Below are 72089 nucleotides of genomic sequence, written 5' to 3' on the forward strand. Positions count from 1 at the left end.
TTACATCTAAATTTAAATTAATTACATTTAAAAATTCAGTTCTTCAACCCCACTAGTCAAATTTCAAGTGACCAATGACCACACATGGCTAGTAGTGACTTTATGGGACAGCACAGAACATTTCCACATTACAGAAAATGCTCTCAGACAGTGCTATTCTAGAGGGTGGAGACAGAAAAGCAATAAATAATTAGATAAAGAACACAGTTTTAGACTGTAATAAAAACCCTGAAGGAAATGAATAGGAGAATGTAATAGTGACCACTTGGAGACTGGGATGACTACTTTTTAAAAGATGATCGATCAGGACAGACATTTGTGAAAAGCATGCATTTTAACTAAAACAAAGAATTCAACTCTTTAAAAAGTTGTCAAAGCAGAGGGATCAGCATGTGCAAAGGCTCTGAGGCACAAAAGAACCAGATGTGCATAAGGGAAATGAGAGAGGTGAATGTGGCTGGAGAGCTGTGAGAGAGGAAGTAAGGGCTCAAGAGGGAGTAGGAATGGAGGCCATGAGAGAGTTTTGTGACATGTCCCGATTACTATTTTAAAATAGAGATTTCTGTGTGACGAAGAAATTAGATGGGAGCAAGAACAGAAGGTGAGATACCTGCTCAAAGGTAAGGTGTTAAGGTACATGGAACCAGAAATGTGGCAATGCAATTGGTCATTAGAATGAAACTGAAATATAATTGGAAGGAGAAGTAATTGGAATGCTCATTGATTAGATTTCAGGAGTGAGGAAAAGAGGAAAATCAAAGATGACTCCTGAATTTCTGCACTGAGGAGCTGAGAGGAATTGATAGTGCCATCTACTGAGACTGGGAAGATTACTGAAGGGCAAGCTTGAGGTACATTAACATGATTTCTTTGGCTGTGTTATGCTTAAAATGCCAGTTAACATATGAATCAGAATGTTAAACAGCAGATAGTTGGATAGATAAATCTGGAGCCTGCAGAAAAACTAAGGTCAGATGTATGAATTTGAAATTATCTTCAAATAGATGGTATTTAAATCCACAAGTTTGGAAGAAATCATCAATGATGAATTGGAGGTAGAGAGGAAATAAAAGAGCAAGCCCTGGGACATTGCGACATTTAATAGCGGGGTAGAGGGAGAAAAGCCAGCACAGGGAATTGAGATGGAGTGGCGGGGGTGGTGGGGAGCGGCATGGAAGCAAAGTCAGGAGTTGGAAAACTGCGGAGCAGCAGAGAAGGATGAAGGCAGGAGGGGTCACTGACAGCAGATTGCTGGAGGGCAGTTTCAGTTGAGTAGTGGAGACATACTCCAGAACAGAAAAGGTTGAAGCGTAAATGAGATGTTTAGAAACAGAGATAGGCCCTGATCAGTGTGGCTCAGCTGGTTGGGCATCATCCTGTGTACCTGGGGGTTGTCGGTTTGATTCCAGGTCAGAGCACATGCCCAGGTTGTGGGCTTGATCTCACATAGATGTTTCTTTTGTCCTCTCAAAGAATCAATTTTAAAAAATATTTGAAAAGAAGAAATAGACAGTTGAGTGCAGAATCATTTTAGAAGCTGCAATGGGACAGGGTCACAAAAGAAAACCTCCTTTAGAATAGGAAAGGGTGAGGAGGCTTGCATGCTTATGGGGCTGATGCAATAGCAAGGGGAAAATGATGGATGTAGGAGAAAAAAGGGAAGACCTTAAGAAAGCAACATTAGAGGGATGCAGTGTACAAGGAGGGAGTTGTTCTTCTACTGTACGAGGAGGAAAAACAGAAAATGTGGGTCCAGATGCAGATAACTTTGTAGATTATGTGCTGGCTTGGAAGGTGAAAAGTTCCAGTAACGTTATAGCTTCACAACTTCACAAATTAAAAAAAAAAATTCACAAAGCCACAGTTATAAATTAGAGCAAATGAGTCTCTCTCTCTCTCTCTCTCTCTCTCTCTCTCTCTCTCTCTCTCTCTCTCTCTCTCTCTCTCTCTCTGGCACCTTAGGCTCTGAGAAGAAAACATTTGGGAGTCCTCTGAAGTTATCAGCTGGAGGACAGGGCTTTGGTATCAAAGCCCCACTCGATCTGTGATGAGGCATGTGACTTTGAGCACCTTAAATTCTTTCAGCCTCTGCCTCTTCATCTATAAAATGGCAATTATCATATACTTAGCCCATTGAAGTTCTGGATAATACATACCAAGCATATATACATATGAAGTACTTTTAAAAAGACAAGCAAAAAACCATAAAAACGGCAATCAGAGATTACACCATTTAATCAGGGACTGAGGAGCAAGAGGGACACAGGACCATAAATGTTAAGGAAGGAGAGAAGGTCCAAAGTCAGAAGTGGGATATAGACTCACATGATGCAGAACGATAAAGGAGAGTCAAGCTGACGAAGGCCCTGGATTTGCTCACGGAAATGTCCCTGGTGACCTTCAACATTATGGTTTCTGTGCAGTGGCCGGCACCAAAGTCAGAGTGTATGGGATTCGGATAGAAGCAAGCTGCGAGAAAACAAAGGCACCGACTCTGAGGTACTTCTCAAGAGTCTCTGTGGGTAAGTAAGAAAAATAGATACAAGTCATATAAGAGCTAAGGTGGCCCAAGAGAAAAACACGTGAAGGAAATGGAGGTATGCTGTAAGCAGATGAGAAGTAATCACCCCAAGGAAGAGAAGATGCAAAGAAGAGTGCCCATGAAAACAGGAGCAAAGTACCACAAGGGCTAAACGCACAAAGCTAGACCTGTGGGAGAACAGGTACGTTTCTGTTCTTATAGGCAGAAAGCAAGCAGGGCATGGGAACTAACGGGACCAGGCTCTTGGGTGGTATGGCCTCTAAGTAGAAAAGAAGCAGCGGAGTGAATGCCAAATGCAAATCAGAAGTGTGAGGGAATCTGGGGAATTTAGAAGTAGAATGTGCAGGTTGAATAGTATCAATTGTAGTGGACTGAGAAGTCTTCAAAGTTAGGGTTTATCTGGAAGGTAGATATTCCCAATAGCCTGATGAGAGTCACTCTTCTTGACTGTCAAGAAACAGAAATGCCAACTTATTGATCTTTGGTTGTTCTTTACATATTACCAGTTCTCAAGCAGGACATAGCACACCAGGTCAGGTCTCTCCTTCCTAGGTTGCCATTGAGCTTCTGATCCATCATTCGGAGATGTTTCCCAGGTCACTCTATCAGTCTGGGATTTCTTTCGGTATTCCTAAACCCTTGAGTCACAGACTTGTTGGATTTTCCTATAGCTTGCTAATAAAAAAACTGTGAGAAAGGTATTCATTTAATTCTTAGTAGAAAACCTTAGGCTGCTGCTTCTTTAAAAACCACTAACAGGATGTAGCTAAAAAATCAACTAACTCCCAGATTGATGTAACAGGTGTTCCTATTGGAATGAACTGTCCATAAGAGCCTCTTAGCATTCTCTTTCAATCTCTCTCTCTCTCTCTCCTGCCTCTCTCTATATATCAATCTGTCTCTGTCTCTCTCCCCATTGTCTGCACCCCACAGAAGGCCTGAGCCATACAGTGGAAATATAAGACAAGTTATCTCAATCAGGGCCTCCAAGCCCATACACCACTCCATTAATCAGCTGGCATTCCCAAACCTCCAGGTTCCAAAGGAGTCTATTTATGAAATATCTGGCTGTGGTGTACAATAAACAATGCCAGAGTGAACTAAAAACAGACTAATTTAATAAGCAATTTCTTTCCTCTGCACTGTTTAAATTTACATAATCAACTGGCTATAATATTTAGCATACTTTTAATGTTTCTCATTTGTTTACACTACAATTCTACTACAATTCTGTTTCAGCCTTCTCCATTCACCAAGATATTGATTGGCCAATAAAGAGTACAAAAGAGCCCAGCCGGTGTGGCTCAGTGGTTGAGTGTCAACCTATGAACCAGGAGGTCATGGTTCAACTCCTGGTCAGGCCACATGCCCGGGCTGCAGGCTTGATTTCCAGTGGGAAGCATGCAGGAGGCAGTTGATCAATGATTCTCTCTCATCATTAATGTTTCTCTCTCTCTCTCTCTCTCTCTCCATCTCCCTTCCTCTCTGAAATCAACAAAAATATTTTTAAAAAAATACAAAATAGCAAATATTCCACTGGTGTTTATTACATGAATGTGAAGGAAGTGAGAGGTGGATCTACAGTATATTTCTTGTTAATTACAGACTTAATATTTTATTAAAATGCATGAGATGACAAAAATCTCAACACTCTTTAAAGCCATTACTAGCAGATAAAGTATTCTGTTGAAGTATTAATAGTAGCATCATTAGAATAGTTTTATCAAGTGCACATTTACCTCCAAATTGGAAACAATAGCAGCCCGAAGGAGAGAAAGGCCCTTGTGTATTTGGTATGAAAACCGACAGCAGTTGAGCCACATAAAGTATACTTGTGGCTTCACAATGAAAACAAACAAAAACAAACAAAATTCTTGAAGCCACAGTTATAAGATGTAACAGAGCAAATGAGTCTATTTTTCATCACCTTGGGCTCTGAAAAGAAAACACTGTGGAGTTATCTCGACAAGGAAAGAGCTCAGATATTAAAATACATTAACTTTACTTTAATTGATTTAAACAGATCCAGAGCTTTCGAAATGGATATGATGTTATTTCTCCATTAGTGGACAAAATAGATCTGTTTTAGATTGCCAAGCTCCATCTCTGCATCTCTCGTCTGGTAGGGAGAGAAAACCCTCTCCATTTCTTAGTCTCTTACAAAACCCAAAACAACACAGAAAACCATATCCTTTTATTTGTAGTTAAATAGATCCTTTCTTTATCCTTTCCTCAAAATGTCTTTGAGTAGCAGTAATACATTGCTTTCTTATAGCTCAGAACACTGTAGTCAGAGAACAATAACAACAGATACCGCAAATGGAGTGTTTACTCTGCCCAAGCACTGTGCTCCATACATATTACTTTGTTCAACAGGAAAATGGCCTTTGAAGCAGATCTCATTATTTTTTATCTCCATTGACACAGATAAGGAAACTGAGGCACAGAGAGGCTGAGTAACTTGCCCAGACAGCGAGCAGGTGAGATGGGTTAGGAAGTCAGCAGGGGGTTTCTGGGGCCCTAGCTCTTTATCAAAACTCCATAATGTGGCTTCTCTAGAAGAAATGATTCCATCAAAGGCCAAGGTCAAGGTTTCTGCTAAACACCATGAAAATAAAACATTTACATCAACTCCTCCCAGCCTCCCACTGAACAGGTTTCTTGTATCACTTCCTTCCTCTCTGTTAGACTCTTTGTTTCTGTAGCATGATTTTTTAAGTCAGAGATAAATATGGAAAGGCTCACAAGATATCACATCCAGCCTCCCATTCAAGATGAGGAAACTCAAGCTCAAAGAGGGGAAGGGGGAAGGAACTAATCATAGAACTTTCTATGGCAGACTCCACTTGGAACGCTAGATAGCCTTTATGTTATATTTAAACATGTTTATGGTGCAGAAGAGATATAAAGAGAAGTGTAAGGATAGGCTTCCATTTCAACTAACTCCTTTTAAAGGAGTAGTTCAAGTTTTTGTAAAAACAAACAAACAAAAACCCCAGCAATAATCCCCTGTTCCGATATGGAAAAAAAAAAAAGTATTGTTTGGTGTTCCTTGGGCAGTTGAGTGGAATGATGACACCTCTTTTGTGTCCTTCCATTCACACAAAATATTTTCTCCTAGAGTCCCTCAGATCAGAGTCCTGCTTTTAATCTTAGGTCCGCTAAGCACCAGTCAGGGCCATAAACAGAATGTTAGAAACATAAGCTGATTCTCAGGAAGGTGATGGCCAAGGTGATGAACTGTGCTACCGCCACCCCCACGTGCAATGCACCACCCCATATGCAAAGATCAGCCAAGGAAAGAATCCATGTTAGCTCACAGTGTGAAAGCCAAAACACTGTATGTCTCTAATAATCCGGAAATAAATGCTATTCAATGGGCTGCTATAAGTGCTTTGTTTATTTTAGGGAAATATTTCCAAAGGAAGCCTTTCTATGCGGGGCCATGAAAAGCCTTTTATAAAAGGATATTAATTATATGCTGAAAGTTAAAAGTATCATGAGCAACAGTACTGCTGGATACAATACCAGTAGACCATCTCACAGATCCACTAATTTAGGCTAGTCCTGATCCTGGCTTTCCAGCTGAGAACTGGAATTATTTAGCAATTATTTAGCTGAGCATAAATATTTAGAGACAGTTTTTGCAAACAAATCTTGCCTCTAGGAGCCAGACCCCTAACAATATTCTTGGCGCTAGTTTTCCAGAGATAAATCAAGCATCTAACTTCACACCTTCTCTATTTCATTTTTACTATTTTGTGTGTGTACCACGGCTCTTTTTGATTCCTGGCCCCTTTTTGCACTATCCCACGGAACAGAAACCTGGCCAAGCTCATGTGGCCTGGACTGAGTGTCTGAAAAACCGCTCATGAGAAACACGTTGGGTTCTTTTTGAGTCTTCCATCTTGGGTTTGTAATGTTTATGATAGTTGGAGATGTTCCAGGCCTGGGGTCTCCCTTTTATAAAATGTGCTTGCTGTTAAACATTCCCTCTTTCCTCTGTTTCCTATATGTGCATGTCCCTGATTTATGACATGAAATGCTGTGTCTCAATCTGCAAGAGATCCCTGTTTTTCAATGACCGACCAATTGTGAATATGAAATCATATTCATAGTGGTGGTGTCGGGTAGCCTTTCCTGTACCTTGTGGTTTTGTTTTCAAATATATTTTTATTGATTTCAGAGAGGAAGGGAGAGAGAGAGAGAAAGACAGAAACATCAACGATGAGAGAGAATCATTGATCAGCTGCCTCCTGCACGCCCCACACTGGGGATTGAGCCCCAGAACCTGGGCATGTGCCCTGACAGGAATCGAACCTGTGACCTGCTTCACAGGTCGGCCCTCAACCACTGAGCCATGCCGGCTGGGAATACCTTGTGGTTTTTAAGCGCTGTGATTCCTGTTCACATTTATCCTTTGAAAATGTACTGCCTCTTAAGAGAGTTCACTGATTTCCCAACTCTGCTCAAATTTCACTGGGAGCGTCATTGACGGCAGCCCTCCAGCTGAGTTCTCTATATATGGTAAATAAATCATGGGAACAACAGTCCCCAATTTCACATTAATTGTTTGGAAATCTCCACAACATCAAACATTTTGTTAAAAGTCGGGGGGAAAAATAAGTGTAGCTCTTTTGTTGTAGTCGTCATTGTTTGGCTTCAGAGTGATTTGTTCTAAATACAGCTTAACAGGCAGATGACTGGTTTGTGACTAGAGCATCTTTTCGGAGATGAAAAAGCAATACAAACGCTCTCCAAATGGATGCCAACCAGGCGCAGAGCAACACGGGGACCGTGGAAAGGGCGCACCTGGGGAAATCCTTCCCACAAATTGGATTGACAGGGAGGGCTTGTTCCTGCCCCAGAGCATGTGCCTCCGAAAAGCTGAAAGGGAAGCACAGCGCTTTAGGAAGGAGGACGGGGAATTGCCTGTATATGAGAGTTTCAAATTGCTCAGGCATTAAGAGAATAAGAACATGCAACACAAATATTGCCAGAACGAAGGGGGAGAAGATATGGCGGAAGACTCACAATCACTGAGAAGTGGAAGCAGGATCTGCAGCCACACTCTGAGGTTGGATTTAGGGACATCCCTCACGTTCATCCCTCCCTTTCCCAGGAGACCTCTGTGTGTCTCAACAGGAAGACAGGGATTCCTTCAGAATTCAGTAGAGCAGGAAAGTGGAAAATCTGTTTACACCCTTGTTGGTCAAGATCTTTCTCACTTTTGAGAAGAACTACCAGACTGAAAAGCTAAGAGCTAAGCTCTCTTTGTCTGGAAGAGTCGCTGTAAGGGTTAAAAGTGAAAGGCTTTGATTTTTCAAGCAATGGTCCCATGGTTCTTCTAGAAATTCAAGATACCAATGCTTCTATGATCTCGAAGGCTTAAGTAGCATGAAGATAAAACAATGAACTTCATTCCACAAAACTCACTGAGAATTGTGGTCAGATTTCTTTAGGGTTTTCTTATGTTGACTTTTCCATTCCGGGGTCTGCATTGCAGGTAAGGCCATAGTGGATTTTGCCAGTGTTTTCACTTTTATTATTACTCTGATGAACCCACTCTTCTAAGCTATGGGTATGTGCATACGTTACTGATTTTCTAAGACTGTGAATCCCTGGACATACTTCACACAAAGACCTCTGGTGGAGACAAGAACACTAAGTCCCACTGAAGACTAACTAGAAATCACAAAAGCAACTTCATGGCCAGCCCAAGGGGCAGGCACAGCAGCCCGGATTCTTTCTACGTTCCTCTCTCCTCTCCAAGCTCTCAGGGATGAAGCCAAATTGAGATGTTTACATGGATTGATGTCAACAAAGCTCAAATCTTGGAGTAGCAGGATCGAAGAAATCAGTCCTATTGACTCTTTTCCACAAAAACAAGAGCTTGCCCATAAAATGGACACCAAGATCATGGAATTTCCCGCTGAAGTATTAGCTCCTGTATTTTCTCTTTCTCCCCAGTCTGTAGAGCATATTAAATATCCTTAAGAAGCAGCAAAGTGTCCCTTTCACAGAGCTGTGACTGGTACACTGATTAGCACATCAGCGTGGGAGGCTGGAGAACTGGATCAGGAGGTTAAATGCTGCCCGTGGCTGTTAAGAAGCATGGGCTACCTCCTTAGCCTTCATCTACACCCCGATCACTGCTTTCTAGAATGGAAACAACCCTGCCCACTATTTCATTGACTTGACTTCCCCTCTTCACAATGGTGTTATCTACAAATCCCACGGAATTCTTACCGAAGGGCTCCTCAAGCAACATGGACTCTGTGCCTTCTGGACAGCCAGGCTACATAGAAAAGAGGAAGCAGACTGTTCTCAGTGAGAGTCAGGGCTCTGCTACTTGTTAGACCCAAGGTGGCTCTTGAGCAAGTGACTGAAGTTATCCAAGCCTCAGCTCCCTCCTGTGCGACATGGAGATAGTCCTGCCATCTCCAGGGGTGACCAGGGAAACTGAATGAAAGAGTGTGTGTAGCACAATCCCCAAAGTGCCCGGTTCACAGTAAACTTGCGATAATGCTTGCTACGGGTGTCATTATTAACATATGTTCAATAGTATTTTGGGAATAGTTACACGACCAAGCAGGCAAAGACCTCTGTCCTCAAAGATAAAAAGCTTTTCCATAAAAGGCTGACCCAGGTTTCCCCTTGTGGCTCTGTATAAACATCTGGGTATCCCCTAAGGAGCTAATGTTCTACACACAGCTGGCCCCGAAGCGAGATGGGCTTCTACCCTGGAATTCTTTGTCGTTTTTACCGGAAGCTAAAAATGAAAGGCTCAGATATGCTAGTGATCCCAGGAAGAGCAAAGCAAAAACAGTAATACTAATTAGTAGCTACCAGAGCTGTTCAGCATGGCAATAAGCTGTAAATTTATGGTTTTGTTAAGAGTCAGGATACATTTGAAATCTTTTATATAATATTAGATATGAAAATACACACCATCTGGACCTCTTGCTGGTAGCCTTGAAATGTCTACATCTCACAGGAATCAAACCCATTTTACCTGCTAGGGAATAAAACACCTGTTTCACATATTACTTCACACTGGGTGATGAACATTTCCACCATCTCCAGCCAGAAAGAAAAAAAATGAAACTGTGGCTTCACATTGTTTAGTAGATTTTAAAAAGCTCACAGGGTTGGGGCTGTGTTACTGCTATCTGGTAGGAAGAAGGCCCTGCAAATTGCCCCTGTATTAGCAGCAGCTCCCTAATAATTTGGGGGTGTTCTCTGCAGCCCTGATTAGTATGGATCAAAATGCATTTCCCTCTCATTATAAATCTGTTTATGAAAACACTTAGTGAAATGAGCCAACTGCATCTTGGCTGCTAGTTGCATCTTGTAATAGATGGTCCCAAAGTGGATAGAAGGCTGTAATTCACTGGAGGAACTCTGCTGATGACATAAAATAGTTGAACAGCTTATGAATAGCCCTAGAATCTTGAGAGAGAAAACGGCTTTGCATTCTTTCCTAGGACAACTGCTGTTATTCTATAGATATCCTTCTGCAAACTTAAAAATTAAAAGCATCCTTAGCATATCTTTCCTGATAGGGAAACAGGTTGCATATATTTAAAAATATAATCACAATACCACGATTTCTCTTAACATATCTTCAAATATCCAGTCATTGTTAATGTTTCCAGTTGCCTCATGATGTTTTAAAGTTTGTTTGAATCAGAATTCAAATATGATTCATACATAGCTATTTCCTTTCCACATATTCCTGGCATGATCATTTCCTGTATAGAGGTACCCACAGTCCACAGTTTGCAGATCATATCCCTGTGGTGCTCTTTAACATGTTCTATGTCCTCTGTCTTTTTTGTATATTAGTATACTAGAGGCCCAATGAACGAAATCCATGCAAGGGGCTCGGCCCTCGCAGCTGCAGTGGCTTGCCTAGGCACTTGCAGTCTCGGCTTCATCTGGAAGGTCGTCTGGAAAGATGTCCAGAAGGTTGTCTGGTCTAATTAGCATATTAACCCTTTGCACTCGCTTGCTTTTTTCTCAATTCCTTTATTCTACTCAGGATTTAATTTTTTAAATACCCCAGATTTTACAAAGTGCGGCAGTAGAATAAAAAACTGGAGTTTCTTTTCATACAAACTTATTTATTTGGATTTTTTTATATTTCAAATTATTGATACATTCAATGAGTATAAAAAGAGCTTCTACCGATGCTAACCGTGTCGAGTCACACTCGACATCCGAGTGCAAAAGGTTAACCTTTTATTATTATAGGTAGTATTTACAGTATAGTCTATATGTTAGAGGCTTAATTCAGTTCAGTTTTGAGTTCTTTGGTAAGACAATTTCACTGCTGGTCAGATGGCTACAAACAAACAAATAACCATTCTGTAACTTGGCAATAGGACTTCTGTATTGGAAAATTCTAGGTGGAATATGGCAGAAAGAGTACACTCACACAAAGAAAAGCCAATGCTACATTATAGTGATTTTAGTACCAGTTCCATTTCATTAACAGAGATAGGAAGAAAAGACACTGGTGTGTGAAGAAAGAAGAATCTTCAATGCTCCATGTACAACTAATTGGAATTTGCATAACATTACAATCATTTAAGAATAGGAAAACAATGTTGATGTTGCAGAGGAAGTAAGAAACACTCTGAATGGGTTAAAATGACTCACAGAAGTGAGACCAAATGCAATGATATTGCAGGTACTTGGAAGAACTCTCTGTGATATTCATGATGAAGAAGTCCTATTAATGCTACCAGAAAGAAACTCATTAAAAAGGCAAGTAAATAGAATTCGAAACAGACATTAACCTCCAAACCCAACTTCATTACACATGGAATTGAAATTCTAGAGGAATATAAAGTGACCAGATGCAGAGAAAGATTTCTTAAACACGATTCTGGTGCTCAACATGACAAAAGAATTCTTATTTACATGACCCATGACAATATCAGATGTTTAAGTGTCAGAGATGGTACCTTATTCAGAGATGGTACCTTTAAGACGGCACCAGAGATAGGACCTTCAAGATGGCACCAGCACAGTTTGCTCAGTTATTTACTGGGTATGCTGTAGTATTGGCTTATACTATGCCATTGATTTATGCCCTAACAATGAAAGGCAAGAGGACCTAGATATATACATGAGAAAGTATTTGCCTTTGCATGGAAAAGAAATCTAGACATTAGCTCTTCATTGTGCATGATGGATTTCGACTTTGCAAATATGAATACAATTCAACTACTCCTACCATATGCATGAGCAAAGGATTCTTGTTTCACTTTTTATAATCATTGTGGTGAACAAAATCTTTAGGTCTAACATGCAAGTGTGTGAAAACAAAAAGTAACACCTGTAAGCATGCATCTATGTCGTTTGGACTTCCATTTGTACCTTCGGAAGATGTAACGAAACTTTTGAGTGCATTGTAGAGAATGCAGAAGAAAATGTAGAGGATCTAACGTACTATGCTAGATGATGTCCGTGGAAGGCATATCAGAGGTGGAAGAAGACCAGAGGCTCTGAGAATTCTACCTGAAGCTTGGAATTTTTATAGATCAGTACTGAAGGGCAATCACAGGATGAACAATGCCATGGAAGGCTGGCATAGAAAATTTCAAGATGATGGAAGTGCATCATCCTATAATTTGCAGATTTTACTGATGTGTTAAAAGATGAACAGCAAAGCAATGAACAGGTTATCATCTGGATTCTTGGTGGTCACACTTAAACACGACCACCAACTTCACAACTATACCAACAAAACCAAATTTATATAAACAATACTGTTAACAGACATAAAAATAAAAAGCCAATAATCAGTTTGCTCATTGACTTAAGAGTAACCTTGTCAAACTTCATAATGAGGACAAACAAAAATAAATGTAAAATCCAAAATTCATCATGAAATTACAATAAAAATAATGTAAATAAAATTTCAACAAAATTAAATATTTGTATTATTTAACAAATTATGGACCATGTCCCAGTAGACATTTTGAACAGGATCCAATAAAAAGGACATTTTGGTGTGGAACAAATGTCTCAATGGACATTTTAAGTAGGGCCAAATATCAAGGATCTTTTGGCATGGACCAAATATCTCAGTGGATGTTATGGACAAGACCAAATGTCCTATCAGGATATAATATACATATTGCATATACATTCAGTATATGACACATATGTATTATGCATTATATTATACTAGGGGCCCAGTGCATGAATTCATGCACCTTGAAAGGAACTGTGGGCCTCAAGGCTATCATGGGCACAAGGGCAGGTCTCGACTCATCCTCCGCGCCCCTGCCCGGCCCCTCCTGCCACAGCCCTTTGGTCCCCTCTCTGCCGGCAGCCCGTTCCCACTGCCACTGCTCCCACAATGGTGTTATTTAACAAATTATGGACCATTATGGCGACTGGGGCTGGAACCAGCAGCAGGTGCGAGCAGGGCTAGCACTGGCAGCAGGTGTGAGCACCGGGCAGGACCATGGTGAGTGGGAGCAAAGAATTTTCAGTAACCACCAGAGGCTCGCCCCGATGACAGCAACCTGCACCCTGCCTTGGTCTGGTGTCCCCGCTCACCTGCTCCACCATCCCACCACAGCTGATGCCCGCCATGTTCCACGTGCACCCCTGGTGGTCAGTGCACATCATAGCAACTGGTTGTTTGGTTGTTTGGTTGTTCCACCATTCAGTCTATTTGCATATTAGGGTTTTATATATATATACACACACACACTAGAGGCCTGGTGCATGAAAATTGTGCACAGGGGGAGGGGGGGAGTGTATGTCCCTCAGCCCAGCCTGCACCCTCTCCAATCTGGGACCCCTCAAGGGATGTCCAACTGCCCGTTTAGGCCCAATCCCAGTGGGATTGGGCCTAAACGGGCAGTTGGACATCCCTCTCACAATCCAGGACTGCTGTCTCCCAACCACTTGTCTGCCTGCCTGCCTGATTGCTCCTAACTGCTTCTGCCTTCCAGCCTGATAACCCCCTAACCACTCCCCTGCCAGCCTGATCGACACCTAACTGCTCCCCTGCCAGCCCGATTGCCACTAACTGCCCTCCCCTGGTGGCCTGGTCACCCCTAACTGCCCTCCCTTGCCAGCCTAGTCCCCCTAACTGCCCTCCCCTGCTGTCCTGGTTCCCCCCAACTGCCCTCCCTTGCAGGCCTGGTCACTCCCAACTGCCCTCCCCTGCCAGCCATCTTGTGGTGGCCATCTTGTGTCCACATGGGGGCAGCCATCGTTGACCACATGGGGGCAGCCATCTTGTGTGTTGGAGTGACAGTCAATTTGTATATTACTCTTTTACTAGATAGGAGGATAGATAACAAATATAAGTCTATTATTTCAAATATATATTCTCATTATTATATTTTATTTTATGAGAGCATTTCCCAATAATTCTCCTGCACATTAATCTCAATTTCAGAGTCTGTTTCTTGGGTTTACCTGAATTAAAATACCATTTTTTAAAATATATATTTTATTGATTTTTTTACAGAGAGGAAGGGAGAAGGATAAAGAGTTAGAAACATCGATGTGAGAGAAGCATTGATCAGCTGCCTCCTGCACACCTCCTATTGGGGATGTGCCCAAAACCAAGGTACATGCCCTTGACCAGAATCGAACCTGGGACCTTTCAGTTCACAGGCCAATGCTCTATCCACTGAGCCAAACCAGTTAGGGCAAAATACCATATTTTTAAATGTTTATGTGTTATTTGCCTTTGCTTTAATGAGATATTCTAATTATATCTCTTTGCCTATTTTTTAATTGACTGGGTTGTTTGAATTTTTTATTGATTTGTGAATGTTATTTATATTTTCTGAAGATTAATTCTCTGCTCATTTTATTGCAACTATCTTCTTTATCTTTGTCGCTTATCTTCATAATCTTTATGGTAACTTGATGAGCAGGTGGTCATATTTTTAGGGTAGTTTAATTTGTCAACCCTTTCTTATACAGTTAATGCCATTTTGTTTTATTTTTAAAAAGACTTCTATACTTCAAGGTCATAAATGTATTCCTCATATTTACTTTAAAATGTCATATTTGGTCTTTCACATACATTGTAATCTTAGAGAATTTATTTTTATAAGGAGTGTTAGGTAAGGAATTTTATTTATTGCTAAAAGGATTTCAAATCTATACATCTTGCTAAGCTCTTATTTCTAATTAGAGGCCCGATGCACGAAAATTCGTGCAAGAGTAGCCTTCCTTCCCACGGCTGCCAGCACTGGCTTTCCTCCAGCACCCAGGACCCAGGCTGGCTTCCCTCGGGCCACCCGCAGTCACCCAGGACCTGGGATGGCTTCCCTTGGGCTGCCTGTAGGCACCTGGGACCAAGCTGGCTTCCCTCCGGCCCCGGCTTTGTCAGGAAGGACGTCCGGGAGGATGTCTGGAAGGATGTCCTGTCTACTTAGCATATTACCCTTTTATTATTATAGATCATTTGTAATATGTGAAAATTTTTATATATTGAAAGTACATAGATTTGAAAATTACAGTTTTGTTTCTTTCTCTCTGGCCCTTATATCTTCTATCCCATTTCTTGTTTTATTCCACTGTCTAGGAATTAAAATTATTTATTCTTAAATAAAATGGGTAGGGATATTCTTATCTTGTTCCTGACTTTAAAGGAATATTCTCCACATTAAGAAAGATATTTGCTTTACCTTTTCTGTAACAGCCTTTCTCAGGCTAATGTACATTTTAATATATATTTTGCTGAGGAAACTTATCAGATGCCTATTTTACATATATCCAGAAGATCAAATATATTTTTCTTTACTCTTTTAATGGCATAATTGATATTTATAGGGTTTTATAATGTTATACTGTCCTTGTGTAAGTGTGATAAATTCAACTTGATTATGATACATTACCTTTTTATATACTTCTTGAATGATTTTGCCCATGTATTTTTAAAATTTTTAAAATCTATGCTCACATATAAAAATGACTTCTCTTATACTCTCCTGTGTCTGGCTTTGATATTAAAGTTTTACTAGACTCGTAAATTGAATTGGAAAATATTTAATCTTTTTTTCTATAAACTGGAAAGTTTAGGTTAGGTTTGGAATGATTTTTTTTTTTTTTTTTTTTTTTTTTTTGCGGTGGGGGGGAAGTTTAGTACAAAGAACGCACTGGAACTAGTGGGATTTTCTGGGTTTTGTTTTTTTTTTTTTTTTGTAGAAATATTTTAACTCCCAATTGGGTTATGTAAACTTTCTAATTCACTTTGAGAAAATTTGGAAAGTTAAAATTTTCTAGGAAGTCTCACATCTTGCATAAGCTTTAAATTTATTGCTAGGATGCAGTGGATCTGGGTATGTTTGAAAAGAATGTGTTTCTTTGATTTCAATATTCCATGAATGTACAGAATCACAAATTTCTTAAGTTGTGCTTTTCAAATAGTCTAGCTTTACTAATTTTTTAAAATATATTTTTATTGATTTCAGATAGAAGAAGGGAGAGGGAGAGAGAGATAGAAACATCAATGATGAGAGAGAATCATTGATCGGCTGCCTGCAACCTGAGCATGTGCCCTGACTGGGAATCAAAGCACGACTTCCTGGTTCATAGACCAATGCTCAACCACTGAACATGAGCAGGGCTAGCTTTACTAATTTTTTGGCCATTTGGAAGAGGCATATGGACACATTCTGCTATAATCATGGATATGGCATTTTCTCCCTGAATCTACAGAATACTGATTTGTTTATTTTTAGGTATTTTTGGTGAGCCATATACATTTAGATGTTTATATATCTCTGGCAAATTGAATCTTTTAGTCTAAGACTAGACCCCCTTCCCTGGCATAACCCACATCCATTGACTATAGAGCCTTTTGTGGTTGGCAGAATTCTAAAATGTCCCTCAAGATCTTCCACTCCTGTGCCATACACACCCAGCATTAATTCCTAGAACTGTGAAATGGATGGCTTTTACCCCATGATTGTGTTATGGCACAGTTGACCTTTAGAAAGGGAGATGATATGAGTGGGTCTACCCTAATCACACTAGCCTTTTAAAAGCAAAGAGGTTTCTCTGACTGGGAGCAGAAGTAGAAGTCAGACCTGAAGCATGAGAGAGATCTAATACAAGATCTGTTGCTGACATGGAAGGAACCACAGGACAAGGGCCTGAGTGTGGCCTCTAAGAGCTGAAAATGTCCCTGGTTAATGACTAGCAAGACATGACAGACCTCATTCCTAGAGCAACAAAAAATCAATTCTTCCAAGAACCAGAAGGTGCTTGCAGCAAATCTCTCCCTAGCCAAGCCTCCAAATGGGGATGCAATTTGCCAATACCTTAACGTCAACTTTATGAAATCCTGAACACAGAGCCTAGTCAAGCTGTGCCCATGGAAACTGAGATAATAAATTAGTGTTTTAAAAGCCCAAGTTTGTAGTAATTTGTGACACAATAATAGAAAATTAATGTACTCTTATCCTTTGGAATTTTTTTTGTCTTAACATATATTTTATTTGTTACTATTATAGTTATACCATACTACATGAGTATAGGTTTTCCATCTCTTTATTTTCAGTCTTCCCATATTTTTATATTTTTGTAAGCTGCAAATACTAAATTTTTAATATCTTTGCCTTTAAAAATCTTTTTCTTTTAACTTGAGAATTTTGTCCAGATACATTTATTGTTAATTACTAATGTGTTTGAACTTGGATTTACTATGTTCTTTTCTCTGCTTTTTTACATGCCATTTTCTCCTTTTTACCCTTTCAAAAATTATTTAATACTTTTTTTTTCATTTCTCTGTTTCTTATTGAATATTTCCTCCTCTATTGGTGTGGAAGTTACTTTAATTCTGTTATTTTGCTGGTTACCCTTGAAATTTTACTATTCATATTTAAGAAACATATTAAAGTTATCATGAATTAGCATGTTATTTTTATATATGGAGCCATCATATTTTTCCTATATTGTTTAAATTTTGTAAACATGAAGCCAAAGTAAAAAATTTTCTGGTGATTCTTTTGCCTTCTCACTTCACTTTCTCTGCAAAAAGGGAGAGGAATATCTTCCTATTCTTCCTACCTTTGCTCTGTCCATGCTGATGTCATCTTATGCAAGAGGGATCGAATTCCAGAATTTCTGCTTGTTATATGCCACTGGGTAAGTTACTTTGCTTATCTACAAAATGGGGATAGTAAAACCTAGCTTACTGGGGGTTTGTGAAAAGTAAATAATATTCATATATAATTTAGATAAATGCCTAGCATTCAGTAAAATGATTACTTTTATTCAGTATTGTTCTTTTTTATAACATAACTTACTTTGCTTATAGAACTTATCTCTTCTTAAGAATCTATATATATAAAAGCCTCAGTGACCGTTCTGACTGGTCAACGGAACGACTGGTCAACTGGTCGCTATGACATGCACTGACCACCAGGGGGTAGATGCTCAACACAGGCGCTGCCCCCTGGTGGTCAGTGCACCACTCCCACAGCCAACCTCCCATGGCTGGCCAACCTCCCATGGCCCCTCCCCCTGGCCGGCTGGCAAACCTCCCGTGGTCCCTCCTCCTGGCTGCCCGGCCCCAAACGGGACAAGGCAAGACAGCCCTGATTGCCACCCAGGTCGAGGGACCACACCCGTGCATGAATTCATGCATCGGGCCTCTAGTATGTATATATTTATATATGTCTGTTTTCATATTCTATTCAATTTCATCTCACTAACTATCCCCCCCCCAAAAAAAAAAATTAGACAGTTCATTAAAAGTCTTCATGTATAGGATTTAGATTGTAAAGGTATTATCTCTGTCAAATGGAAAGTGGTCCATAAGGAGACCATATTGTATGTTCTATAACACTTTGGAATATAACATGCCATGGAATGAGTAAACTGCTGTTATCAAAATACAATAACCCTAACCCAGCCAGTGTGGCGCAATAGTTGTCACACTTCGATTCCTGGTCAGACCACATGCCTGGGTTTCAGGCTTGAACCCCATTAGGGGGCATGCAGGAGGCAGCTGATCAATGATTCTCTCTCATCATTTATTTTTTTAAAATATGATTTTATTGATTTTTTTACAGAGAGGAAGGGAGAGGGATAAAGAGTTAGAAATATCGATGAGAGAGAAACATCGATCAGCTGCCTCCTGCACACCCCCTATTGGCGATGTGCCCGCAACCAAGGTACATGCCCTTGACTGGAATCGACCCTGGGACCCTTCAGTCTGCAGACCGACGCTCTATCCACTGAGCCAAACCGGTTAGGGCTCATCATTGATGTTTTTATCTCTCTATCCCTTCCTCTCTGAAATCAATCAAAATATATTTTTAAAAATACGATAACTTTAAGGAAAGTCTTATCCCCATTAACAGCCAAGAAGGGCAGGACAACTTTAGTAAGCTTATAAAAATTGAATGCAATTTTTAACCTATGCATTTAGACTTAAGTAAAAGCCAGTGGAGAGCATTGCTCAAAAACATGCTTTCAAAAACTGGTTCATAAGATTTTAGTAGCTTTCTAAATTTGACCAGGATTGCTTATACCTTTTAATTTAGTGGACTTGAAGTGCTTGGCTTCCAAGTAGCATGTTGTAAGGAGGTTATTTCTGCACTTTCTCTGTATGTATGTATAAAATTAGCATCCTTCTTTGGTCACTGAATCTCTTCATTTCAAAGCTAACCCAACTCATCCAATTGTTATAAGTGAAGACTAATTAAATGTTCTTCTGCGTTCAGTTTAAACTCTTTATTGGCACAGACACCTAGGGGTCAAATTTGAGTGCTGTGAGTCAAATAAATGATCGGCAGTGTTACAATTACCCTGGAGCCCATAAAATTCTTCTAAAAAAAAACCCAACACAACGGAATTACTGCTTTATGATCACATTAAAACCACAATGTAATTACAATTGTTGATCCTCAAAGACTCAACCTCGGTGTAAAAAGAAGGAAGTCTGCCTCAGACCCTCACATTTCTTTCTTTTCTGAAGCTGAGCAGCTGCAATGGAAGCAGCCAAAATGTCTGCTTTCCACAAGAACAACAAAAAACATCCCCACCATTGCCAAAATAGCTAGAACCCGCGCGGGTGGAGAGGCCGATGCTGTTAGAGAGCATGCAAAACATCGCTAAACAACAGCATAAAGAGACATGTCCTGGGCCTCCACTGCCAGGGGCAGGCAGGAGAGTTCTTTGAAGATGGAGAGACACACAGGAAACCATGTTGTTTTCATTTTTCAAGGAACTGGGAACATTACAGGCAGGAAAATGTTGAATGTGGGAATAGACAAGCAATAAAACAAGGTTTCATTGTATTTCTCCTTTCAAAAAAGTTCCACCAGAATGAGAAAATTGAATCATTCTGCAGCAAGGCCTCATGAAAAAAATCTATGGCATGCTGGAGGAGGAGAGGTGGGTGCAGAAGCTGGGCTTGTTTTGCTTCTAGAAATGTATCTAGTGTTGGTGCCTTCTCTCCAAGGCACTTTGAATTATTATTTTTTTAATCCTCACCCAAGGATGTTTTATTAAACTTAGAGAGGAAGGGAGAGGAAGGGAGAGAAACATCGATGTGGGAGACAAATATGGATCAGCTGCCCCCATATGTGCTCTGACCAGGGATGGGACCTCCAACCTGGGTATGTGCCCTGACCAGGAATCGAACCCACAACCCTTCAGTGCATGGTATGACGTACAACCAACGAGACACACTGGCCAGGGCACACTTTTATTTATTAATTGTATTTACTTATTCTTCCTCAGAATCTTGGGAGGCAACACCATTTGACCGATAAGGAAATGAAGGTGAGATAGATTTAAGAAATAATACTCAGAATACTTCTATCATTTGTTAGCTATTGATGCACCAGACATTGAATTCATGAATTACAAAACAATATCACACTAACTACAGACAACAATCACAGAGATAGGTCACCTGGTCCCATTGTTACAAGTCAGAGATGGGAACAGAGAAGTATAATAATTTCCCCCAAGAGTAAGTTGCCAGGGAACTCATGCGTACAGGATGGTAAAGTCTTAGTCTTTAAAAAAAAAAATCTAATAAAAAAAATCTCTCACTGCACTATATTGCTGATATGCCCAGGAAACTCCAAGGATGGCAACAAGTGCTCCACAATAACCAGTCCTGTTGGCTCCACATCAACAGAGGAGCTGTTGTTCACATGGTCCTGCTGAGGCTGGGGGACTGCACTGCTCGCAGAAACTGCTGATGACCTGGTGTCAAAGCAAACCCCGTTGGCCCCTACAGATTCTCTCTTTGCGACTGCGACCATAGGTGCTGAAGCCCACAGTGTGGCCCATCATAATGAGCTTCACCCTCCTGCCTTGGTGGCTGTTGCTGCCACTGGTGTAAACTGCAACTCCAGCCTCCATCTCTCTTTCAAAATGTAAGGGAGGTCAACGCCCAGCCTAGGACATTTTTCTGGGGACTCTGGTGCTCTTTGCAGTCATTCATATTGCTCTTTCCTCAAGGTGAGGGCCTGTGCTAGGCCTGGCTGATAAACCTGGGCTGTGGGGACCAGTTCTCCTTAAACCACTCAACTGAGTCCTGGCTCTTCCTACCCCCACCCCGCAGCAATTTATCTCAGAGATCTTTCCTGAATGTGGGCTTTAGAGATCTTTGTGTCTCTAAGTCAGTGATTTTCTGAGAAATTCAGTATCCTGCAGGGTATTTCAAATAGATTTTTACTTCAAGCGTGCAGTGTGTGCTCTCCTCCCCGCCACTCAAACTTCTACTCTGTTCCACCCTCCCCTTTTTTACTCTCCCTTCAAAAGAGGTGAGGTTTTGTTCACAAAGCCCTGTGTTAAGATAGACATTTATCTTAAGGATAATACGTTCCACTCCTCCAAAAAGAATGAGGCAAAAGCTCAGTTACTCTTAGAGTAGAATAGGAAGCTGAAGGGACACACCCTATCTGCTCCAGGCGTGGGGTCTGGCTTCCAAGGAACTCCAGCCTGGGTTAGCACTGTGACTGGCCAAGGGCACCAGAAACCAAAAGCTGTGGCCTGGCCAGGAACACCGAATGGAGCTCAGCATAGATCATTTACAGAAGATTAGCTCACAATACCCTTGGAAATAAAGAGCTCTAATAGGGCTTGGGGTCAGAAAGCCCTCACCTTGGTTACTTTTGTCTCGGGCCTATTCCTTGATGGTTCATTTTCTGAAATCCAGTACAACTTCTTGTTCTGGTGACTTACTGATGAATTTGTCTATAGGCCTCCTCCCTGGGAGCTTATGAGAACTCCCACAGATCATAGCTGTTGAATTATACATTCCTTACATAGAATGCTTCAATTTCTTGTTGAATACCTTGACACTTGCTAATCTGACTTGATCTAGCTGACCCAAAAATAAATACGTACGTACGTACGTACGTACATACATACATACATACATACATACATACATACATACATACATAAGGCTTTTTGGCCACACAGAATATAAAGGAACCCTCTTTTCTTCCTAACTACAAAGCTTGCAACTTAATTGTACAAAATGTGTGGGTTTGGCAAAGGTGGGTATTAATTTCCTGCTTTAGCATAAAGCTGGGAAGGTGAAGAGAGAGCTAAGAAACCAGTCCTCCAAGCACCTGATGTATTAGAATCTTGGGAGAAGCCGAGGCTCCTGCAGATAGGACTCCACAGTAGAAGCTCGCAGAGAACCTCAGAGCAAGCACTTTGGGTGGTTGGTCATCAGGTAAACAGAAGATGCAACAAGAAAAACAGGCAAGGACCCTTTTCTCTATATGGATAGGCCTCCATTTGCTCACTCACTGCACTGGGTTTTTACTTAAGAAATTGGTTTAGGGATTATAAGAGAGGGAATTATTTATGGAGTCATAATGCTTTAGCCTGGAAATTAGATACCTGACAATGAAAATCAAACGATTAAAATTGCAAATATACCTTTCTTTACGCATCTCTAAAATAGGGAGATGAGTGAGCTCAGGACTAGAGGCACTTAAGAACCCTCAGTGGGAGCTTAAGTGCTCTACTGGGTTTATCTGTCTGAGTTAAATGTTCTGTGGGCTAAGGCCATGCTTCTCAAACTTGAGCAGCCACACAAATCCGTCAGGTTCTTGTTAAAATGAGGGTTCTGATTCAGCAGGTGTAGGGTGTGGCTAAGGCACCTGCATTTCTGACAAGCTCTAAGTGACTTCAATGCTGCTGGCTACACACAGGAATCAGCTGAAGAACTTTTTAAAAAATTCTGCACTGGAATATTTTAAGTCTTTATATACACCCCCACACACACCAATCACCACTACCACCACGAGTCGAATGTACAGCCAATTGGCAGAACCACACTGGTCTAAGGGGCCAGTGTTCAGGTCCACTCCAGAAGGCTGTCGTGGGGATTAAATGAGATAATGTAGCAAAGTACTTAGCCCACAGAGTGGTCCCTCAAGAACCCTTGACCCATATAAGCAGCTTTGGCTGTAACAACATATACCACCCAAGGCACAGACAACACATCCCACAAGATCAGCTGTGGCAGATGTCAGGTCAGTGGCAGGACAGGGGAAACGCTGGCTCATGTTAGAGACACAGCAGATATCGCTAGGTGAGCTGAATAAGTGAGGAAGAAATGGGGCAGCTGTGAAGTCATGTGTCATAGCCCTTGAGGGTTCTTGAACTTGAGAAGGAACCCTAAAAGAGTGGCTAACACAGTATGGCATTTTATCAAAAAATTAAAAATAAAATTAGCACGTGATCCAGCAATTATAGTTTTGGGAATATACTCAAAAGAATTGAAAGCAAGATCTTGAAGAGATATCTGTACAACCATCTTCATAGCAGCCTTATTTACATTAGCAGCCTTATTTACAGTAGCCAGATTTTGGCAACCATGTGTCCTATGGTAGAGGCAATCCATGTGTCCATCAATGGATGAATGGATTAATAAAATATGGTATATTCACACAATGGAATAGTATTCATCCTAAGAAAGAAGGAAATTCTGACATAAGCTATAACATGGATGAACTTGGAGGACATTATGTTAAGTGAAATAAGACAATCATAAAAAGACAAATAATGCATATTCCACTTATATGAAGTATTTAGAATAGTCAAATTCATAAAGATAGAAAGTAAAATGACAGTTGTCGGGGCTGTGGAAGAGGATAAGGAAGTGTTTAATAAATATGGAGTTTTCATTTTGCAAAATGAAAAGAGTTCTGGAGATTGGCTGTATAACAATGTGAATGTACTCTATATTACTGAAATGTACACTTAGAAATGATTAAGATGATAAATTTCATGCTATGTGCATTTTGCCTCAATTTCAAAAATTTAGCAATAGAAAAATAATTAAGTGGCTTAAGGGTCCTCAGAATGAGGGAGAGGGGAATCAAAGAAATGCTGGCTGTTACCATCAACTGTCTTTTCCCCTAGATTTCTGAGACCTGGTAAGTGAATGTATGTGAAGCATCTAGGATAACATTTGACTACTGAAATGGTAACTTTATACACAAAGTGCTAATTGAGAATTTGCTATGTGCTGAACATTGTGCTGATCACGTCATGTTCATTATTTCCATTTATCCTCATTTTAACTCTATTAGGATGACATACAATTCCAGTTTTCTGATGAGGAAACTGAGGCAGAGAAGCAAAGGACTTCTGAGAAAATAAGAACTGAGATTCAAAACAAAACCAAAACTGTGCTCTTAACTACCACCCTATCATATACATACAATACACTGTTAGTACATATTTATTTGTCTATTAATCCCAAAGGCTCATATTATCTATTGGTTGGAAAATGAGACTGACTTAAAATCTGTTATGGAGAAACACTAATAGATAAATTAAAAGATTGAGTATTTTTATTCAAAAGAGAAGAAAGTGTTTGGATTGAAATAAGAATGTATTTAGAAGTACGCTGACCTCATAAAAGTCCATATGGTGATGCACTATGTTACTAGAGATATTCTGGATTTAAAAAGAAAAAAACACAAAGCCAGGCAATGGCCTTTCTTGGGTGGATTAAATGACTTCTTGAGTTTTTACTTTATATGTAGATTTATATCAATTTACAACTAAATGTAAATTCAAGGTTATTTTATTTTTTTTTTTTTTTATTTTTTTTTTTAATTTCTTTATTGATTAAGGTGTCACATATTTGTCCTCATCCCCCCATTCCCATCCCACCCCTCTCCCCACGCATGCCCCAATCCCCTGTTGAACTTAACCGTTGGATAGGCTTATATGCATGCATACAGGTCCTTTGGTTGAACTCTCCCCCTCCCCCCCACCCTCCCCCTACCCTCCCGTATCCTCCCTCTGAGGCCCGATAGTCCGATCGATGCCTCCTTGCTTCTGGTTCTGTTCTTGTTCCTCAGTCTATGTTGTTCATCATTTCCTCTAGATGAACGAGATCAAATGTCACTAGATATCTACTAATAAGAACTGAATGTGAGACGAGCAATAATATTTATGCTGACAGGCAAATGAATCAATCTGTAGCGAGCTTCCCCCTGGACCAACAGTTCTTTTGAGACCCAATTTCGATGTCCAGTAGTTCCTTATGTGTACATGTCAGCACTGACCCCTCAGCTCTGGATGGTGGACAAATGGTGGTAATGGAGGTCTGACTCCCTCTGGTTTGGTCTCGGCCGATCCCAGGGGCACGGCGTCACCTGGACTAAGGGGCACGTGGCCTCACCCATATCCAAGGGGCGCGTGGTCTCACCCGGGCCTGGGACCCAGCCTCACCCGGATGGATCCAGGGGCGCACGGCCTCACCCGGACCCAGGATCTGGCTTCACCCGTACCCAAGGACACTTGGCCTCTCCCAGACCCAGGGGCACGTGGCCTCACCCGGGCTTAGTTGCACAAGGCCTCACCTGGATCCAGGGACACATGGTCTCTCCCGGACCCAGGGACGCTTGGCCTCTCCCAGACCCAGGGCCACTTGGGCTCACCCGGGCCTAGGTGCACGAGGCCTCATCCGGATCCAGGGACGCATGGTCTCACCCGGACCCAGGGATGCTTGGCCTCTCCCAGACCCAGGGGCACGTGGCCTCACCCGGGCCTAGGTTCACGAGGCCTCACTCGGATCCAGGGACACATGGTCACACCCAGACCCAGGAACGTTTGGCCACTCCCAGACCCAGGGCCACTTGGGCTCACCCGGGCCTAGGTGCACGAGGCCTCATCCGGATCCAGGGACACATGGTCTCACCCGGACCCAGGGACGCTTGGCCTCTCCCAGACCCAGGGCCTCTTGGGCTCACCCGGGCCTAGGTGCACGAGGCCTCACCCGGATCCAGGGACACATGGTCTCACCCGGACCCAGGGACGCTTGGCCTCTCCCAGACACAGGGCCACTTGGGCTCACCCGGGCCTAGGTGCACGAGGCCTCACCCGGATCCAGGGACACATGGTCTCACCCGGACCCAGGGACGCTTGGCCTCTCCCAGACCCAGGGCCACTTGGGCTCACCCGGGCCTAGGTGCACGAGGCCTCACCCGGATCCAGGGACACATGGTCTCACCCGGACCCAGGGACGCTTGGCCTCTCCCAGACCCAGGGCCACTTGGGCTCACCCGGGCCTAGGTGCACGAGGCCTCACCCGGATCCTGGGACACATGTTCTCACCCGGACCCAGGGATGCTTGGCCTCTCCCAGACCCAGGGCCACTTGGGCTCACCCGGGCCTAGGTGCACGAGGCCTCACCCGGATCCAGGGACACATGGTCTCACCCGGACCCAGGGACGCTTGGCCTCTCCCAGACCCAGGGCCACTTGGGCTCACCCGGGCCTAGGTGCACGAGGCCTCACCCGGATCCAGGGACACATGGTCTCACCCGGACCCAGGGACGCTTGGCCTCTCCCAGACCCAGGGCCACTTGGGCTCACCCGGGCCTAGGTGCACGAGGCCTCACCCGGATCCAGGGACACATGGTCTCACCCGGACCCAGGGACGCTTGGCCTCTCCCCGACCCAGGGCCACTTGGGCTCACCCGGGCCTAGGTGCACGAGGCCTCACCCGGATCCAGGGACACATGGTCTCACCCGGACCCAGGGACGCTTGGCTTCTCCCAGACCCAGGGCCACTTGGGCTCACCCGGGCCTAGGTGCACGAGGCCTCACCCGGATCCAGGGACACATGGTCTCACCCGGACCCAGGGACGCTTGGCCTCTCCCAGACCCAGGGCCACTTGGGCTCACCCGGGCCTAGGTGCACGAGGCCTCATCCGGATCCAGGGACGCATGGTCTCGCCCGGACCCAGGGACGCTTGGCCTCTCCCAGACCCAGGGGCACGTGGCCTCACCCGGGCCTAGGTGCACGAGGCCTCACCCGGATCCAGGGACACTTGGTCTCACCCGCACCCAGGGACGCTTGGCCTCTCCCAGACCCAGGGCCACTTGGGCTCACCCGGGCCTAGGTGCACGCAGCCTCACCCGGATCCAGGGACACATGGTCTCGCCTGGACCCAGGGGTGTGTGGGCTCTCCCAGACCCAGGGGCGCTTGGCCTCGCCCGGGCATGGGGTCCAGCGTCATCCGGGTCCAGGGGCACTTGGCCTCACCCGGACCCGGAGTCCGGCCTCACCTGGATCCAGGGGCATGTGGCCTCACCTAGACCCAGGGACGTGAGGCCTCACTTATACCCAGAGGCGTGTGACCACACCCGAGTCCAGAGGCGCGCAACCCCGCCCGCACCCGGGTCTCAGCGGGGCCCCGTCTTCCCGATCCCAATTCCTGCCGGTCAATCCCCCCTCAGCAATTCCCCTGGCCATCCTTCCAGAGCTCCAGTATGGCTGCTGCAGAACTCGTCGGGCGGCGGCTCGGCGAAGTTCCGGTGCACCCGGTGCATGGCGGTGGGCCAGTCTGGCGTCGCTGCGTCGGCCCTTGGGTCTGCATAGGTGGCCGGTCGCCGAGCATGCGCACCTGGCCGCTTCCGGGGCGTTGAGATTCTTGACGGACTCAGAGGTCAGCAAGCGCGGAGTCTCCCACCCCATGTCTCATAGGGGCTCGTCTGTCCGTGTTTGGCTGCCAGTGGAGCCGTCCCCTCAGCCGGAGACCGCCGGGGGAACTGCGCCGAGCACGTTCCAGGCCGCTGTTGTATCGCCTGAGCCATAGTTCTTTTGTGTCGCCTGAGCTGTAGTTCTTAAAGTGTGGTCTTTGGGTCACCGGCATCAGCATCATCCCACATACCCCTCTTTTATTCTAGTTGTAGAGCATCTACTCAGCCAGCCCTATGGTGGTCTTGGATGGTGTCTGCTCTGCTCTCTTGTCGTAGTCTCAAAGTTGTTGTGGTAGGCAACAATCAGGCTTCCGCCCTATGCCTCCATCTTGGTCCTCCTTTGTATAGTTAAGTCTTGATTGTTGTTGGTGTCACTGGGGGGGGCTCTCTTTGTCTATAAAGGAAGAGTTGCTGTGCAGGAGACACGTTTATGGGCCGGGTCTTGGTGCAGCAAAGCTTTGGCGCTCACTGAATATTCCTGTTGAATGTGTCCCTTATGCATGTGGTTGAAATCTGGTGTCATCTCCCACAGACCACTAGATGCCCTCGTTTCTGGGTCTCCAATGGGGTGTAGATCAGCTACTGCCTTAGGCACTCAGCAAGGATTACAGCAAAAACTGTAGTTTCTTCCTCCTGTCTGAGTGGCCCTGGAGCAGTCCGACTAGAACAGCAGATCATCTGGTCCGCTGCCAGAGGGCAGGCCACCCACATGCGTAAGCCGTTGCTTGGGGCGCAGGTGTGCCTGCAAGACTTGCGGGGCAGGTCTTCAAAACATGCGGGGCGGGTCCCAGGGCGGGGCGGGGTCTCAGGGCGCCAACAGGCCATGGTGCGGCGAGCCTCGATGGCTGTGAGTCTGGTCCTTCTGCCTTCCATGTATCTAAGTCCCCTCGTTCCGCACTCCAGCGCAGCAAACACTGATTGCTGGGCGCACCTCTGCAAGAGTCCCGCCTCTCCCCGCAGGCATCTGGGTCTCCCGGGGTTCGCCAGAAGATGGGTTTCAGGGTGATGGAGAGCTAATCTCCCTTAGGTTTGGAACAAAAGCCCCTTTCCCCCGCCACCAGCCAGACCCACGCACTTCCACACCTCATCCCCTCCGATTTCGCTGGGTGCGAGGCAACAGAACAGCCTTTAACCTCCGCCGCCATCTTTTTCAAACTTCTCAATTTGTACTTCTTAATCCCTTCATTTCAGTCAACTCTACTGAAGTCTAGCGCCGCCGGGAGGTGCAGGGAAAGGGCGCCCGGGCCTCCGTCCGGTGCGCGGTGCGCGCGTCCCGCGGAACCAGGCGCGCGAGGGCTGCGCGGCTGGGACGGGCGCTGGGCGGCCGCCGAGCTCCAGGCACCGCCATCACCGTGTTCCGGACGTCGCCGCCGCGGCGTCCCCCCCAATTTATACTTTTTAATCCCTTGAATTCAGTCAACTCTACTGAAGTCTAGCGCCGTCGGGAGGTGCACGGAAAGGGCGCCCGGGCCTCCGTCCGGTGCGCGGTGCGCGCGTCCCGCGGAACCAGGCGCGCGAGGGCTGCGCGGCTGGGACGGGCGCTGGGCGGCCGCCGAGCTCCAGGCACCGCCATCACCGTGTTCCGGACGTCGCCGCCGCGGCCTCCCCCCAATTTATACTTTTTAATCCCTTGAATTCAGTCAACTCTACTGAAGTCTAGCGCCGCCGGGAGGTGCACGGAGAGGGCGCCCGGGCCTCCGTTCGGTGCGCGGTGCGCGCGTCCCGTGGAACCAGGCGCGCGAGGGCTGCGCGGCTGGGACGGGCGCTGGGCGGCCGCCGAGCTCCAGGCACAGCCATCACCGTGTTCTGGACGTCGCCGCCGCGGCGTCCCCCCAATTTATACTTTTTAATCCCTTGAATTCAGTCAACTCTACTGAAGTCTAGCGCCGCCGGGAGGTGCACGGAGAGGGCGCCCGGGCCTCCGTTCGGTGCGCGGTGCGCGCGTCCCGTGGAACCAGGCGCGCGAGGGCTGCGCGGCTGGGACGGGCGCTGGGCGGCCGCCGAGCTCCAGGCACAGCCATCACCGTGTTCCGGACGTCGCCGCCGCGGCGTCCCCCCAATTTATACTTTTTAATCCCTTGAATTCAGTCAACTCTACTGAAGTCTAGCGCCGCCGGGAGGTGCACGGAGAGGGTGCCCGGGCCTCCGTCCGGTGTGCGGGGCGCACGGCCCGCGGGACCAGGCGCGCGGGGGCTGCGCTGCGGGGACGGGTGCTGGGAGGCCGCCGGGCTCCGGGCGCCGCCGCTGCGGCGGCGTCCCCAGCGTCCCGGGCCGGGCGGCCTGCGGGGGCGGCGGAGTTGCGAAAGTGAGTGAGTTTCCCAGGGTTTCGCCCGGAATGGGGTTCAGTGCAATCGGAGCCGGTGCTCAGCGCACTCCGGAGCCTTTATCTCCTTCCTGCCAGTGAACTCCGGCCAGGTCATCAGCCGCCCCCTCCTCTCCGGTTCCATCCTCCCCGCAGGCGCGTGTGCTCGTGTCTCCGCCCGTTTCTCCATACCTCAGGCTTTTACGGCTTCCCCGACTGTCCCCGTGGCCTTCTCCTTCCCCCCAGCTGTGGGCATTTCAGTCCGCCAGCTCTCCTGTGGTTCTGGACGATGTCCGTTCTGACCTCTAGTTGTATTTTTGAAATTGTTGTGCCCGGCTGCAGGTTAGGTGTTTAACCTATGCCGCCATCTTGGTTTCTCCTCAAGGTTATTTTAATGCTTCATTTAGAAGAAAAGCAACATTGAATACCTTATGAGATGATATGGGAATACACATATATACACACACAAAGGAGTGAACTATTGAAACTGTGAAAAAAGAAAGAAAGAAAACAAAGTCCCTGTTCTTGAGGACAGTCTGAGGACATACAGCATGAATTCATGGAATTATTCAAGAACAAGACTTCATAGGGTAATAGATTACCTCTGTATTCACATCTTACTGAGGTAGATACTGTTGATAGTTCTTTTGCATATATATATATATATATATAATTTTATCTGACCCTCACAGTCATTCTACAAGCTAAATATTATGGTCCCCAATATACAGATAAGAAAAGTGAGGCCCAGAGAGATTGAGTGATTTTCCCAAGGTCACACAGCTAGTCAGTGGCAGAGCCAGGCTTTAGATCCAGGTCTTTTTGATTCCCAAAGCTGTCAAACATACACTACAGAGGGTGAGGCAGAGTTTTAGAAGGCAGGGGTAAGTGGAAGCTTACAAAGAATGATGTCTGGGACATTGTGATGATGTTCCTATGTACTCCTCTCACTTCCCACCATGTTTCCCTTCCCAGGTGCATGCAATTCTATATTATTAGTGATGGTTGAGCTATTGCATTGTGTCACAGACTATCCCTTTTAAAAATGAAGGTTCAAAAGTGTCTACCTATTTTTTCCACAATGCAAACTAGTTTATCAGGTCATTTAAGCTCCTAAAAGCACCTGAGATCTGAACATCCAGGAAATAGAAATACAGATGAACTGGTAAGAGAGGGATAACTTGGAAGAGCCCTCAGGGGGAAACTCAGAATCATGGGGCATTATGAGTCTAAGAAAATAGGTTGAGGAGCATATGGGAATCAAGATCTTACTTCACCATTTACAAGCAAGCCTTGAGATAACCCTCGAAGGGAACATTTGGAAATAAAAAGAGGGCATTCCTGACATAAGCCAAGAGGACAAGACTGAGTGGACAGTAAAGGAGTTGGTGTGTTTGGAGAAGGGGATTCATGTCGGGAGGAGTGAGACTGGGATGTGTTGGATGAGATGAGGTTCATCGCCTAGGTGATGAATCAATGGAAAGTAAGACTAGAGGTCTGAGTGAGCCACTGTATATTGGTCTAGAAAAGTGTTGGATCCAGGACAGCAGTAGGAGTGGTATAAAGGGAAGAAGCAAAATAAAAGATTCGGTCACAAGCTCAGATGCTGATGAGCTCATTGGAGTAGTGACCACTGAAATGGAGCAAAGAAAAGAAACTGGGAGAGTATGTCAAAAGGTGAATAGCCAGGATGTGCAGATGAAGTTTACCCTTGGGACTTAAGAAAATCCTAAAACAAATGGACAAGTTAAAAGTTTGGGAGGGGAGATAGTGGGTTCAATTCGAGATGATAGTCAATACAGACTTATCCTATCTAATAAAAGAGTAATATGCAAATTGACCATCACTCCAACACACAAGATGGCTGCCCCCATGTGGTCAAAGATGGCTGCCCCCATGTGGACACAAGATGGCCACCACAAGATGGCCAGCAGGGGAGGGCAGTTAGGGGTGACCAGGCCAGCAGAGGAGGGAAGTTGGGGGTGACCAGGCCTGCAGGGAAGGGCAGTTGGGGGGCACCCAGGCCTGCAGGGGAGGGCAGTTAGGGGCAATCGGGCTGGCAGGGGAGTGGTTAGGAGGTGATCAGGCTGGCAGGCAGAAGCGGTTAGGGGCAATCAGGAAGGCAGGCAGGCGAGCAGTTGGGAGCCAGCAGTCCTGGATTGTGAGAGGGATGTCTGGGATCGGGCCTAAATGGGCAGTCGGACATCCCTCGAGGGGTCCCAGATTGGAGAGGGTGCAGGCTGGGCTGAGGGACACCCCTCCCCACCGTGCACGAATTTCGTGCACCGGGCCTCTAGTATTGGTAATAATTTTTAAACACTGTAGAAATTTTAGATTATAATACCAGCTAATATGCATAGAGAGCTTTATAAAGTCCCAAACACTGAGTTGTTGGAGTTGGAATTCAAATCTATGACTTCTGACTCCATCTTGGTTCCATATTGACCAACGAGCTTGCTGGGATTCTGTTCCCAGTGAAGTGAAGCGAAGTGAAGGTATAAAATGGCCAAATTAATCTGAAAGAAGAGTTTCAGCCATGGCTGAGAAGGGAGTATTTGTCTACAAAAATGTCAGCAGCACTTATCAAGGGTTCCTTAAGTAACTATAGGTTGGCAGCTATTTTTCCTGTAAGTTTAATTTTCTCGGAATTGTAACCACCAAAAGATAAAGTAGGCATCTTGTTTATCTGCTCTGCCCTTTACTATTTTGGTACTCTGTCTTCAAAACACAAGACACAGAACACTGGTCAGTCCCTAGAGTGAATAAAAAACTTCTCTGGGAACAAAAGGTCTTGGTTAATGTGGCTAGCAAATAACTAAGCTAGCATTGGAGTGAGCAAATGACCCAGTTCTAGCCAGGCACATGGGAATATACTATTAGTCTTCTTTTTTAAAAAATAGTTCTACTCAGGAGTAATTTACATATCAAACAATTCACCAATTGCAAATATGTAATTCATTTATTTTTAGTAAATTTATAGTTTTGCAACCATCACCACATTCTAGGGTTTTCCAATTTCTATTATCCCAAAAGTTTCCTCGTGCCCATTTCCAATTAATCCCTGCACTCACCCCAGCCCTAGGCAACCATTGACCTGCTTTCTGTCTGAATCAATTTGCCTTTTCTAAACATTTCATATAAATAGAATCTTATAATATGCAGTCTTTTACACCTGATTTCTTTCACTTAGCATGTTTTATGATGTCCTTCCATGTTGTAGCAAGTATCAGTACTTAATTTTTTTTATTGCTAACTAACATTCCACAGTATAGATATATCATACTTGGTTATCCAATCACCAGTTGATGGACATTTCTAATTTGGGGTTATTGTGAACAATGCTGTTATGAACATTTGCATACATGTTTGTGCATGGGCCTATGTTTTCATTTCACTAGTGTAGATTCCTAGAAGTGGAATTGCTATGAGGTATGGAAAAATTATTTAATTTGTTAAGAGTCTGCCAAACTGCTCCTAGAATAGCTGTACCATTTTACGTGTCCACCAGCAATGCATGAGGGTTCTAGTTTCTCCACACACATCCTTCCCAACATTTGGTAGCACGTGTCTTTTTGATTAGGGCCTATTAGTGTGTAGAGAGGGGTATCTCATTGTCATTTTAATTTTTATTTCTCTACTGACTAATAATGTTGAGTATATTTTATATGCTTATTAGCCATTCACATTTAAATTTTTTTAAACTTAAGTGTAGTTTGTATACAATATTTTAATTGTTCTGTTAGTTTTATGTGTATAACACAGTGATTCAACATTTTTAGACCTTACAATGGGATACCCCACTACTTCTAATCATCTGTTACCATGCAAACTTATCACAGTGTTATTGACTATATCCCTTCATCTTTTTCACTCATCCACCCATCCCCTCCTTCTTTGGCAACAATCCCTTTGGTCACTGTATGATTCTATTTCTTTGGTGGAATGTCTATCAAATCTTTTGCCCAATTTAAAATTGAGTTGTTTGTTTTATTATTAAGTTGTAATACTTGTTTACATATTCTGAATAAAGTCCTTTATTAGACATATGATTTGCCAATATTTTTGCCTCGTATATAGCCTATCTTTTCCATGTTTTAATGGAATCTTCTGAAGCACAAACATTTTCAAGTTTAATAAAGTCAAACTTACCAGTTGTTTTTTTCTTTTACGGGTCAAGCTTTTGGTAGGGTAGCTAAAAACTCTTTGCCTAGCCCAAAATTACAAAGATTTTTCTCCCAGAAGTTATTTTTTTTTCACTCTTATACTGAGGTCTACAATCCATTTTGTGTGGGGTTTGGGTTTAAATCAAATTTTTTGCATGCATATATATTTTTTCCTTTTCAATGCCTACCTAAGAAATATAGAAGCAAAGCCGTGTTTAATGGGATTACACAGAATCTAATGTCTTTTCAGTGTATCCCAGAGGTCAAGCACAAAAGAATCCCTGAAAATGAGTCCTAGAGGGTGAGCATGAGTTTGCTGGGGAAAGTGGTTTCTTTGTGCGACTTTGATATACATGCAGAGGAGGAGAGCCCAGAGCTGGGACACGCTGCAAGCACGTCCTTTTCCAGGTCAGCCTATCAGAATGTGCTAGATGCATCAGCAAGTAGGACTGGCCATCTGGTTTCAGCCTAAAAATGAAAAGTGACTATTTAAATGTACTGTCTATATGTGTTAAGCATCGCCTAGTATATCTGCTTGGTCAATAAATAAAAATCAACTATAAATTCCATTTCTTCTCACAAGTCTGTGTTCATTTAATTATGAGGGTGGTTTGGGAATTGGTGGGAAGAATAGGTGGACAAGGTGATAAACTAGGATAAACTATACTTAAGAAGCAAATCATTTTGATTTATCAGGGAAATAGAGGATTTTGTATTAGGCCCATGGAAAGATACACAATTTCAAGAAGAACTTAGGAATTTTTGAAAATATTCCTCCTTCCCCAGACATAAGCCACTTTAAACCATGCTATAGCCATTAGATTGGGAGCCTCTCTCAAACTCCAGTTTTCATATTCTTCCCAATTATAGTGGGAACAGTGATAAACAACCACCACAAGACTAATAAATAATACCTTCATGAAAGATAAACAAACTGTGATGATGATGAGAATGACAAAGAAAAGGTAATGTGCTTAGAGGATGGCTCTGCTCAAATGGCTGGGTGATTGAAGAGGGAGGGAAGGATTCGCCCATCAGGCCAAAGGGAATGCTTAATGGATGCTTGTGTGCTTCTGAGACAGCAGAGCCAAGTCAGTGCAGGACTGAGAATTGATACCACTGATTAATGTTCTAAAATTAATATTACAAACTAATCATTAACATATAATCTTTCAAAAAACCTTACTGCCAATGAAAGTAAAAATGTCCTTTGTACCACCCCCATAATCTCCATAGCCACCCCTTCCCTCTTTTCAGAAATAGCTGGTAAGTTTGTTGTGATACATCCCAGAGCTTTTCCCTGCAATTACATGCATACCCAAGTTCCCACAAAGTATGTGTTTGGAGTTTTCTTACATACGGTAGAGGGTGTTAGGTCCTATGACTCATTCATTCACTAACATGTATATTACATTATTTATATGTTCCCATATATGTTATTATATATGATCATATTGCTTAGATGTCTTTATACATCAGGCTAGAGAGACCACCCCATTCTAGTGATCTAGATGTGGTACCTTGAAATGGTTCAGAGTTTATCCTATGCAGCTAGATTATACAGACTCAAATCTCATCTCTGTCCCAGCTGGGTAACCTTGAGCAAGATACTTAACCTTTCTGTGCCTCAGTTTCTGCATCTCTAAACTAGGGATAAGGATAGTACATATGACATATTTAAAAGTTAATATATGAAAAGCACTTAGAACAGAATCTGGTAGATTGTAAGTAGACAAGAAATGTTATCTGCTGTTATTGATTTTAATAGCTATGTGGTACATCTACACAAAACTTCATTTCCCTACTGCTGTACATTTAGATTGTCAACAATTTTTACTATCAACACTGATAAAAGAGAAATGTGCAAACTGAATGTACTTCCATGATGCCCATCAGCCAATCAGGAGTATGCAAATTAACCCAACAAAGATGGTGGGTTAATTTGCATACACAGGCGCTGAGTGGCCGGGCTGGGCGGGACACCTGCTATGAGGGGAAGGGTGGGGGGCGGAGGGAGCTACAGGAGCGGTGCTCCAGCCAGGAGCGAAGACTGCAGGCTCCCAGGCGGCCGGGAGCGAAGCCCGAGGAAGGAAGGCCTATTCTTGCACAAATCTTCGTGCAACAGGCCTCTAGTTATTAATAATGAATAAATACTTCAATGAATGCCCTAAACACACTCCCTTATGCATCCATGTGTTTCTGTGGTGTAGATACAGACATAGGAATTACACATTCATATGTAGCAATAATGCCAAGTTGGCCTCCAATTTGTATTTCTGTCCTTCAATTTCTCTCCATATTCTTGCCATCAATTAATGTTTTAAATCTTTATTTCTCTAAAGATCAAGAAATGATCTTGTCTTAATGTTTTAATTGGAATTTCTCAAATTACAAATGGGAACAAAATTATTTTTATGTTTATTGGTCATTAGGGTTCCTCTCAGGTGAATTCCGTCCACATAATTTTTGGCCATTTTCACTTTGAATCTTCAATTTGCACAGCTTCTTTATATATTCTGCATGCTAACACTTGGTTTGTGATATGCCGCAAACATTTTTCCCTGGTCTAAGTATTAATTTACTAAAGCATTCTAAGGACACCTAATCTATCTTCAACTAGTCCTGCACTCAGTGGGATCTCAGGAGAATGAAACCACAGAGGCCACGATGGCCATGGCTCTAATAGAGGTGGAAAGATGACACAGATGAGCCAGGGGCTGTGGAAACAGTTCAGAAAATAACTTATACAACAGACAACATCTAGCCTCCACTGCTTCAGACAGGAATGATTCTAAGAGCTTCTTGAATTCTGTTCATCTGATCACGTTTATGCCCTGAACTGTGGCTACCCCTAAAATATGGCTCCAGGTGAGGAGGGGAACCTGCAAGGCCTTGGGAAGAAGCACAGTAAGCTCTGGCACAGTAGATGTGTGAGATGGGGAGTAAAATAAACTGTCAGGAGGGTCTGTCGGGACCTTGCTACTTCAAGTAGCAGAAATGCAGAATCGTGTCCCCTACCCCAGACTTGCTGAATTTCAATGAGATTCCTACGTGATTCATGTGGGCATTATGGTTGAGAAGCACTGCTCTAATCCTGCTTAAATAGGCCAGAGCTATCTGTTTGGTAGACCTAGAGTTTAATTTACCATCTGTCATGCGTTGAATTGTGGCGTCTCAAAATTCACATCTGGAAGCCCTAACCCCAGAACACCGGAATGTGATCTTTCTTGGAAACAGTACTGCTTCAGGTGTACTTAGCTAAGATGAGGTCATGCTGGAGTCAAGGGTGGGCCGTTAATCCAATGATTGGAGTCCTCCATATAAAATGGAAATCTGGCCACACACACTCACACAGGAGAACATCATAGGAAGATGTTGCAGAAGCCAAGTTGTGCCAGATGTTGCCAGCAAACCACGGAAAGCTGGGGGAGAGGCCTGGAACAGATTTGACTTCCCATTCCTCAGAAGGAACCAACCCTGCCGACACCTTGGTCTCAGACTTCTAACCTCTGGAGTTGTGAGAAAATAAAATGTAAGCCACCCAGTCTGTGGTATTTATTAGGGAAGCCCTAGTGAAGTCATAGACCAGCCCACAGGTTTCCCATGATGGAGGGTCTAGGCATGTGCCCTAGAGAAGACACCCTCGGGTTTATTGTCTGGATTATAAAAAATATAGGGGGAATAAATAGGACACAAGACCCACCCCCCTCTCAGGCAGTCTCAGTCCCTCCCTCAGCGCCTTCTGCATGTTCTTCGCTTTTCACAGGGTCACGTGAGCCTCCAAAGGCTCTCAGCTGTTGGCACGCTTACCACCCTGACACGGTGGAGCACATTTAGCTTTCTCTGCCTTTAAATAGAAGTGGGAAGCAGTTGGGTACGGAGAAGGGGTGGCTGATGAAACAAACCCCATTATCCTTGCTTCTCGGTTCTACTCAAGTGTTTTAACTAATGGGCTGTTTAGAGGCAGTGTGCCCTGGTGAAATTAAAAGAAAAAAAAAATGTACTTGATAGAGTATCCATTTCTTTTTCTATCACTCGTTAGTGACTCGGAGCAGTTAAACCCACAGTTCCCGGTTTGCCCCCAGCCTGTTTAAGCAGTCTGCGGCCTTTACTGAAATTAGAATAGAGGAATCACAGTTAGTTACTTCCCACACAGGCTTTCCTGAAATGGACAGTACCTGGGGAACAAGGTACTCGGGCCACTGCCTGCTCTTCTCTGAGGAGGTTTATCTCTGTAAATTAGAATGTAAACTTTTACTCGCCCTAAATACATTTTTTAGAATGAGGCCCAACCCTTCAGAAAGGATATTTTTTCCCCTAATTAAAGTAGCGAATGTTTCTCGAGTAGTTATTGAGTGCTAAGCTCAGAGTTCACACTTGACACAGAGATTGTCACACTTCATCTTCATTCCATCCATTTGGAATAAGTGATGCGATGATCTCCAATATACAGCTGAGGAAACTGAGGTACAGAGACGTTGACTCAATTACCCACACACAGCTAATAAGGTGGGAGGCATAACTTTGCCCATCACCTCCAGTGGAAACCAAATAACAGCTCTATCAGGAGCGGCTCACCAGGGACAAATATTACTCCTATAAGGTCTGTCACAGGCACCACATAACAGTGGGTGGAGGAGTGCTGAAAGGCAGAATGGGATGATGGGAATTTGCTCTGGAGACAGCCAGAGGCAAAGCCTAAATCCACCGGATTTTAGATCAATCCAAATCCATTCCGTGGATTGCTTTCTCCAAGCCTAACGTGCCTTACCTTGAAGGTAGGCAATATAGTGCCGGGCTCTCAAACCTGATCTTGCATCAGAGTCACCCAGAGAGCTCCTTAACACACAGATCACTGGACTCTACCCCTACAGTTTTTGATTCGGTAGCTCTGGGTGGGACTGACAATTTGCCTTTCTTATACATCCTCAGGCGATGCTGATGCTACTTTGAGAATCACTGGCCAGTGGTTACGACCACAGTTTCTGAAGTCACAGAGAACTAAATTCAAGTTCCTGCTAGCCAATGTAATCTTAAGCATGCTTTTAATCTCCTCTGTACTTCTGTTTTCTTTAGTATAGATTGGGCTAAAGATTAAACTTTATAGTTATTGTAAGGCATGAGCACGCTAATGCATATTTTTAAAATTAGCACAGAACCTGGTACTTAACAAGCATTCAACAAATGTACTAGTAGTTGCTACCATCACCACAACCACAAGCACCACAACCATCACTACCACCATCTTCATCACACTTTTTAATGTTTTCTTAAAATTGGTTTTAGGTAGATAGATAGAGAGATACATCAATGTGGGAGAAAAACATCAATCAGTTGCCTCTGGCATGCACCCCAACTAGGGATCAAACCCACAACCTAGGCAGGTGCCCTGACCAGGAATCAAACCGGCAACCTGTCAGTGCACAGGATGATGCTCAACCAACTGAACCACACCAGCCAGGTGTCATCACACTTTTTATTCCTGCACAAATGGTTTATTTGTATACCTCTCCTCTTACCACTAACATGCCAGACCTTTTTGTGTTTCTGTGTGAAACATAGATCTTCATAATATGCACTATGTCATAGGTTTATTGTGAGGATTAAATGAGCTACTCTGCATAAAGAAGTTAGCACCATACCTCCTATATAGTCAGCGTTCATTACTATTTCTTACTCTCAAACATTATTATTCCTGATATCAAACAAGCATTGTAGTAACTGTTTTATATATACATTATCTCATTCAATCCACACAGTAACCCTGCAAGGTAGAAAACGTTAGGATTTTTTATAAAGGACAAAACGAAAGCACCAGAGGTTAAATGACTTGCTCAAGACTACTCAGTGACTGAGTTGAGATTTAAATGCAGATCTGTCTGACCCAATAAACACAGCCCCTTTATATTTCGCCATACTCCTGCCCAACTTTACAACTCAACTCAGAATAGATTGAGGTCCCCTGGATTGGGAATTAGGAGGACTAAGAGAAAGCAAACGTTTTTGATATAGAAACGTAGGTTTAGAATAAGCGTTTCACTTATCAGTCCATGAAATGGATCAGAGCTTGCTGCACGATAACCCCCTTCACTTTTTTAGACAATCAAGATGACTTCCAATTTGTAAAAACTCACTCGGAAAACAGAACAGCCATGAGTGAGGCTCGTACAGTGTCTGCATCACCAGCTGAAAAGCACTCATCTTACTCCTGGTTCTACACCTTGTTCCCTTGCTGAGTCACCATCTATCCACACAGCCAGACATGGGCATGTTGAAATTAACACTCATAATCATCATCTGACACTGGCCTATGCAATGTCGCAGTGCTAGACTCAGGTTTCCCTGAAGGAAGAGGTATGGAAAAATAACCTAGGCCCTAGCCGGTTTGGCTCAGTGGATAGAACGTCAGCCTGTGGACTGAAGGGTCCCAGGTTCAATTCCAGCGAAGGACACATGCCTGGGCTGCAGGCTCGATCCCTAGTAGGGGACATGCAGGAGGCAGCTGATCAGTGATTCTCATCATTGATGTTTCTATCTCTCTATCTCTCTCCCTTCCCCTCTAAAATCAATAAAAATATTTTTTTTAAAAGAAACATGTTGGTAAATAGGTTGGAAAGTTGGAGATGGCAATAAATTAAAAAATAATAATAATAACCTAGGCACCAGCTTCCAACCCACCAGAGCTAACTATAATACGAAAATTGTTTTTCTTTCTGAAATGACTGCGGTAGTCCCCAAAGATGTTTACTATGTTAAACTGGTACCATGTATCAAGGAGGGTTCATGGGCAGCTTTCAAGGTCATGGAGGCGGGAGCCACAGGCTTGACCTAGGAATGGAATGCCTGCCAACCGATGCACGTGGCTAATGTTTGCAGGAGGCAGGAGCCTCCAGCGGAAGCAGCTCCCATTTCTATTTCCCTGGAGGTGGAAAACCATCATCAACAGGTGCTCTTGAATGTTCAGCCATGCTGCCTGCCTCCTCAACCAAACGCCTCCTCAACTATCTCAGCTTTCTCCCGGGAGAAGGCCATTGTAATTCCCTTCCCTGTTACCTCTGGCTCCTTTTAAAATAGGAAACGGACATCTTTGAGGATAACAGCACATGGGTACAGAACGTGGATATAGTAAAAAGTGATCCCATGGCTCTGGCCTGTGACCAGTTTGCCCGGATTTATTTTAAGCTATTCTTATCTGAATTCGTCTGGCTGCGCCAGCATGGGAGCTAATTCCCTGACAATGCGCCTGCTGGGGTGTGTTTGGGTCTCTGTTTGTTTGTTTTGATGTGTACAGAGACTGCAAAATGGATAGCGGCATCACACTCTGCTGTGAATGAGAGGCGCAGGCTGGCACAACAGGGAGGCTAATGGTATTGGGGAACGTGGGCCGTGAGCAAACAAGCACTCCGCGGGGGGGGGGGGGGGGGGGGGGCGAGTTGAGAAATGTAGGTAGGCACATTGATTCCCCGCAGGGAGACCCAGAAGCGCAGGGTCTCTTGAGATGAGTAGGACTACCAGGACCCTAAACACCAGCCTGTCAGGATTACTGGGGGGAGACACCCAACGTCTCTGTGTGAGTGGGCAAGTGAACAGAAACACTCTCAGCAGAGCTGAGGATGCTTACAGGACCCCTGACTCAGGGCACTGCACGTCATTCCTACATCCAGCTGAGGGGCCCTGACTCGCGGCCTTCTGCTGGTGCCCAATCTCAGTTGCGGACATGGATGGAGCCTCTGGTTCAGATTCTTAACCTGCTGGGTTCCAAACTCTCTGATCTCTGCCTCACTTCACCTCAGTCACAGACCTTAAACACGCCCTCTCAGAACTAGCCCACTGCCCAAACTCACACACTCACTCTCCCCAGCTCCTGCGACCAGATGTCCACGAGCACACATCCTATACCTTGTGGCCGCTTCCAGCCTCCAAACCACGGTTCTGACAGCACTTCCCTCTCCTTCAGCCTACACCTCTTGCTCCCTTGATGTTTCCAAAACGCTCTTCCTGGAAACAATGTGGAATGTCAAATCCCAGGAGGTCAATATGTTGATATTGGGCTGATGAGGTCTCCCACACAGACATGCTGTTTGACCTCAGGTGGGCTTCTAGCTGACACCAACATATTCTGTCGCTCTCCAGTCGGTTCCGTCACATTCCCCCCAGTGCTTTGTTCCAAACCTTTTCACTCCCTCTAAGACTCCCCTCCTGCCCCTGGCTCATCATTAGAGAGAAGAGAACTGATTACTTAGATTGTCCAGACGACTGAGAGCATACAATACAAGAATCCTCATTTTCTCTCCTCTTCACCTCAAAACCACTTTGCCCTCAGTTTCTCTAAGCACTATTTCGGAGGAAGAGATTTCTCTTTTCTATCAAGACTCACTCAATCTTCTCCTATGACCTATCCTATTGTTACAACTTCAGCTGTTATTAATCTCATCTCCCATATCTCTTTCTATTAAGTCAGCCTTTTATTGACAATTCCTCTACATGCTCTGATCTTCCTTACATTTAAAAAAGGAAACTCTTGCCCTAACTGGTTTGGCTCAGTGGATAGAGCATCCACCTGTGGACTGAAAGGTCCGAGGTTCGATTCCAGTCAAGGGCATGTACCTTGGTTGCGGGCCCATCCCCAGTAGGAGGTGTGAAGGAGGCAGCTGATTGATGTTTCTAACTCTATTCCTCTCCCTTCCTCTCTGTAAAAAATTAATAAAATATATTTTAAAAAATAAATAAATAAAAAGTAAAATCTTTCCTTGCTCCTATAACTACCTTCAATTAGCAATGTACACTGGCCCTTCTTTAACAACCAAATTCATTGAAAAATATCTCAACACATACTACTCTCTCTTTTCCTCTTTTTTCATCTGAATTCAACTTCTCTCCCAAGAAAAATCATTTGCTCAATTATTACCAATGAAAACGGCAAACCCAGGGGCCGCTGCTCCCTTGGTTTCTGTGATCCTGCACCATCTTGGTTCTTTCATCTTTTTAACCAGTTTCTCATCTATCTTTTAAACTCCCAATGTAAGCTTTCCTCAAGGTTCTATCCTCAGCGCTGCTCCCTTCTCTCTATGCTTTCTGTCAACCATCTTATATACCTTTCTGGTTCCAAATGTCACCACCATGCAGAGAACTCCTTAGACGAGCTCAAACATCTCTTCCAAGCTCCACCTTACAAATCCAACTTTCATCTGGATCTCAGGTGAATAATACTAGTACTAATAGCAGCTACAATTTTTTCAGCACCTACTATATTCTAGACACAATGTTAGGCTATTGATTTAACTTATTTAATTGCCTCCACAACTCTACAAGTAAACATTGTATACTCTTTATAGATAAGAATATCATGGTTCAGGGATGCTAAATAACTTGCTTAAGATTATGTATTTATGGCACAGTCCTGGTACTTGAACCCTGATTCTGTGAAAAGCTACCGGTTAGACTCTAAACTGTTTAGAGGATCAGAAACCTAATCCTGGCTTTGACATTTACTGGGTCTGGGTCTCAAATGCATCACTTAGCCTGTTTAGGCCACTGGTCTCCTATCTACAAAATGAGGATAAAAGATCCAACCAGTGTTACTCAACTCTAAATTCCCAAATTTTCATAATTCTAAGATTGTGACATATTCCTTTGGCGTCTTAAATCCAACAACATGAAAAACAGTTACTCGATCCTATGTGTTCAAACTATTATGCTCCATTTAGGCTAATCATTTCAGAATTACCAAAATGTGCCCCTACAAATGTTTCTTCCCTTGCTAAGTGTAGGATCTGCTGCCCAAGACAATTACTGCAATAGAAAAAGAAAGAATAACTCAGCTGCAATTCTTAAAAGAAGTTTAGAACATTTTAAAATGAGGTATTTTAAGGTGGTTCCTTGGTGTCTTATAAAACACTAGAGGCCCAGAGCATGATTGAATCATGCACGTGTAGGGTCCCCTACATGCTTTTGCTTTCGACCACGGGGGAGCTGGGTGCCTGTCCGCTGGTGCACCAGGCCTTTCAGAAGCCTCCGGCGTGGCGGCGGAGGGTTCTGAAAGGCCTGGTGCCTGAGTGGACAGGCACCCAGCTCCCCCACTTTTGTTTGGTTTTATTTGTTTGTTTTTTAAAATATATTTTATTGATTTTTTACAGAGAGGAAGAGAGAGGGATAGAGAGTTAGAAATATCGATGAGAGAGAAACATCGATCAGCTGCCTCCTGCACACCCCCCACTGGGGATATGTCCACAACCAGGGTACATGCCCCTGACCGGAATCGAACCCAGGACCTTTCAGTCCGCAGGCCGACACTCTATCCACTGAGCCAAACCGGTCCTGGCAAGCTCCCCCACTTTTGATGGTCCGTGGCGGGATGTGAGCTCGCTGCCCCAGAGGCCCCTTCTGTGCCGCAGCACAGCCATGGCACAGACGCTGAGCTCGAGCCGCCGCTGGCGATGCGAGCTCAGCGTCCCGCCAGCCCAATCGGCCACCCCACCCACCCCGAGTCCCGCCCCCCCCACGCCTCCTGGCCAATCGCGGGCATAGTGAAGGTACGGTCAATTTGCATATTTGTCTATTATTATATAAAACATCATTTTAAAAAACCTAGTGGTTTTAAAAAATTGTACCTTCAAGTCAGTCTGTGAGATGTCCTGGAAGAGAGAATGACCATAATAATACATGAAAGCATACAGAATAAATCACTCATAACCAGTCAGGACCTACTAAATCAAAGGTTGGTGATTTTTACTAACTTCTACCTTTTCTCTTTACAAAAGTAATACAAACAGTATAAAAAACAACCTCAGATAAAAAGTATATTATCATCCATAAGCCTACATCTGAGGCAATCTACTATTAAAATTGTGTATAATTTTACAGTATTTTGTTTCTATACCTGCTTTAAAAAAGTGAGATACTACTGTACATATGATTTCTATTTAAAATTTAAAATATGTATCTTAAACATCTTTCTATTGTGCCGTGTATTTTTCCTTCATCGTCTCTCTTAAATGGATGCACAATAATCTCGAGGCAGGATGTACCAAAATGTAGTTAACCAATCTCCTAACACTGGCTATTTAGGTTATTTCCAAAATTTTACTCTTCTAAACAATGTTCATTAAATAGCCATGTAACTAAGCCTTTGCACACACCCTTCAATATTTTAAATCAGTTCCTAAATATGGAATTGGAAGGTCAAAGAGCATGGAAGTCTTAAAAATCTTGGATATCATTATTATCAAGCTGAAGTCCATGAATCTCACATGACTAACTTAAAAAGATATCCATAAGACTTCCTAATCCCAGAATATTAGTCCCATTCTCAAATCCCCAAAACTGTAGGGTCCGTTTTTGCCAAATATCTTAATAACTATCAAGATCAAATATGCTGAAGTGTTTCTGCTGCCTGGGAAGCCTGCCTTTCTCAATCTCGCCTTGGCAAAGCCACGTTACAACTGGGAAAACGTGTAATCTCAAACCCACCTGACTTCACCCCTAGAGCATGCTCTGTCCTACTTTCTGCCAGGTGCCTGGCCTAAAACTTCACAGTCCCTTGGTGCCTGTGACTTCCATCTTCTATCAAATTAACGAAGAAAAAAAATCTTTTCATAAAGACAGATATGAAGTTCTTAAAATGTTTAATCAAAACTATCAACTTGGTTATAAAATCCCCCAAACCTTGAAGTTAAAATTAAATAACTTCAGTAGTTGAATAGGCCTCTTGATGCATTATATTTTTATTATGAACTAGAGGCCCAATGCATGATTCAATCATGCACGTGTAGGGTCCCCTAGGCCTATCTGGCCATCCAGGCCGTATCCACTGCCCCGCAAAGCCTAGCATGCTCTGCGGACACTGCTAGCAGCCTGCTCCCTGCTTTTGATGGCAGGGGGTCCGCTGGTGCTGGAGCAGACACACAGCTCCCCGCTTTCGATCGCAGGGGAGCTGGCTGTCTGTCCACTGGTGCGGGAGCGGACAGACAGCCAGCTCCCCCACGATTGAAAGCCAAAGCGGGGGAGCTGGCTGTCTGTCCGCTGGTGCACCAGGCCTTTCGAAAGCCTCCGGCCGGCGCGGCAAAGGCTTTCAAAAGGCCTGGTGCGGGCTTTTGATGGTCCACAGCAGGACGTGGGCTCGCTGCCCCAGTGGCCCTTTCTGTGCGGAAACACAGCCATGGCGCAGACACTGAGCTCACGCCGCTGCTGGCGACGCGAGCTCAGCGTCCCGCTGGCCCAATCAGCCACCCCGAGTCCCACCCCCTGTGCCTCCCGCTGGCCCAATCGTGGGCATAGCGGAGTGATGGTAATTTACATATTACCCTTTTATTATGTAGGATGATATTTGGTATAAGACTTGTCTTACTATTTCGCAAAACAGAAAATTAATGTCCAATATGAGTTTTCTTCTTTCGAGTTCAAATTAAATAACTGATGTTCAAACAATGGTTGATTAAAATTGACTAGCTCTTTCTTATCAGTTGTCAGCTTTTTCTTCTATTTCCAGGTCTCCTGCCCACCTTGACAATGTGCACAAATACATAATGGCACATCAGAAGGGCTATTTTCTGTAACTTCTCAGGGATTGATACTTCTTTGTTCAATAGCTGAACTATCAAAATACTGTCTGTGACTCTGATCAGAGGAAGTTGTTTCACGTAAGACAAGAAAGAAGTCCAAAGCATGCATTTATCCAGCGTCTACCACTGTCAGGTAGTACCATAGGTACTGGAATATGGTGTTGAATCAAACAGATAAGATTTTCACTTTCATGACCCTTTATTGCTAGTGAAGGAGATTGATTACAAACAAGTAAATCAATGCCTGTGTATGGCCACAAGTGATGAGTACTGTGATGATTAAATGCTATGTGGCAACTTGGCTAGGTGATGGTGCCCAGTTGTGGGTCAAACACAATGAAGGCATGAAGGCGTTTTACAGATATGACTAGAGGCCTGGTGCATGAATTCATGCACGGATGGGGTCTGATGGCCTGCCCTGATTGGGGCCAATCAGAGCCGGGCCAGCCATAGGGTGGGGCCACAGAAGGTTGGTTGGCGGGCCCCGCCTCCGATCAGGATGGGGGGGCACCAAATGGGGGCCAGGCCAGCTGGGGGGAAGGGCTACAGGAGATTAGCCAGCTGTACCCACCCCCGATCAGGGTGGGGGGCCGATCGGGGGTGGGCCAGCCGGGGGGAGGGGCCACGAGAGCTTGGCTGGCCAGCCCCGCCCCCTAATTGGGCTGGTTGGAAATTTTGCCTTTTGGACATCAGTTAACATTGTCATCAGCAGGTTGATATATTGTCTGTCAATTACTTCAATAGTCTCAGTCTAGTAGTATGTTTATTTAAAGACTAGAGACCTGGTGCACAAAATTCTTGCATGGGTGCGGTCCCTAGGCCTGGCCAGCGATCAAAGCACAGGCATCTGACGTGGAAGGACAGGTCCCAGCTGACCTCTGGGCCCTGGGCAGCACCTGGGCCACTGGGCCCCCATGCACCCCTCTTCCCCTGAGTCACGGTACCTGAGTCCCCAAGCAGAGATACGGTGAGTGTGGCCAGATGCAGGCCTGGGTGCAGTGTGGGCCTCCGGGCTGCCCAGTGGCACCACACAGAAGCCAGGCAGGCAGCACACTCTCTCCCGGCTGGCCTCGCAGACCGGCTCCTGTGGGAACCCACAGGTTGCCCGACCGGTTCATGTAGTCCTGGCAGCTGCGGCCTGGCTCACTCGAAAGAGGTCACGTGGGTGCAGGGTGGGCTCCTCATGGGCGCCTGGCATCTGAGCTCTGAGGCTTCCCTTGTGTGTGAGCCCTGGCATCCCGGGGGAGGGTAGCAGGGGGAGTGACAGCAAGCTTGGCAGACACCCCACATTCTCATTGCACCTCCGTCCTCGTCATCCCCAACCCCAGGTAGCTGGTGAGATGTTGCAGCCCCCCACCCAGGCACCACGGGAGGTTGGTCACTGCCACCCACCTCCAGTTCCCTGTCCCAGCCCGGGGCCCAGCCCCCGAATCGGGTGATCTGGGCCTGCTGGCCAGGGGCAGCTCCTGCTTTGAGCATCTTCCCCCTGGTGGTCAGTGCACATCATAGCGACCAGTCATTCCGGTCATTCCGTTGTAAGGGTCACTTAGGCTTTTATATATATAGATGGCTACTCTCCTATGCACTATACAAATATTAAAACAGATAGTCTAGGAACACTGATAAATTATAATTATACTTACTTTTTCCCAAGGCTAATGTCTTAGGAATTTTCACATATCCTTTTGGTATGATCAAAGCTTTTGATAAATGCAATGATTAGATAAAAATAGTTATTATGTTTAAAAAAAGAGGTAAGATCTATTAATTAATCACTCACCGATAGATATAGGTAATGTATTATACCTGCCTCTAAACATGTGATTTTCAAATTTCCATAAAAAGATACTGGACCCAGATTCTAGGGACTGTGATCATAATTGATTCCAAAGAATATATATTTCTAAGGTGCTGTCCAAATGTTAGTTTCAGGCATAAGCTGGAACCAGCTGTACTTGAGCAATAAGTTTCTTTAATAAGTATTGATCCCAGTAAAGCAAGCTGCCTACCTAATGGACAGAGCTTCAGAACGGAGAAAAAGCTGAGCTTTAGTCTAAAAAGTCACCACAAATGGCCCTTTACATGTCCTTAGGAAGCAGGCCTGGTATCAAGCCTTTCTGCTTCTTTCATGCCTGCTCTGGACAAAGGACCATAATCCGAGCTTGTCACATGAACTGCAGCCAACTCCATCACACTTTGCAGGAGCCCAGATCCCCTCTCACTGCCGACGCCTTTGGAGCCACAGAGAGATAGTCAGCCCGGCTGTTATGGATGCCCAACACATGGCAGACCTGAAAATAAATGTTATGGAAAAGGCCACAGGGCCATAATCGAGTTGTTATTAGAGCTGAGCTGAGTGCTGCAAAATGACTGAACATCCACTATCCAGAGAAGAACAGAAATTTCAGAGACTGTTTGAGGGTAGACGACGGATGGAGCTGGCCAGTTCCAACTTCCATTTCCGCAACAGACACAGAGAAGTTGAAAAAGCAGGGTGAATATTCAAATGCCTTTTTAAAAAAGCCGAACTCTGAGTGACTCTAGTTTCCAATCCGAAAAGGATGAAGAGGAAATGATTTGAATGTGTGTCTGGGTGTCCCTTTTTCCTGTAAGGAATTAAGAGCTTATCCGCAGACATCTGAGTTCTCACTAAGGCAGGGCTCTTGCCTCAGCTGCTGGAACAAAGAGAGAAGAAGGGGTTGCGTGTTCCCAAACTTTAGGAGTCAGATCCTGAAAAAAGAAAAAAATATATCACCACACTTGCTCTATTCTTCTCCCTCTCCATAAGGTTCATTTTGAACAGAATGTGTGGGATGAAATTTTTCTTTAAGATGGACTATGCTCTGTCAAATGGTGCAAAATGCTTTTAGCCAAAACGTTTAGGGGACTCTGCATAATAGCTTTTGAACTCAGTGTGATTTGCCCTGGGAGTGTAGACAGAGTCTTTTGCTGCTCCTATTGGTAATTCAAAAGAAACTAAAGCCACATTCGTGATCACCACGGTTAAACCGAATGCCTACCCAAATGTCTGACGGACACAGAAGTTTTGAGAAGTTCACGTTCTGATCATTCCCCCGTGTCATTCTTAATTCCGCCACCTTGACACCATGACTCCTCCGGGAAGCAGCGTTAAGAAGAGGGAAAATGTGTCAACAGGCAGTGCTGTGGGTGAAAGCACTCCTCCGAAGGCATTAAACTTTTATGGATGTGTTTATGTATTATACATGTACAAGCCAGCATGTCGGTATTAGAAATAATCTGCAGAAGCAATACATTAATGCTGTACTATTAAAATTTGTTTACATGTTCAACACATGGCTCCAGGTTTGTGGCCCGAATTCCCATCATCACGAGCTACCGAACGCCACTGTGCCCTGGTGTCCAACCCTCCCTGGGCTGGCGCTGGCATGTGCCCTTTTCAGCTCTGAAAGTCTCAATTTGCATAAAGATCCCCAGCCCTCTGAATTATCTTTGTTTCTGTGTGGAATTGAAAAGGTTGAGTGGTGAGGGCTTAAAGAATCCTCTTAAATAATTAACTGGAGTAAACAAAGTAACATCTTGAAGAGTGAGTTTCTTTTCTCTCCCCTTAAGGAGAAAATAGCAAAGTCCTTAAGATAATAAATTAGATAGAAAGGGGCAGGCTTTCTTAAAGGGGAGAGTAGGGGAAGAGGGTTGAAGCAGCAGTACAGGTATTTGGTTAGCTGCTTCTAATGCCCAAGATGATTTCTTGTGGCCCTTTTTACTAAGCCAGCAACAACAGCCATGAGGTCAAAATTTTAAAAAATATAGGACCCGCCTGGCCAGTGAGGCTCAGTAATTGAGCATTGACCTATGAACCAGGAGGTCACAGTTCTATTTTGGGTCAGGGCACATGCCCGGGTTTCGGACTCAATCCCCAGTAGGGGCCATGCAGGAAGCAACTGACCAATGATTCTCTCTCATCATTGATGTTTCTCTCTATCCCTCTCCCTTTCTCTCTGAAATCAATAACAACATATTTAAAAAAAAAATACAAGGCAGGCTTGCTGTAGATGATACTAAAGAGACAGCGTGATAACAGTGAGTGTGTGTGTGTGTGTGAGAAAGAGAGAGAGAGAGAGAGAGAGAGAGAGAGAGTGTGTGTGTGTGTGTGTGTGTGTGTGTGTGTGACAGAGAGAGAGAGAGACAGAGACAGAGAGAGAGAGAGATCCTATATACATAGAAGAAATGGAGTAACCTTCCTCAAAAGTGCTTAATGAGAGAACAAAGAATCTAAAACATAGGGGTTGTCTGAGGTACCAAGCTGTTCGGCCCACTAGCTAATGAAGCACCTACACATGATTTTCATGAAAGATGAAATTTAACCATGGAAAGTGAAAATGCCACATTTTCCGATGCCATCGAGAACCTACTGAAAGTAACTTTTATGGAGTTAAACTGTATTTCCGAGGAATGACGGGGGAATGGAAACAGCAGCTCCACTTCTCACCGTTGCTTCTTTTGCCTGAGTGTCCATAAAAATCTGTGGACACTCAGACCACAGGCTCCCTTTTCCAGTCGGAAAGACAGCTGAATGAGGCAGTCACAAGTGAAGGCCAAAAGCTGACTTCATTCCTTCCTATGTGCCTATCAGGACTCTTGGGAATTGCGACTTTGCAAGACAACCTGGCATGCGTCTGAGCCTTCAGCATGCACCGCACGTCCATTTTCACGGTTGCATCAGTGGCTAAATTCCTCTGCAGGGTGGCTTCCAACTACTGTCCTCCAATGGCCCTTATTTCCCGTTTTCCTGGAAGTCAGACCTTAGCTGAACAAAATTATTCACACCCCCCCCCCCCCCCCAAATATCTTGTTTACATCTCGGTTTCCCCATGGGTGCCTATCTTCCTACTCCAAACCTTGCATTCTTTAAACATTTCTGAGCACTTACTATATACAAGGCAAAAAAATAGCATTGGGGACCCTGCACTGTGGCAACTGCCATGAACAGAGGAGTACACTTAGAGAGGTGCCAGTGGGAACCTAACGTGGAAGGTTCCTGAACGTTACAGTGTCTGAGATGAGTCTTAGAAGATGAGTCCAAGTTGGCCAGGCTGGGCATCGGAGGTACGGAGGTCAGTGCCAAGCCTGGAGACTCTAGCGCAGTAGGTTCATTTCTCACTGTCGCTTCTTTTGCCTAAGTGTCCGTAAGAATCTGTCTTCAGACCCACTCGCGCCCCCCCCCACCCCCAGACCACAGGCATCTGAAGGAGAAATTAAATGAGATAATGTGCCTACCACAAAGTAGTAGGATATGGCTTCTAGAATCCCTATCACCATTATTGAAGTCTGGCTTACTGTTTATCTCCCTGAAGTACCTTTACAGTACTCTAAGTGCATATGGAAATCTTGCTGCATGCTACTTTACTCCTCTGGTATCAGGCAGGGCAGGAGATGGCCAAAAGCTAGAATGAGGACTGAAGGAAGAGAGGGCCATGGAAATAAACCAGCATCCCCAACTTCCTGTTAGGAGCCCTGTTAAGTCACCAGGCTGTTGATAGTAACTTCATGGGGGATGAGGTGAGGGGGGAGAGCAGTGTGCTATGGAGAAGCACACAGCTGGCTTCATTACTCCCTCCCTAACAGAGCGTCTCTATCAATCAGGCAGGAGGGAAGTGTATGTTGGGCAGGAGGGAAGATGGGGCTATTCTTTGGTAACTGGTTTGGGACTCCATAGGGCTTTGCCATCTCACGATGGATGACTGGCCATGATCTCTTGATGTGGGAAGTCTGAACAAAATCTTTCACTTCTTTTCAAAGCATCACCACCAGTAATCATGGGCTTTATTTTTTGTTCTCAGTGTGAAGCAAAGAGACATATGATATGATTTCTTAACTAATATGTTCTTGAAGTCTTTATTTCCTTTTAAACTACTGGATCATCACCAAAATCGCAACATTAAAATGAGTGGTAAAATACACGTATATAATTTTTAATATAAATCGCTGCCTCTCGATCAGTTTCCACACCACCCGCACATTTATATCAGATCTCAGAAGCCCACTGAAAATTACCAAGAGAAGAAGTGTGAAGAGATGGAAATAGCATCCAAGCCTTACACAATGTCTCATTCCGGAGAGTGGGGAAGCTGAAGGAAAGAAATAATAGTAATATTTTTTTCTTTCTGTGTGGCCCCGTTATATTTTCAACTTACTTTCCACCTTTCATTTAGACCTCCCAGCACTTTGAATAGATGGAGAAACAGAGACAGGTAGCCAGTCAAGTGACACCTGAGCCACTTCCTTCCTGGAGTTGCTGCATGTTCTTGCTGTTTTCTGCCAAATCCCTCTGCTTTCCAACACAATGAATGAAAGTCTCTGCTCACACCCCAATATAGCCCCCACATTCCTCACTCTGGCTTTGTGACCAGTGTCAGGTGCCCAGAAGAGCTCCAGGCAGAAGTCATGAATTCCAGTGGGGGCTGGGACCCATGTGTAGGGAAGAGGGGACGCTGGCAGAATGAGGCACCATGAAGAGGTGGGAACCCCAGAGAGGGCTCGCCCTGCTGAAGGGCTCTATGCTGGAGCCAGCTCTCAGGCGCACCGGAGCCAATTGCACACATCTCTTCCCGAATCCCCTTTCAGTGTCCTCACCGTGGTAGCTTGAAATCAGCATTAACACCACAGAAACTGGCAAATACTACAAATCAGGGCTCCCACCCATCTCGCACCCCCGAAGAGCTGGTTACTAAGCGATTACCTGCATCTTACTGCCCAAGAGCATTCAAATGCCATGTTCATGAATGGTGTATGGGACAAAGAGTGGCATATGAAACAAACAATGGTGTATGAGACCTCTGTTCTAGGGGTTAGGTTGTCATTGGCATTGTGCCAGACTTGAATCCTTGCTAGTTCCCTCTTGCTTTTTCTTTCTTTTCTCTATTTCTTCACTCCCCTCCCCTCACTCTCTGACTTCTAAAGGAAAAGACCAATAAGGTGACCCTACAAAATTATTACAAAGGAACTAAAGTAGAGGCAAGAATACAACTTGCCAACAGGTGTTTGAGTAACTCCAGGCTCAGAATTCCCTTCTCTCGGTTGCAACTCTTCAGCCCACCTCTATGGTTAACACCTGTGAAATTGTTCCATAAAACAATCCCACAAGCCCAGTTGCGTCTCTCCAATGTGCAGTCTGTTACAGTTCTTGTCAATGAGACAGCACATAACTCATTTAGAGGGCCATGTGAAGTGTTCGTGAATAACAAATTAAGATTTAGTTCAAACATTCCTGACGGGTCTTGGTGCGCCTACCGAGTTTATGGATCTGTTTCCTGGGAATGCACTTTACAGAGTTGCATTTGTGAGTTGTTTACTCAGTGAATATGGGTACTCATTATACTTTTGTCACTGCCAAAGGCATGAATGGGAGAGAGGAAAATAATCGCTGGAAAGAGCAACTTTAGATTTTTACCGTTAAAAAAAATGGAATAGTATGTCTGGCACTAGATACTCTGTTGAATAAAATAAAAGCATCCAAAGTGTCACTCTTTTTTTATTTTCATGAAATAATATTTAGCCAATGTTGGAAAAGCTTGATAATTTGTGCGATTTAAATTTCATAATATTATTTTAATTTATGAATTAATACTTAGCCAACATAGGAAAAGCTTGATAAGAAAAGACCAGTAGACAGTCCAAGAGCAGGTTCTTAAGCTGGTGTTCACAGACCCCAAGAGGGTCATGAAGAGAATTTAAGATGTCTGTGAATTTGAATGTGAGAACAATTACAACATTATTTTCACTTACCTCCAACTGAAATTGACCATATACTCCAATTATGAATATAGGTAACAAACTAGAGTACTATTAGCAGCACCTGTCTCTTTATCGCCAAAAGAAATCACAGATATTTTCCTATCAAATTACAGTTGTTGCAGATATCTGAAAGCATTGTTTATACTCATCACTTATTCAAAATTATAGTAATTATTAGATCTACTGCTAGATTTTATTTTTTAAAAGCACGTACATTATTACATTACACATTTGACTTTTACAGATTTTGATAACTATAATTTCATATCATTGGTTTACTTTGTAATTGCTAGCCATTTTACTTAATGCATTTAAAAAAATTATCCTGAGAAGGGGTCCATAGTTTTTACCATGTTGCCAAAGAGACCAGATATATGGCACCAAAAAGGAAATTAAGAACCCCTGCTCTAAAAGTGTCCCCAAATTTCATTTATTCATTCATTCAACAATAACCAACAACATTTAAGGACCTTAAATATGCCCTGTAATGAATGTTCTAAGCACTAGGTATAAGAACAAACAAGACAAAATTCCTATTCTCAAAGACATTATGTTCTAGAGAGAGCAACTTAATTTATATTTCCAATAGAGTAATCTCTTAAACATTCAGTCTCAAAAGCAACAATAGAAACTCACAAAAACATAGATCCTTCCTATTCAAGGTTCGGTGAACTTGTTAGAAGTGCAGAATTTTAGTTCCCATCCTAGAATCTGCATTTTAATGACATCCCACATAATTATGAAGTTTAAGTGCTGGCTTGGCTTTTAGACCCCAGATTACCATGCTTACTACTTCCTTCTTCGCATTTGGCATCAACATCTAGAACAGTGACGAAATTCACAAAGCATCCTAAGGCCACTGATAAAGTCAGGTCTAGATCAAACTCATTTTTCCAAGGCTCATGAAAGAGAGGATAGCTCTTGAAAAATTCTAGTTCTGGCAGGACAGAAGAGTAAAAACCCAAGCTTTAAAAAAGTCCTGATTGAAAATCTTCTCACACTTTCTCATGCTTAATTTGGTCATTCCTCTGTATGAAATAAAACAGGCTCATCTTGTATAATGTCACCTCAATGGAGTGAAGTTGGCTGCACTGTCCTTTCACGCAAAGCACTCTTCATAGATTTCTATTCTCAACCACGTTATTTATACTCTGCCTAAAAGTAGGTTTCACAGTTATTTAGAAATTATGCAGCACAAACAGAATACGTACTACTTTAATTCTGATCCGAGGAGCGAAACACATTTGAATTTCCTAATATAATATTTGGGGAGAACCCCAAAGTGTGAAGATTGAGAGGAGAACAACAATATGTAAGAAAGGATATTAAAACCCAGTGATTACTTAAGAGCTTAAAATTGATTGAGTTCTATGTATGGCAAAAGCTTCTGAATTTAATATGCAAACTGTAGTCATGTGGTTTGATAACTAAATCTTACTAAATGTCTGGGAACAGTGTTCTCTGCTCACTGTAATCTCTGATCCTGTCTTTATTTAAAATTCTGCTTTCTTTCATCATAAATTTTGACATTAATTTGTATTTTAAAAAGATATTTTATTAAAAATTATTTATCTTGATTACTGAGTTTTGGGGAATCCCTTAGATTTTGCATTCAAGATTCTAGTCCCAACCCTGCTGGACATACAAGGAAATAATTACAATTAGGATAAGTTACAGAAATAAAAAGTGTTTATTTCCCCCAAGCAATTGTCTTAATCTTTCAATATTATCAACGGCATTACAATGAGTTTTAAAATAATCATAATACTTGTGCCTTATTGCATCCATCCACCATTCATAGGTATAATTAAGATCTGTTGTTTTTAGCACATTTTACAGTCAAGAAACTCTTCCATTTAATTAACAGGTAAACTGAGGCTTGAGTCATTAACTCACAGACTTGTGGTTTCTTTAAACCCCTCTGGAATAAAATGTTAACCAAAAGATAACCCCACTGTAATGTAAGAAGCAGAGTTTCATGTTTGAACACTGCATGAAATGCTATTGTCATCAAAGTTAATCACCAAGAAAGCTAGGGCTAATAAATGGCTTAGATGAATTGGAAAATTTGATCTTTACTTGGATTTAAATTAATGAAATTATACGGTATCAAAAACAGCACTTCGCTAGGGCAGTTTAATGTTAACAACTTTCATAATAGTCTCAAAGGGCATTGTTAAGAGGAACTTGAATTGCCTAATGAAAAATTGCACTGTGGCAGTATTTTTGCAAACAAAACGTAACATCGCATAGAAAGGGATAGGAAAAATAAAGTTAAGCTCTGTCATCCCATAAAGCACATATAATCCCAAACATCTCCAACGGCGCATAGCTGAATAAAAATAGTCGGGTGCCTTACCAAATAATTCCTTGAAAGACAGGAAATAAGCAAATAAGACACTGTGACCAAACTCTCCCCTTGCTGTTGTATTCCGCTTTGTTTGATTTTAAAAAGCAGAGCCCAATCCAAGCTGTTTAGGTTAAAGGAGGCTTATTTTAAAGAAGAATAGGAAGCAATAGGAAGATAGGATATAATGGAAACGTGGCTAGCTTTCACTGAGATATACTATAAGTGTAAAATACGCATTGGATTTCAAAAAGCCAGTATAAAAACAGAATGTAAAACATTTTATTTGTATATTGATGACAAGTTGATATGACACTATTTTGGAAATATTGACTTAAATGAAATACTAGTACATTATTCAAATTAATTTCACCTATTTCTTTTAACTTTTCTTGATGTGGACACGGGAAAATGTACAATCCCATATGTGGCTGACGTTACATTTCTACTGGGTAGCAACAGCTCTAGAGACATTGGTATTGGGTATACTAGTAGGTTAGGGGAGGGGATTCTCATTGTACAAACATTGGTATTGGGTATACTAGTAGGTTAGGGGAGGGGATTCTCATTGTACAAACAAACAGGAAGGAGCAGGAGCTGGAGCCATTCCCATTAGAAGAGAGCATGGGCCTGACAAGATAAAATTTAATGCTGACCCACCAGCGGGAAAGAGAAACCAAGAAGGAAGAAACCAGCTAGATACCACAAGTCTACACTGGACAGCACCTCCTTCTCTTCCTCCTTCCCCCTCCTCCCTTGCCACCTCTTTTTTCACTCTTCATACCCATCCTCTCTCCACTACCTTCATCCTTTCCTATCTTTTTTTTTTTTAAGAGAAGAAATCTTGATCATCCTGAATGGGTCAAACAGAAAGCAAATGATGATGAACCACTTACTATGTACTACTTCCTAGAAAATCTGCAAGTGAAACAGGCAACATTTTAAAATTTAACATTTATGAAGATAAACCCTGAAGAGGAATTGCTAACTGCCTCCTGGCGGTGGCAATATCTTGCTTGCCTGGAGAGCCAGTGGCCCAGGCCTTACAGATTCGCTGTTGCGGATCAGCCCCCAGCGTTAGAGGTGATTCGTACAGGTTTGCGGAGACCATCGTTTATGGGTATGTCAAACAGATTGCATTTGTAACATTTAATGCCCACAATAACAATAATAAAACACGCTGGCGTGTGCTCTCTGTGTAAACACTTTCTTCTGAAGATAGAGCCAGTGAAATGTTTTAGGAACTTTGACATTTATGGCTGTATTTATAATCTTTTTTGGATCATTTCCTCACAGAGTCACATGTTTGTATATTTTAAATTCTCTGGAGAAATAAAAATGTTTAAACATAATATAATGATGTGATATGCATTTTATGAGCCCTTGCTCACCATCTAGGCATGAGAAAAGAGAACTGCACTGTGAATCCTGAGGAGGGTTTCAATGTAAATGCCGAATTTTCCAGATACCTGCCACAATACCAAGGTGCTTTAGAAAGAGAAAGGGACGGGGGTATGCATTCAACTTGGACAGAGACTTTTTTCCTTGAAACTACACTAACCTAAAAGCTGGAAACGAGACATTTATTCAGTTGAGAATAGGCACTGTGGAGAGTTCTTTGGGCAGATAAGTGCCTGCTTTATACTTTCTAAGGTGAAGAAGAACCAGGAATTTCATTGCCACTCTATACTCGCACTTCCTACAAATTTATCAAAGGTGTATTTTTTGAAATTTTCTGATCTATAGCACAGCAGCCCAAAATATACATTATGGGCATAGAAAAGGTTAATATGATTAGTCAAACAAATAATAAACCAACTACTTTTGGCTAGAACAATAAAGTTAACTTTTACTAAACACTGAACTTGGTAAATACCAAGTGTCATTCCTGTGTTAATTTATTCAAGTCATAACAAGTCTAAAGAGTAAGTGACTGAGATGGTTTTCCAACCAAGGAATGCTCCAAGGAGGGATTTGTTACACAGAAAAGTATAATTGAGATCCTCTTTCACCAACAATTGCTAAGTAAGCACTGGGAATAGTCTCCTGTTATATTTCCAATGCCTGTTCTATACTTTTAAACATATGTACTTACTCGGTTTTAAACATTAATAGGACCATTATGTTTAAAGCGTTTGTGCACCTGCTTCTTTCACACTCATTTACTCAAGAGATTTTTGATTGAGAACCTCCTACATGCCAAACATTGTTTAGGTGATGAGGATGCAGGATGAACAAAACAAAGTCCTAAAGCCATGAAGCTCATGTTCACATAACAAGGTCTTGCTTTACATGTTCATGGATACGGGTCTATAGAATTCCTTTTCTCTGCCCACATAGTCCTTTTTTTTTCTGCCCATATAGTACTAGAGGTAATTCCTAATGTCAGACACACATGATATATCTACTATTTGGCTATGCAAACCATGTCGAAGTATATGCATGTATTTTCTCTTAATAGGAAGCCCAAGAAATACAATTGGGGGAAATTGCACGTTTAATTCTGATACTGTCTTCACCAATTTCCACTCCCACCAGCAGCACATGAGAATGCTGTTCCCGGATCCTCTTGAGTCAGTGTTCTGGGAGTAATTCACATGACCCCCAATCACTAATGAGGGTAAATATCTTTATAGATTCCTCCAATTGAACTGTTTATTCATTAACTTTGCCCATTTAAAAAATTGTTTGTTTTTCTTTTAACTATTTAAAGACCCTTCTACTTAAGTCTAACTATGAATCCTTTATTAAATTTGTTAAAAAAAAAACACAAAAACCGGTTTGAGTCTAAACCTACTTTTAAGCTACATATTGCTTTTTATCATACAGAATATTTTCATTTTTATGTGGGCAAATCTGTCCATCTGTTACTTCATGTCTTTTGGATTTTATAGCTTGCTTATGAAGGCCTTTATGCCCAAGTTATAAAAACAGTAGCTTTGTCCTCCTCTATATTTAAATTTTTTAGAAAAAAACTCACAGTTGTTTTTTTTTAATGCATATGACCTTTTAGTGAACGGGATGTGGTAAGCATCTAGATTTCCTTTTCTTTTTGGTCTATTGATTGATTCTCAGTTCCTGACTAAATTGCACTCTTTTAGTTACTATAGATTAGAGTTTATTTTCATGTTTGGCATGGCATGTTCTTCTTTTTCAAAAATATCTAGGCTTTTATTGTTTTCACCCAAAGTTTGGAAGTGGCTTATTGAGTTACTTTCAAAAAATTCCTATAGGATTTTTATGAAGATGTAATTGAATTGAGAGATAAGTTATAGAGAAGTGATACCTTTACAACTCAGGAACATGGTTTCTTCTTCATTTATCCAAGTGTTCCATCAAGTTTTATACTATTTTCTAGATCTTGGCATATTTCTGTTTCATTTATAAGAATGTAATTGTTTTGTTACAATTGTGAATGGATCAATTATTAAAGTCCTATTTCGTTTTTGCTAGGACATGGAAAAGCCATTGATTTCTGTATGTTGATCTCGGGTTTAATAATTTTACTTATCAGGTGTCACTTTGTCTTCTTTGGGTTTCTGAGTATGAAATGATGTCATCTGTGAAAAATGACTGTTTTGTCTCATTGTTCACCTAAATTCATAATTCCTATTTTTTTAATCTTATTAATTTATTCACCAAGACTTCCAGTAAATTTGGACAAGTCAAGATGATCATCAGCACACTTTTCTTGCTCAAATGCTTTTTTGGAGGGAATCCATAAAGATGGTAAATGGATTTTTCTCCTTTAATCTATAGCAAAATAAAGGATTGCTTAATGTTCATTCAGCCAACACATTTACTGAGCACCTATTATATCCCAAGAACTATGATAAGTGCCAGGAATAAAAATGAGAACAAGACAGACCTGTTTTCTGCTCTGAAGTTGATCAATCGTTGCCTTCCCAGGGTAAACCCTGTTTGCTCTAGATGTGTTCCTCTCTAATATGCTGCCGAACTTGATTGGATACTGTTTTGCATAGGATTGTGCATCTATGTTTATGAGTAGAACCAGATTACATTGCTCTGGGCCCCATCCAAAACTGACAGTTTTACAAGTTTTCAGTAAACTAAAATTGGAGCAAAGTGTAGTGTTTCTCTCCACTTATTCAAATCTTCTTTTAAATTCATAATATTGTAGTTTTCTTCCTGTGGGTCTTAAACATTTCTTATTAAATATATTCCTAGATAATTTATTCATTTCATTATGAGTGGGATGTTTAAATTAAATCTTCTAATTAATTATTGCTTGTACATATAAAATGGATTAATTTTGTATATTTGGTTTATGATTGGTCACTTAGATTAAATCTCTCATTAAGGCTATTAGTTTTTTAACTGCTTTTTCCCCCTTGTTTTTGAGAGTTCTGGATAGACTGTCATAATATCAGTAAATAATAATGCTTTCCTCTTCCTCTTAAAGAACTAAACTTTTTCTTTCCTCTGCTTGATCTTATTTCATGGGTTAAAAATTGCAGAGCAATGTTGAATAATATTTATAATAAGGAAAATCCTTGAGTTATTTTTAAAGTGAATGTTCCTAGGGTTTTATTATTAGCTATCACATATTAAGAGAAATATGTACCAACTTGAGAAAGAAAGAAGATTTCATTTATAATCTGGGCAGAATTGTCAGGTACTTTTACTAAAAATAGATGTTGCATTTAAAAAATATATTTTTTTATTGATTTCAGAGAGGAAGGGGAGAGAGAGGGAGAGAGAGAGAGAGAGAGAGAGAGAGAGAGAGACATCAGTAATAATAGAGGATCACTGATGCTGCCTTCTGCACACCCCCTAATGGGGATTGAGCCCGCAACTCAGGCATATGCCCTGACCTGGAATTAAACCTTGACCTCCTGGTTCATAGGTCAACACTAAACCACTGAGCCATGCTGGCTAGACTGGATGTTGCATTTTTTCAAAATAATTTTTGGCATACTTTGGAATAATCACTTTCTTTTTCATCTATGACAAATTGATGTTAAATTTATATTAATGAATCCATAATATTAAATTATCTCTGCATACTTGAAATAAACTTGCTGTTTTCATTATTTCATAAACAGCTAGATAAATTTAGTACTGCATTTTATATTTTGGCATCAAAATCTAAATATTTGTGATACTACTTTATTGCTGTTTTCTCTTTTGTATGTGTTAGTTTTGTAAGTTTTTGGTGTTGGAGTTGGCCAATATTTGAATTGGGATTTCTCCGCGCCCACCCCCCTCCCCCATGTATTGTAATGTCCTTAAAGACTTAACAAGTCAGAAAACTATTTTTAAAATTTGAAATAATTTTTGTTTAAATCCTCTGAACAGATAAATGTTTACATTGTTTTTCAATGTTTTATTCAGAATAAATGTTCTGCTTCATCAGTTAATATTCATATTTGATATAAATGAGAATAACTCATTATATCAAGATTTTCAAATGTTTTTGTATCTAAGATGACACCTGCTTTCTTATCCCTAATTTTTTTCTCGTCTCTTATGTTTTCCTTGATAAAAATAAACACAGGTTTGTATCTTTTATCTTTTTGTTCTATTTAGTGTTTGCTTTTTTTCTAAAGAGCCGCTCTAAAATTTATTTATCTATTTTATTCCTTTTTATTTAGTTAATTTTAATTTCTGGTTTCATCTGCAATAATTTCTACTTCTTTTATCCTTAGGCTTGCTTTGTTTTGCTCTTAGCTTCTAAAGTTAATGGCTTAATTCATTTGTTTCTTTTATTATGTAAAAATGTGTTTTGTAAATTTGCCCAACCATAGGTTTGATATGTACTGTATTTTTATAATGATAATTTTCTAAGTATTTTGTAATTATATTTTTAATCTCCTATTGGACCCAGAGTTGTATGTAAGAATATGGTTTTGTTTTGTTCCGTGTCTTCATTGGGGACACTAGTTTTCTTTATGTTGGATTTCTACTCTCTGAATCCATCATCTCTCTCTTTTAACATTGTTATCACATTCTTGTTTTCTTTTCATTCTGGACGAGTGCTTCAAATTTGTCTTCTACATTATAGATTTCATTATGAGCACTGCCGATTAAGCACTTTATTGCTTCTAATGTATTTTCAATTTTGATATTTCACATTCAGTATTACACCATTTTCCCTATTTCACCTTACTCTCTATACTCTGGTTTCTCAACCAGTTTCCTTCTCACCTCAATATGTTTTTTCCTTCTCTCATTTTTCATCTCCTGCTTCATGGGGTCCCTGAATGTTATTTAGATCACAAAACATATGCTGTTTAAAATTTACTCCCATTTCCCATAGTAAATCTTTTTCAAAAGTATGCGCTTCCTCTGCCTCTTGAGTGCTGTATGTTCATTTCTTAAAGTTGCACATTTTTTTTCATGTGCCTCCTACCTAATGAGGTTTTATTTTGCCTGTTTATTCATCCTTGAATAATGACTATTTTATCTGAATAGATTTCTCTTTAGTCCCACCACACTTTATTTGGTTTTTGTTCTCATCCTCTCTGAGATTTTATGCTATGTGACATTTACTTATCCAGTTATTAAATATCCTGATGAGAGATTTACTCTGACCCTACGGGAGCTGAGGTCCTAGCTTTCTGTGTGTTACGGCAAAGCCACTGCGTCAAGGGGCCAGATCTTGAAGGTCCTGGCTTTATTCTTTCTGCTACCACAAAACAGGTTAAAAGGAGCCTTTCAACTTAATGGAGAATCCCCTACTCAATAAATAACCCAACTGCTAGCCATATAATGCCACCACAAGTACCCAGCCTCAAGCCGTGACTTCCCTCTGGTTCTGTCGGATCTGCAAAGGGGAAATTCCCTGCAAGGCCAACGACCTGAGCTGCCCTCCCACCAGGGACCCTCTGTTTTAGGGAATCCTTCCAATGTTCTCAGCCTCGTCTTCACTTTTTTCTCTCAAGGCCCTAACCTTCTCTCTATAGGTGAGCCCCAGTGTCTTTCATAAATAGGGTTGATTCGCAAAAACTCACTTGACACTTCTGCATGTAAAAGGTGTTCTTCCCTAGCTCCCAGCACTCATTCAAGATTTCCCAAGCCTCATGTTCCCTTTGACGGTTTAATTGGAATTTGGAAGGCACCTGTGCTTAAGATGCCATCTTTACCCAGAAGCAAGGCAGGAATGCCTTTATAAGTAAGCGGAATGTGTCTCAGAGGCTGTGGCAGTCTCTCTGTTGGGGCTTATATTATGGGTGTGAATGCAGATCTATTACCCACAGGCCAGCCATAACTGAGGAACTCCCAAGTGGCTCTCAGAAGTGTTTTGCTGAGAATCCTGGCCGGCAAATTCCACTAAATTCCAATCATTATTCTTTCCTGTTTCCAAGTTGGCCTGGTCTATACATATATCTTGGTTTTCACTTTTGTTTTCTAGCCCAGTTATGAGTAGTTATGAGGTGCCAGCCACTTTACATGTATTATTTCATTTAACCTTCACAAAATGGTATCACATAGATGCTATATAATCCCCAATGTACAAATGAAGGAATTGAAGCCTAGAAAAAGATTTATATAATTCAAAGCCACTGAGCACTCACTGGCTTGTCACCCTCTAAAGCCCGTGTTTATATTGAGTATTTCAAAAGTCTCCCCTAGCTGGAGAATTTTTTCCAAAAAACTAGATAGATTTCCCACCTTAATCATGAATATTGGCAGCCATTTAGATTCCTTGCCATCACGTTTGTACCTTCTCCCCATGAACCTGGTCTACTGGATGAATCTATACATCAAACTAATTCTTTCCTCCTATCCCAATAAAAGTCATCTTTCTTCCAGAGAACCTACACCCCTGTGTGCTCAATATTCTATTCTCTTTCTTCTTCCTTTATGTTCCCCCCTCTCTCTTTTATTGATTTCAGAGAGGAAGAGAGAGATAGAAACATCAGTGATGAGAGAGGATCATTGATCGGGTTCCTCCTGTACTTCCTACACTGGGGATCACACCTGCAACCTGGGCTTCCTGACCGGGAATTAAACCCTGACTTCCAGGTTCATAACATCCTGATGAGAGATTTACTCTGACCCTATGGGAGCTGAGGTCCTAGCTTTCTGTGTGTTATGGCAAAGCCACTGCGCCAAGGGGCCAGATGAACTGTTCTCTCTGTACTTGCTCATGTTAGCACATCGACATGTTCAAGTCTCTCCCATGTCTCCTCCACATCGCATTGACCTCAAAGCACGTCTCATTTTCTTTCCCATCACTATCAAACATTTCCTTCCATGGTCATGGGAAACTAGCTGGCATGAGCTTTTTCTATTCCTCCTCTCCCCCTACTCCCCATAATCCACATAATTTTAAGCCATAACAACCCCACCAACATGCCCAAGCCAAGATGACCCGTGGCTTCCCAATGGTGAGCTTACATTTTGATTATCTGTTACGTGTGGCAACATTGACTGCTTTCTTTATAAATTTTTCTTCTACCTTGTTTCCATGACTCCACTCTGTTCTGTCCTCCTGCTTCCATGAACTTATTTTTTCCCAGCTACTTTCTACTTTTCGGTTATTCCTTCTATGCAAATGGTTGGGCAGAATGTCCCAGCATTCCATTCTCTGGCCTCTTTTTTCTTTTCTTAAATCATAAAACAATCTTATTTATGTTCAAAGCCTCAAGTAACACTTTACTGCTGATTGCCTCCAAATCTATGACCAGAAGCCTGACCCTCCCTCTATGCTCTAAAACTATACTTCTACTGAGACAAGCAGTTATATTTTATTTTTTCCTCCATAGCCTTGGGTTCCTGATTGAAGGTACCAGTAATGTCATCCACACAATCATCTTCCTCTCCACGAGTCCCTGCATTGAACCAGTCACCAAATTCTGCATTTTCTACTGTTTTTGTCATTTAAAAAATTTTTAGTTTTCAATTACAGTTAACATTAAATGTTATTTTATATTAGTTTCAGGTGTACAGCATAGTGGTTAGACAATCATATAATTTACAAAGTGATTCCCCTGATGTTCAAGTACCCACCTGGCAACATAGTTATCACAACATTATTTTTTCATTTTTTGAGTTAATAACTTTTTTCCATCTCTGCTTAATTCAGGTCCCTATCCTCCTTGCTTAAATTAAATTTTTGACCTCCAATTAGGATGTCCAACTTGTTCATAATTCTATAAAAGTGGTTATGTTGAAATTCATTTATTTTTATTTTTAAATATATTTTTATTTATTTCAGAGAGGAAGGGAGAGTGAGAGAGAGAGATAGAAACATCAATGATGAAAGAGAATCATTGATTGGCTGCCTCCTGGGGCCACCCTACACTGGGGATCAAACCCACAACCCAGGCATGTGCCCTGAATGGTAATCTAACCATGAGCTTCTACTTCAAAGGTCGACGCTCAACCACTGAGCCATGACGGCCAATGCAGATTATGTCTTTAGATCCTATTATCTTCAGTATAATGTTCATACTCCTTAAAATACATATTGAACTTTCTGCATATTGATAAATGCCCACCCATTGTCTTATGCCCTGCCTTTGCACATGTCATGCTTTATTCCTGGTATTTGCCCTCCTTCCCTTGCAACCTTGTATTTTTGAGAAATTCCCAGTCATTCATCACTACTCAACCCAAATATCACATCCATTTTGACCTTGCTTCCCAGAAACACTTAATATATCATTTCTTTATGCTCCCACAGAACCTGGTGTACAGATTCCTATACCAGCATTCAGCATATGACTTAATAGTGTGTTTGCTCACTTCTTCATCTCCCATCCGAGACTGTAAGCTCTTTAAAGACCAGAATGATACTTTTGAATGACTCACCTGACTCTCCAGGGTCCATCATTGCTGCCACCGGGCAAGGTATCTCAGTTATCTTACCTTGTCATGTAGATCTTGAGCCATATTGTAACTTCTTCCTCTGCTGGTGCTGCTTGGGATAACCCATGATGTCCTATGCCTGTGTCCAAGTGATCACAGCCAACTATTAGAGAAAGAGAAGAGAAAACCTATTATTATGTAGAACTCAACCACTAACTCATAAAAAGAATGACTCCTTCTTTCTCAAAACTATAGACACTCATCCTATATAATAAAAGCCTAATATACAAATGTCCGACCATTCGTTCAACTGTTTGACCAGTTGCTATGATGTGCACTGACCACCAGTGGGCAGACACTCCGATCAGTAGGTTAGCTTGCTGCTGGGGTCCGGCCAATCGGGACTGGGTGAGATGGGCCAGACACTCCCTGAAGCCCTCCTGCGGTCCCTCCCCAGCCTCACCAGTGAGGTCCCTTGGCCTGACCTGTGCCCTCTCACAATCCAGGACCCCTCGGGGGATGTCAGAAAGCCAGTTTCAACCTGATCCCTGCAAGCCAGGCCAAGGGACCCCACCAGTGCACAAATCTGTGCACCAGGCCTCTAGTATTAAACATAATACAGAAAACATATGATGTTATTGGAAACCAAAGTACTCTAATAAGGGTACTTTCCAGGGCATAAATCATTTATTTTCCAATTTGACTCCATCCATAAGTAGGAGTGTGGGCCACACACAACCCATAAGAGGATGTTGTCCCAAGAAGTTTAAAAATAAGTTTAACTCATTCCAAAGAGGTATTGGCATTCGATTGAATCTGGAGACTTCCATGATGAACTTGCTGTGGGATTGGGTTTTTGTCAAATTCTAATTCTGCAATGGAGAGCTATCTCCATTTTCAAGGTCTTTGTCCTTGTTGTGTATTTATCTTCTTGTTTATATCCACTCTGTTAACCTCCTTGGTTACCCTTTATCTCTCCGGGTTCTGGATTTCAATATTTAATCATTTCTAGGACAAGTATTTGTTCACATCTTAACATCTCTGAGATTGGAATGTGTCATCCAGTTGCTAACATCTGATAGTCATTGGTTGGCCAGGACCATTCACAACTCTGCTGCCCTTGGTTGTTATTCCTGGTGGCCGGACTAAATAACTGCAACTCCTCAACCCAGAGGTGAGCATGTGTGGTAGCCCCCACCAGCGTGATCCCAGGGCCAGGTTGTCTTCACTCTGTGCCTTCCCAGAGTAATCTGAACTCTCTATTTCTATCACCTGTTTCCAGGAAGCTTCTTTGTCAGGGGCTACCATGTTCATAATTCCCAAGGAGGTGTGTGCTGAGGAAAATGAGAGGAATGGTCCTGCTCACCACTGTCTCTGTGTAAAGATAGATGTGAGAGGAAGGACAGCTAACCCCAGAGATCCTCCTCTGCACCACGGAGACGAGGAGCAAACACTTAGGCTTTAAGAATGCATTGTAAGCATTAATCTCCCCTGTTCCAGCATTACCAGGTGTTTTTTGGAGAAAAAGAATGTTACCTCATGGTGGCCTCCCAAACAAACCACTTGGTGGCTTCTATTCTACTCTGCCAGCCTCTGCCTATTACACTCAACTCTACCATAGGTATATCTGTCGAGGTTCATTCAGAAAAACAGACTCCAGGATATTCAAATGAGGGGATTTAATACAAGCAATTGGTTACATAGATGTTGAAGACGGAAAGAGCAAAGAGAAGGCCTGAAAATAAATGCAACTATAGGAAGCAGTTACTACTCCGAGGGTTGAGGAAATCAAAGAGGAAATTGTGCTCACCAGGAAATTTGTGCTCCTAGGAAGGGCCCATGGTGCTAGTGCTCAGGGATGGGGCTGCCAAATGACTGTGATCAGGTCTCTGAGGAAGGTGAGTACAGCTGGTGTTATCAATGAAGGAGTGCAGTCATAGGAGTCTCACAAGGCTGAGTCTGGAGTGTTTTTAAAAGCTTGAGACTAGTTGCCCTCTGCTGCTGAAGAGATGAGCTGGAAGCAGGAAGGAAGTCCTTCCTCCCATCTTCCCACCTTACAATAGTTGGTCAGCATCTCCCGTTAACAGAATAAACCTAATGAAAATCTACCCAGCAAGGGAATCTGGGAAATGTAGTTTGCAGACTCCCAGTAGAATATAAAGAAAAGGTACACTTGGGACTCAGATAATCCTATATAATAAAAGCCTAATATGCTAAGTGTCCAACCGTTGGTTTGACCATTCGACTAGTCGCTATGATGCGCACTGAACACCAGGGGGCAGACGCTCTGACTGGCAGGTTAGCTTGCTGCTGGGGTCCAGCCCATCGGGACTCGGTGAGATGGGCCGGACATGCCCTGGAACCCTCCTGCGGTCCCTCTCTGGCCCTGTTGGTGCGCTAGTGGGGTCCCTCAGCCTGGCCTGCAGCCTCTTTTAATCTGAGACCCCCTTGGGGGATATCGGAGAGCTGGTTTCGGCCCAATCCCTGCAGGTCAGGCCAAGGGACCTCCACCAGACCTCTAATATGGAAATAAATGGCACAGTCGGCCATTGAGACCTCTGTAGCTGGTTAGTTTCTGGAACCGATGACTTTTTTCCTTCTAGGTGTTATGCTACTACCAGTGCATAGTCCTCAAGAAGGGGCATTGTGGGGAAGACCCCATTTCCCAATACCCCCTTCCCGGTCATCTTCTATAATGATGTAAACACGTAACACCATGTGCAGAACACACTATACAGATGGGCTCAGAATTCAACCAGATGGGAAAGAATTTAAATTAAGATGCATAATGTGGCTATTCTTAATCTAAGGTAGGGTTTCTCGTCCTTGAGACTATGACATTTGGTGCTCTCTATACAATCCTTAGTTGTAAAGGACTGTTCTGAGCATTAAAGTTTGCTTAGTCATCCCTGGCGTCCACCCACTAGATGCCAGCAGCACCGTGGCCCACGTTGTAACAACAACAAATATCTCCAAATGTTGCCAAATGGCCCTTACAGGGCAAAAACACCCCTGGTTAAAAATTGCTAAGGATAAAGGATAAAAACTTAAGCTCTTCCTGGAGTTTCCCTGAGAGTAGTCCCCAATTCCTAAATTGCTTGAGAGAGAGAGAGAGAGAGAGAGAGAGAGAGAGGGAATTTCTAACATCTTCCTAGTGCAACTATTAACCCCCTTTCTGGAACACTTCATATCTCTTACACAGGGTTTGGTACACCATGGCATTCAATTCCTAGCCTCCTTCAAGGTCTCTTCACCCACGTGTACTGGCAATATTGCTTCATCTTCCGTAATATTCATGAGGATAACTGCCCTCTCACTCAACCCATATGTCACTCAAGATAAAACTAATTCTCAGAAACAGTGCAGTTCAAATCTCTATTACAAAAGAGGGAAAATGCCCATGTACACATTGGCATCTTCCTCGTGCCCCAGCAGATATAAAAATGCTTTACTTTGTAGTGTGGGGCATCGTAGGTTTCCCTTTATTCATTCTCAGACTTCCAGGCCATAGCTTCAGGCTTGCTGGTGCACAAAGCTACTTAGCCCTCTTTAGCTACATACAGATACTTTGAAACGACATCTTTTCTTTACAAGTGCAAAAAATTCATATTTGTAGGTAGGGTAACCACCACGACCCTAAGTGGAAAGTGATAACAATAAAGATATAGTTGCATTTCATCCAGAATTGGGAACTAGAATGGAAAATTGCACTTTCAGTTACAGTTTGACTAGATTAATTAGATTAATTAGACTGATGATCTTTCTTGTAGGGTAGTGCTCCAGATGTTTATATGGACATTCTAGTGCACCAGCTTGTGGTGATACTCATGGATAACTAGGAAGAACAAACGCTTATTTATGAGCATCTTTGGTTTGGTTCATCATTATCACTATGTGGTTGAGATCACCAAATATAAGGGAAAGAATTCTTGGGCAAATATAAAGTAAACACTGAAATCTGGCTCCCTTTCTCATTTTGGAAATAAAAAGCAATGTGTTTCACTTATGACAGGAACACCCCACTGTATTTTAACCAGCACGTGTCTATTTCAGTGAGCATGTGATAATGCCTCTTTAGGCTTAGAGCAAGATTTAACTGGCATTATTCTTCCCAGCATGGTGCAGTGGGAAAGAATGCTATATTTGGAATTAGAAGACTTGAGTCCTAGACAATCCTTTGCCATTAGCCCACCGAGTCTCATTTAATCTCTCTTGCCTCAGTTTTCTCATTCATAATAAGGAGGAAATGGATGAGATGATCTCTAAGTTTATTTTTCACTTCCATAATTCTGTGAACCAAAGATCACCTTCCATAAAACATGGATCAGATTAAAAATGCTTCCTCCACGGCAGGGCCAGCATTAGTCACTGTCACTATTCAAAGAGAAGTCAAATGATTGTGGTGAAACCATATAAATCTTTGTCAGTGGCTCTGGTACAAGTTACTCAAATCCACTTTCATTTCAGACAATACATGAACATGAATAGCCAGATAGTAAACAGAACCTGGACAATTTAGGCTCATTCATTCAGGAAGAGATTTAGACAGTACAATATTTTCCTTCACATGAGTTGTTTTTGTTGTTGTGGTAAAAAAAAATAAGAGATGATGAGATAAAGCAGTAATCTAACACTTTAGTAGAATACACTTCCCTCCAAATCAGTGAAAAATCTTTATTACAAAGTATTCTCTTCTGGTATGAATAAAAGCTGATCAATATGTAAACATTGAGATCTCTTTCCATAAATTGTGGATTTTGCAGAAATAATTGGTATATGCCTAAGTAGTATTTGTTACTCTAGTTCATAATTACTCCATTTATTTCCCTATTCTCTCTTCATCAGTTTGACCATTTTTTTTCTCTTTTGTGGCTCCAAAATACAGAAAGAGTTACAACAAGTTTGTGAAAACAGCTTTACATGAGGGAATGATTATATTTTATCACCAACAAAGAACGAAACAAGCATGTGAGTGGTAGATGAGCCAGCACACACCACTAACTCAGTATGTATTTTCCAATCTTTTATTTAATAAAATTGTAAGTGCCCTTGGAAGTTTTGTCATCTCCTTGACTCTTCTTTAAATACAGGGAACTCTCCATCTGGATACTTATTCTAAATACTAGAGGCCTGGTGCACGAAATTCGTGCACTTTGGGGGAGGGCCCACAATCAATCACCCCAAAGGGGTAGGCCCTGCCCACCCATCTGGGGCTCCTTGATGGATTTCTCCAAAGAGGTAAGCTGGAGCCAGGGGTTCCACCTCTGTGTCACATGGAGCCAGGAGGCAGGACCCCTAGGACCCCCAGGCAGGCCTCACTGGACCCCCAGGCAGGCCTTGCTCACACAGCAGGGGAACCCACCTTCTCCCGGCTCCGCGTGTGGAGCTGGGAGGAGGGGGGACTCTCAGGCAGGCTCCATGCTGCACACGCAGCATCAAGCCCAGCCTCGCCCACCTGTGCGTGCCCGCTGTGCATGCAGCCATCTTGTGACAGTGTGAGGGCATCATAGCGTGATGACCACTTAGGCTTTTATTAGTAAGGACAACACATATATAACACAAAGTCACTTATAATTAAACAATTCTATACCCAATGATCAGATCTTAGAGACTCAGAGAACTCTTAAAGTTGCTAGCCTTTG

This window comes from Eptesicus fuscus, chromosome 18 (assembly GCF_027574615.1).
Source record: "Eptesicus fuscus isolate TK198812 chromosome 18, DD_ASM_mEF_20220401, whole genome shotgun sequence".
Classification (NCBI taxonomy): Eukaryota; Metazoa; Chordata; class Mammalia; order Chiroptera; family Vespertilionidae; genus Eptesicus; species Eptesicus fuscus.